Raw genomic sequence first — 72,089 nt, 5'->3', positions numbered from 1 at the left:
ATGGAGATAAAAGAAGGGTGAAAAGGGAGGGGGGGTTTGGCAGCGAGCACTTTTTGGCAGAATTATTTCCCAAGCTGTAAAAAACAATTTCACGACGGTCCAACGATCTTCGTCGAAAGAGATTTATCAGACTGATAGATTGCCTGCGAGTAAACGGACTACCCTATTTGCAGGGGTCATTTCTCGGCTTTATTCTTTCACGACAGCCATCTTGCACGATTGTCTCATCCCATAGAATTTAAATCAGTCGTAGAACACTCGTTTCGGACAACTGTGACCTGTTATAATCCGCGGTTTGTCTCGATTAGTTCCTCGTACACCCGATTCTCGTGTTACGGCCCAATCCAATATGGCGGACTGATTGGAGGCAAGCGTGGTATATTCGAGACTAGCGCCATAAATGGAGCTGCCTGTATACCTGGAACGAAATTTCGTTCGTGATACAGCCTCGTGAAAAGTGTCGTAAAAGAAGGTATCACCCGGTAAATTAAATAGGTCTTCAGTTGGGAACGTGAACGAGGGGGCCCGATAAAATTCGCTGGGCGAATTGAATAACGAAAGTGACTGGTTTGGATGATCTCGTTGAAATTTCGGACAATGATAATAATTGCGATGACGATAATTAATTCGATCCGTTTTGGGCCTCAGAAGAGAACGACACGGGGCCCAAAATTTTATCGTTTCGAAAATATTTCACGACAAACTGGCGATTCTTCTGGAATGTTAATAACGCAAAGAATTACCCTCGTGCACGTCTCTTTTCATCAGATTTTGTGTCCCAAATCGCGTCAGGATCTCATGAGTCTCCTTCGAAAAATGGTAACGCGAGGAAAGTCGGTTCTATCCCAGAAATTAAGCACATAGTCTTTGTTCTCTTCTCTATTCCTTACATCCTCGTTTTCCATCCTCTGTATCGTTTAAATCAATGTAAGATAGAGTGACGTGAAAATAAATGGTAAATATCGCAGATGGGACATGTCATAATGAGAAAAATTAATTCACGTTTTGGATGGACTCGAAAATGATATGATAATTAGTATATTTTCGTCTGAGTCTCCATTTTCTAGAAAACGAGATGCGAGCGTATATCTGCCCCATCTTTCAATTATATATAACTACAAAAGTTAGCAATCTTCTTGTTATTTTCCCATTCGGTCTACTTAATGTATACGTAAGAATGCTAGAACGTGAATAGACGCAGAGTACAGTGAAATTCTCGCCATTGAAAGTTGGATAAAAGAACGTATACTCCACGAATTCCAACCTCTATTTCACGAAGCTTGAAACAGAATCATTGTGCTCTTCCTTTCCCGCGTATTTTTAAATACAGAGTCGTCTCTTGTTGCTAGACATTCCGTAAAGAAAATAATATTCCACTCTTGCTTGCCCGGTATCTCCAGTAACAATGACGGAGAAGACAACGCGACCCCGTAAAACACCAATCACCATTCAGCCCTGTCACAGCCAGACAGCCACGAATCCGAAAATTCTTGCGCCGAGGAACGCTTCCGATTCATCCCTCGGCCGTCACTTCCGCGATCAATGGTTGCACCGCAGCGCGAATAAAATCCCATCCTCGGTCATATTCGTGGAACAGGTCCGAACAATGGTTCGGCCCGACGAGTCGACCAACTATCCGGAAACCGTCCAGAATATGTCCAGCTGACGGCTCCGTGGTCCATCGAAGAGCCGCGCTTCCGGTTACAGATTAATTCCGCGAGAGACGCCGTAATGGACGAGCCAGCAACGTGTCGTCGATCCAAGTCGAGGAAAATGGAGGCTCGTGAGAGGACCGAAAGTCGCGAAACGCGCTAGGGTTTACGTCCAGGTGGCCGTAAGGTGCGACGACCGGTCGTTTCGCAGGATAGAGGGCGACACGTGGAACGGGATGGCGTCCGATGGGGACCTAGATGCTTCCTGGACGGCCATCGCTGAAACGAGATCGGCGATAGGGGTGGAATTATCGCGGAGCAAGCTGCAGAAGTGCGGACGGGGTCGTAAACGAGCGAAAAACGGCACTGGTAAACGCTGATGATAGGTGTCTCGCGAGTATGAAGAGAAAGGATAAGAGTGACCCTCTGATTCGATGGAATTAGACTGGGGTGAGATGGTACAATTCAGAATTGGTGATTGGTGACTGGTGAAGATTATTTTAACTTATCTAACTTTTATTATCTTCATTGGCGAAAATAAATTCGAATAACGAATTGCGGATGAATTATATCCAGCCAGTGACATTAATGGGGTGCAAAGGGTTAATCATTCTCGACGAGAAAATTAATAGGGGATCATATTCAACCCGTACATGTCAATTTTGATGACATTCATGTGGCAGATAGTCGTCAAAAAAATATTCGACGCGTATCTCTTTTTATCGATCATCGTTCATATTGAAGGGGTGAAATCGACCCTCAAAGGTGGAGGATTGAAAGCTTATTTTTTTAATTAAAGCCAAATTATTTTTTTATAAAATATTGGAGGAATGTAGCTGTGGTGGCATCATTCTGATCCTTGCCAATAGATGGATTCCTAGTTACAGGAGGTTCGACGACTTTCCTACTATACAATTTCCAAACTTTCCAATAGTATCCCCATCTAAGACAGGGGCTTGCTAGGTAGCCTTACTGGCAAGTCCACTAAAAGGCCCAGATCGAAATGTATCCCTTCCTTTTCCTTTCGTCTTAGGTCTGTTAGGTAGCCTTAGTGATGAGTCTACTAGTAGGCCTAGGACGAAACGCGTCCCTTCCTTTTCCTTCGTGCTGGGTCTGCTAGGTAGCCTCACTGTTGAGTCCACTAGTAGGCCTAGGACGAAACGCATCCCTTCCTTTTCCTTTCGTCCTGAGTCTGCTAGGTAGCCTTGGTGATGAGTTCATTAACTGGTCCAGGACGAAACGCATCCCTTCCTTTTCCTTTCGTCTTAGGTCTGCTAGGTAGCCTTAGTGATGAGTGCACTAGTAGGCCTAGGACGAAACGCATCCCTTCCTTTTCCATTCGTCCTGGGTCTGCTAGGTAGCTTTAGTGATGAGTTCATTAGCAGGTCCAGGACGAAACGCATCCCTTCCTTATCCTTTCATCCCTTTCAGCACCACTGTCACATCGAGGATACCTGCAACCAGCTGACTAACAACCGTGGGGGATGACACCCTACATGACTAATTACAATTATACACTGATCTATGACTACTTAATTCTCCCACTGACTGATACTACGACTCTTTATCAACTCTCTTCATCGTTCACTCACATTTTATACATTTACGACGATTTTTTGATCTATTTCACCGCGAAAATTCATCGCCCGAGACATGTACACGTGTACCAACCAATTTATACATTTTCGAGGAACAAGAGATATCGGAGGAGCTAGGAATTCCACGGATCGGTAATATTAAACGAGCGTGTTGACTCCTCTCTAACCCGGACAGATGTTTTAGGACACTTTCGCGGTGGTCTCCCCAGAGACGCGGGGATGTTGGTAAATTTTATAACCTGGGTTTATCGGATAGGACGTCGGCAACGTGGCATCGTCGAAATGGCGGCGGGAGGGGGATGGAATTTCCGCGGAATTCGAAGCGAATTGGAACGAATCGCAACAGGAAGACAAAGCTCCAAGGAACGGCGATGTAAGCTTCAATTTTCTCAGGTGTTCGCCGCAGAGGCTGCAAAGACAATGGCTATACACCGCCCCCGGCCGGATACACAGCTGTTTGTCCTTCTTTCCCCCGGTTACCACACGGATATAATCTGCCATTCGCCAAGATGCTCGGAATAGGTTCATCTTTGTTCCTCGAGAGCCTAGAAATCCTTTTTACGCGTCGTAACGGCGGCTTTGTTGCGTCTTCGGGCTCTCTTTGTCTCCTGTCCTCAGCGATCAGCCTTCCCATGCTCCTTCCCCCAATTTCTCCTCGAATAATTCCTACCCTCGAACGGGAGAGATATTCTCGAGGAATTCCGCGCTCACAGGACGCGAAACTGTCGCTGAATTTTTACCAGCATGAACGCACGTCTCTCGGGAATCCGTGGAATTCGCTTGCGTTTCGTCGGTTCGAAACAAGCTGTCCCCTTCGCGAATCCTTAAATTTCCCCTTCGCCGTACGTATCCTGATGCAAACCAGATTAGTGTCCTACATTTTGCGATTAAATTTCGTCGGTTTAAGAAGCTATAATTACGGGAACAAAGGAGGGATTGGCATCGTTCTTCGTCGAGCAAATTTTGGAACGACACGACTTCCAAAAACACGAGGTGACTCGTGAATTAAATGATCCTTCGGTGTCTTTGACAGAGTTGGAATCATTAATCTCAAACTTTCACGTGATTAACACATTGTATACGGTATAGAAATTTCTAACAATAAGACATACGCCAGGGGGACCGCACAATTTTGGGCAAACTGCACCATAACTACAGATCATAATGGAATCTTCATCGTGGGGTCACGTATGGAATTATATCTGCATCTGTTTTCTGACCGCACAATTTTGGGCAAACTGCACCATAACTACAGATCATAATGGAATCTTCATCGTGGGGGGGTCACGTATGGAATTATCTGCATCTGTTTTTTCACACGGTCCGGCCATTGCTGTTATTCTTTACGCGACCACAATGACGTCGACACTGTGGTACTACCATCAATTTGTATATTTTATCTATAGGGGTTGTCTCCACCACGGCATTGGCGATTGATCATATTTATGGTTGTTCTTGCTACGGTCCTGTCACTTGGTATGGTCTCTTGGCTATCATGATATGATATATAGCAGGTAGAAGGACGTGAGGAAAGGAAGTGTTTCGTCCTGGGCCTGTTATAGTTGGACTCGTCAGTAAGGCCTCCTAAGCAGGCCCCCCCTCTACTTAGGTAACGTAGGATCTTCTATTTATGATAAGGTCGAGAGAGAGGGTCTCTTCCACGGTGTCATTTATGGAATCATCAGCATCTAATTTTTCTTCTCGCATAATCGACCATTGCTGTTATTACTTTACGCGACCACAATGGCGTCAATTATGGTACCACAATAATCATTTGTATATATTTTATCTGCGGGGGTCGAGAACTCCTCCACAGCGTTGTTGTGATCACTTATGGGGTTCCTACGGTGCTATAAACACACTGGGTTTGGTATTCCTCTTGATCATCGTGTTATAATATACAGCAGGTAGAAGGACGTGAGGAAGGGGCCTTTGGTCCTAGGCCTGTTAACTGTACTCGTCAGTAAGGCCCTCTAGCAAGTCCTACTTAGGTAACGTCGGAACTTCTATATATGTGAGGTCGAGGGTCCACCGTGTACTTGCGAGAAAGTCCACGAACCTCCTTCGAGTAGGTAGCCACCTACTGGCGAAACTGTGAACTTTGGTCGCTACATATCATTCTGTATATTTCGTGTCTAGGTTAGTTTACCTTAAAATTTTGTTTATTTCATCCCCTTAATAGTTGTCCGTCAACCTTCGGTTCCAACCCGATTCATGGTCCCCATATTGCGCCCCCTTTCGAGGATTTTGTAAACGCGCGTAGACCCTCGAAATTATTAACGAGACGAGTAACAAGGAGGAAAGAAGCGGAGAAAAAGGAATATTTCCAGCAACTGTCACTCGCGTTCCCTCACCCTCGTTATTTCAGGCGAAACAGTACGCGTCGCAAGTATGCATCCTCTCCCGAATGAATCGGTCTCGCCGGAGATTAATCACGTTGGTTACACGCTGACTGGTTATTTCCACGACTGAGAGAAACGCGTCTGCTTTCTTCTCCGCAGTTCCATAGGCGCGTCCGACGCTCGCAACGCAGATAATTTCGTCGCTGCTCACGGCGTTCATAAATTAAAGGGACGTCGGCCGACGAAGCATGTTCCGCAGGGAGTATTTCCTCGTCTCGACCCTTCCCGGGGGCCTAAGACGCGTTTATTCCGTCCCTGAAAACGATTCCACCGCTTTCTAAATTACGCCACTGAGTAGAGAAGCAAGGGAACATCGTGGGATTTACCGTAACTGGGTTCCATCTTGCCCTGTGATTCTTTTCCTCCGATTCCTCGAATGGGAATTTCATTATATTTCACCAAGGAATACCAAAACTGTGAAATTTTCTATTATAATTTCGGAATCCTGTCATTTCGATATTCTCCCTCGTCGTTTCTTCAAATTATTCAAATTCAAATTAAAAATTGGATTGGAAGTAAAAGTTTTAATTCTCTTGCAGACTTTGTGGAGTTCCTCTGACAAAGAGTTTCTTTGATCTCGTTTGCCCCCTTTTCTCAAGATTTCGCGTGGAATTCTCTCTGACGTCTCCTTTTTCAACTAGTCATCATCGAGTGATGATGAGAAAAATAAAAATTTGAAGAGAAGTGGTGTAATTAATTTCCCATAATTTCACCGAATTTCATCCAGAAAAATTTTTCGGAGATAGAGTGACAGCCTGCTTGTTAAAATTCCGACACGCCCCCGATGCAATGGCGGTTGTTCGTGGTACTAATCCGATTGATAAGGCAGCGGACGGCCGGTGGATGGAACAACAGGTAGCTCCGCGAATTAATAAACCGATTAGACCGTGCTAGCACACGGTCGTCCTGGATTCACGAGGAATTAATTCGACAATGGGCTCGGGAACGCGGATGGTACACGTTGCTCGCAGAGGTGTCTCGGATTTTCCGGAAGAATTTATGGGGAAACGAAGGAGCAAGGAGGGGAACGAACAGAACTTCGAGATGTTACGAGAACGCAGACACTTTAGACTCACTTCGACCTCGAATAGAACTCGAAGAGTTCCAGGAACAAAGTACCTCGAGAAAGAAAGAGTGGAGAACGAAGATTTCGAGCACCTTCAATTTTCATCTGACTTATTCGCCTTTTTGTTAGCGATAGGTCGATGAAAGAAGTAATCTAGAGAAGGAGGTAGTGGAAGCTTTGGTAAATGAGAAACGTGAGAAGATGACTGAGAATGATAGAAAAACTGCGTTGGAGTTTTTGAGAAAAATCTAGTGTCTCCGAGACTATAATAGTTACTCGATGGGTATTTCTAGGTTGACAGATGACAGGCTAAGATGAATCCTATTTCAGGAATGCAGAAGCTGAAATAGAGATCCATCTACCTATTAGCAATAAGCGTTGCTGAATTTTGCCAAAGACTGCACGGTATAAATTTGCAATTCTATTTCTGGCTAGCGATTTCCGCGAATTGACAGGCAGAATAATTAACACCTTTTTAATCAATTCGCTCAGTTAAGATGCAAATGACCCAGCCTGGTCCAATCTGGTGTGTCAGGAATTTTATTCCTGGCTATGCGACAATACCCGATATAATTAATAATGTCGAATATTTTATAATATCCAGTAGGGTAGTACCCAATAAAGGGTTTCTCGAACCTTCTTTTCGTTAACAAATACGATCACTTAGGATTAAGGGCCAGCATGCGTTCCTACAGCGTGTCAAGCCGCATCCGAACAGGCAATCTACCCCTAACTAGTAATTACCAGGAGTTGATGGGCGGAATAATTAGCACCGTCGTCCTTTTAATTAGCTCATTCGAGTAAGATTCGAACGGGATAGCCCAATTCGATCTCCTATGAGGAATTTTATTCCTGGGGATTTCGCCAGGCCGAAATGAATATCTGTCACTTATCTAGCAGAGGGTCACTCGAATCTTCTTTCTATTAACATTTCTGATCAATATTCTGCTATACACTGCATTCTATTTAACCCAAACTGAGACCTATTACGAAAGCACTCATCGCCTTTTCATTGGTTCCTATCATTAGGTTCAGGAGACCAAGTCTGTGTCATGGGACAATTACGATGGTGGCTCTGAGAAAACGACGATTGGGTAGCTTTCGAGTAGAAGTGTGGTGATTGATACTAACACTGATAACTAAGTATAGTTATGGGTAGTACAATGACGAAAGATTTCACAAGAAAATAACACTGTAGAGCTAAACTGTGTCAAATGCGCTTTATTCGTGTTTGATTCGGGTACTGTGCGTTCGAGAAAAGAAGGCACAGCATGTTTGCATCCTCATAATTGACTAACATCGTTGACACTTCTTTGATCATAAGGAGACAGTGACGGATGATCTTCGTCACCGTTTTCGGTCAAGACAGTGTCAATGGAGTTGCCTGTGATCAAGGCAGTGTCAATGGAGTTAGTCAGTCATGAGTATATAAACGCACTGTGCCTTCTTTTCTCGAACTCACAATATATATGCAGTTTTACATGGTAAGGAAGGGAAGACACAAGTACGTTGTGCCTTGGACAATATCAGTTGACATAGAATTGACTCCCGACTCATTTAGAAGTCGTTTTGGAAGATCTAGTTCCGGTCTCTGTACAGTTTTGCGTGGTAAAGAACGGTATGGAATGGGCTTAGGGTTGACTCCAGAGTCATTGGTAAATTTTGGCTGCAATTTTGGGCGATAAAGTTGTCTTGACAGCTGACTCCTAGCTACAAGGAATATTTGTCGTTCTCTACACAATTTTGCTTAATAAAGAAAGGTATGAAATCGATCACGCTTATGTCTAGTAACCATCTATTGATTTAGGGTTGACTCCCAAGTCATTGGTGAATTTTGGCTGCAATTTTGGGCGATAAAGTTGTCTTGACAGCTGACTCCTAGCTACAAGGAGTACTTGTCGTTCTCTATGCAATTTTGCTCAATAAAGAAAGGTATGAAATGGATCACGCTTATGTCTAGTAACCATCCATTGATTCAGGGTTGACTCCCAAGTCATTGGTGAATTTTAGCTGCAATTTTAGGCGATAAGATTGTCTTGACAGGTGACTCCTAGCTACAAGCAACATTTGTCGTTCTCTATGCAATTTTGCTGAATAAAGAAAGGTATGAAATGGATCACGCTTATGTCTAGTAACCATCCATTGATTCAGGGTTGACTCCCAAGTCATTGATGAATTTGGACTGCAATTTTGGGCAATAAAGTTGTCTTGACAGCTGACTCCTAGCTACAAGGAGTACTTGTCGTTCTCTATGCAATTTTGCTTAATAAAGAAAGGTATGAAATGGATCACGCTTATGTCTAGTAACCATCCATTGATTCAGGGTTGACTCCCAAGTCATTGGTGAATTTTAGCTGCAATTTTAGGCGATAAGATTGTCTTGACAGCTAACTCCTAGCTACAAGCAGCACTTGTCGTTCTCTATGCAATTTTGCTCAATAAAGAAAGGTATGAAATGGATCACGCTTATATTTAGTAAGCATCCATTGACTTAGGGTTGACTCCCGAGTCATTGATGAATTTGGACTGCAATTTTGAGCATTAAAGTTGTCTTGACACCTAACTGCTACGTCAGCTACAAGGAGTACCGTCTTCAGGTTTCTTCGCACCGATAATTCACCGAACTCGTATATTAAGAGTCAAATTTCATACTCCAGACGAATGTTCAGAATCCACCAGTCTATCTCGGAAGAAATCGCGGAATCTCTTTTTACTCGTTACTCGCCAGCCGGAGACGCGAAGCTAAGCGAAGGGAAATTGAAAGCGACCGTAATTCGTAATTAAAACCGGCGTCGACGAACGACACCGGTGAACCAGACTTACGAGGCTAATGAAAATAGGAGCTTTATGGATTAATTAAGCGCCACGACACCAGCCACCAGGATTTGCGTTGCCTCGGCAGACGCAATTTGATTCCATCGCTGTCACCTTTTCCAGCCGAAGGCGGGCTCGAACCGTACCTCCCTGCGATTCGAGAAATCGAAGTCCTTTGTCTTCGCGCGCCGCGACAAATTTTCCACGCAGAGAGAGGGTGGAAATGTATTTCGAAAAGGAGGAAAAGTTTCCACGGGTTTTCCGCCTCGGATACTCGACTTTCCACCGCGCTTTACGCGCGGGAAAGTTTCCCCATGGAACCCCTCAACTTTCCGATCGTGGCACTTGCTGCTTTACGACTACCGGGTGGATGGACCCTCTTGATGAGTTGGGATCAATAGAGTCATGATGTCGAAAGTTCTGTCAGATTTTTTCTCTCTCCAGAAGCGAACAGATTGATTTTTGTTTCAAGTGAAATTTATTTATTAATTACATTTCTTGTCCAAATTACGTTCTCGATTTGTGGTATATTGTATTAAAATAAACGATGCGATATGGGCTTAAACGATCAAAATATTTTTCCTCATTTCGAAATTTCGATTTACGATTACCAGGGAACGACGTAAATCTTGGTGGAAAATTACCACGGCGTAGGAATAAAATCGGAAGATAAATCGAAAACGGTCCCCTCTCATCGCGAGCGTTTTAATACACTCGCTTGGATGGGTACTTACCCGGCAGTTACTTGCAGGTTATCACAGCGAGTGGATACAAAGTGGAAGCTCGAAACAGCGCGAGATCGCAGTGCTCGAAGACGGCGCTAATAAATCACAAGAACTGGCGTCGGCGTCGAACCGAGCCGCGCGACAGGGGTGGCCACCCTCTGGAAATCGACCGCTGTCGAGCGTATAAAACATAGATTCCACGGCGAGCACAAATTCGTTCGACTCGCTTCGAGAATTACAAACTCGTACTTTATACCGTGCCGAGAAAACTCGTGCAACTCTCCGCGAGCTATCGACCGCGTGACGCAAACTTTTCCAATCATTCTCCACGGGCCGTCGATACAAGCAGCGGTGGCGAATATTTCCAGGCGTGCTCGTGGAGCGGAGCGGAGCGGTCGTCGAAACGCCTCTCGTTTCCGGCAACCGAGCGGTTAACGCCGCGACGCGAACAATGGCGTCGCACCCGGTCCCGTAAAACTCGCATTGCTGACGCGGCCAGGGTCGTTAAATCGTCGCGGTTCGATCAGCGAGCGAGGAAGCTGGAAAAATCGCGCGGCCACGAGCCGAGTGCAAGCTGGTCCAGGTGCTTGCATCGTTCCCCCATCACGCCGACTTCCGGGCCCGGGACAAACGAGCTTGTTTGCGCCGCGGATCACTCTGACTGAACATTGATTAGGAGGATTCGAAGACGAGAAGGATTCAATTTTCTTCCACGTCGTGGACAGGTATTTATGGACTTCCTCGACCAATGAAATCCCGATCTGGAGAACGTGGCCCACGGACGAACAAAGTTTTCCCAATCTCGTAATGACAGAACTTAGGCCGTTTCTGATCGTTAAGAGTGTCAGACTGGTACAGGAGCTGGTCCAGCCCGTTGTTCGTTTAATTAAAAGGGTGCTGCGATAGGGGAAACGAAGGTGGAAGCGTTCCTGCGTGGCTGTGGCAAGGGGTAGGTGTGATTAGGTTCTCTCTTAGCTAAGATCTGTCATGAGAAATTTTCGTTCTCGATAGTTGCTTTAATATAATATTGTACAAGTTTGGTTATTCATTAGGGTGGATGCAGGAATGATCCTTCGAGAGTCCCAGAAAAATAGTAGCTTTCAAATAACTTTAAAGACAGAATTCAAATCTTGGAAACAGAGCCTAAAATAATTAAAGATCACGAAAATGTAAAGATGCAACGATGGTGTCAAAAAGAGACGGAATTCTTGTCAATTTCGTTCATTTCTGTTGAAATAAATTGAATTTAATATAAAAGATGCGCAGGAGTTTCTCCTTTCTATTCTGCTAGATAAACTGTATATCAGGTAGCAAAGTCCATCATAGTGACACCTCCATTAAGGAAGAAAATTCGGTGGACCGAATTCTGGGTCCAAATTCTGGGCCTGCTAATAGACTCATCAGTAAGACTATCTAATAGACCCTGTCTTAGTCGAGGATACACTACTGGCAGATTAAGAAATTTTATATATAAGAAGCAGAGGACTTGCAAGAATCCTTGAACTTCCTTCCATCCACCATTTTTCCAAAATTGTTCAAGCAAACATGGACCCATGGAAAGTCTAATTCATTTCAATAAACCAAATACATATATAGTTCTGCCCCACTTTAAATCGGTTGTTGCATCCTCTATGTTACATGACAGCATCTTGGGCAAATATAGGCTAGATAGGTCAAAAGGAAAAGAAAAGGTATTCATCCTGGGCCTGCCAATGAATTCATCAGTAAGACTACCTAATAGAGCCTGTCTTAGTCGAGAATACACAGTTGACGGATTAAGAAATTTTATATATAAGAAGCAGAGGACTTGCGAGAATCCTTGGACCTCCTTGCATCTGTCTACTACTGAATGAACGGTGGTCAACATATATATCACCCAGCAAAGTCCACCATTTTCCTAAAATTGTTCAAGCAAACGTGGACCCACCAGAATCTATTCCAAGCATCACAAACGTCCGTCCTGTCATGAAACGCTAGAAATGAGCCAAGTTGGCAGAGCCTGGAGCTAGACGCAGTCTCTGTGACGACCTAAGTCAAACGTTTCCACGCGTAACGAACTCAGCACTTGTTGAATCCATCTCGCGAAGCTTCGATGCCATGCTGCGCTATACCTCGGCTTGCTTTCGCATAGATGACAGTGTTGGCTTCTCCGACTATGGTAATTCGCGTTAGCCGGCTGGGAATGACGCGGGAGAACGGTCGTTTGGTAGGAGGCGTGTAAACGTTCGAGTATCCTCGGCCATTTGGATTTTCCTGCTCTCGGAGGGGCGAGGTGAGGAACGATGCTCGTGAAAACTTTGACCGAAATGACACCGTTTGGGATCCATGCAGGCCGGTACATCGCTCGCAGTGGCTGAGTTACTGGAAACTATAATCGGCTTTTGTACGCTGATAAAGTAGTTCTAACGTGCGCGAAACGACGCGATGAATCTCCTGGAAATTACAAGGATCCCTCGAATGTTCGCTGAACGTGCAACGGTCTGCAAAATTATTATCGAATTGCGTTATAATTAAAGCCCGACGCGTGGTAATACGTATGATCTTAATTAGAAGATGGCGGATGCGAGCTCAGGAGAAACCTCGCATAGACTATCGCGTTTTATCGACTAACAAGAAGCTCCAGCGTTGTACAGGGTGCTTGAGGTTTTCGAGGGAACTTTGACAGCTTCTTGACACGTTCAGCGATATAAATAATTTTCCCAAAGTCGAATTGGTTTTTTAAATAGGATTTTTTAACTGAGAATATGGTCGCGCTCGTCGGGGTGAAATTGCAATGGCTTACCACCCGATATTCCACGCAGTGGTGTGACATAAATTACATCTACAGGGGTCAGGTCAACGCAAATCGTCAGCTGAACTCTACGTGGCTGTATCGGTTAGCCGGATCGAATGACGCCAATTAGGCTCTGATCTATGAATCTAATTTATTTCGTGCTACCATTCTACCGCACCGGGTGACGTCACGTGTTACACAGGACTAATTTAATCACGCCTAATATATTATACCTAGCCTATTATATATGGTACCTGTCCTCCACTATCCCTTAACTATGCGTCACAAATTGATCATTCTAGCATCGAAGAAGCTGAAAATGTTACAAATCTGTGTCCATCTGAACCACTCGTTTGAGAAATTAATTAACTTAAACGCGAAGTAAGGAACAGAAATTCTTTCTAAATGTAAAATGTTAGGCATCAATCGCGTATTTTGGGATTAAAAATTTAAATAATTCAGAATTCTAGGTTCCCCTACGAATTTATCGAACTGGCAATGGAATTTGCGAATTTAGTCGTGATTACGTCCAGTTCCTTCGCGTGACGTGGCAATTTTCGCAATTAATATTTTCGCAAGTAACAGAGCGCGATATAAAGCGACGTTCGCAATTATCGAGTTTCACGAGTATCATCAGCGACGTGTCGTCCATAAACAGTCGAACGAGTCGCGAGTGCCTTAATATCCGCGACGCTAACCCCGTTTCCGGCTCCCGATGCCACCCCCCGATATCGCGCTACGAATACGCGCGATCCACGCCAAATATCGATTAGGATTGCGACTCGAAGGAATTATCCGAGCAAAAATTAATAGCCCCGATAATTGCTCGGCAAGTTTCGACGACGCCGAAATTACGAGAACCGAGAATCACGATAACGAAACGTAAGGAGACCTCGGAAACTTGCCAGCAGTCACTCTGAAATTGAAACTGTCATGCGAGAGAAAGAAGTTTAATACCGTCTAATTTCGAATTATTTCACTTTCCTGCGAATAAACGTATAGCGAAGCTTCAAATGTAATTAATGTACAGGTAGATATAACTAGATCGGTGCGAATATTTCGCATATTGGTCATTTTAATTCGCGCTATTCGAATATTGGGAATGCAGGAATTAATATATTCGTTCAAAAATTTGAAATCCATCGCGAATTCACACGAACAAACACGTTCATCGTTTTTCGAGCTATTCAAAGAATATATATGTCAAAATTTTAACCGTGATGTCAATTTAGGAAATTTTCCAAATTTCCTTTCAAGCTATTCTATGCCAAAGGTATAATACATGGGAAACCCTGGTTGACGCAATTAGCGTGACGAAAAATTGTTTATTTTCTATGGATTTACAATATTTTCAACGATCCAAAGGGTGAGGGTAGTTTTCAAGAATAATTACAGAAAGCAAGGGACAATCCTTTCGAAAGTGGAAGATTGAACTCGGCGATTTTTTCGTTATAGAAAAATAGTAATTCGAAGACTTTCTGCCATAAAGTTGACGATATTTGTAAAACAGTTAATAAGAAATCGTATACAAGTTAAGAATTATTTTACACTGACATTCCACGCATTGTTGGCTAATTTTTAATTTTATATATTAATTAACATCCATCTTTAGGTTCTGATTAAATGGTGACTGAGGGTCACCTCTCGAGTGCAAAGGATTAATAGCGAGGGGTCAAAAGAAGTCGCGAGAAGAATTGTTCAAAATTATTTTGTGTCATCTTTTATTCTTATATATATCACTGTTTAACAAACTTCTTTCTTTGTTCAACCTTCTTTCTAAACTCAATTTGAAAACATATTTTTCAAATTTCTTTCTAACCTATTATCCACAGAGAAACACAAGTAATACGTAAAACCCGAGTTAACGCAATTAGCGTGACGAAAAATCATTTATTTCCGATTGATTTACAATATTTTCGAAAATCAAAGAGGTAGAGGTAGTTTTTAAGGACATTACGATCCCTTCCAGAATGGAACATTGAAAATTAATAGCGAGGGGTCGAAACAAATCGCGAGAAAAATTGTTCAAAATTTATTTTACTCTAAATTTACTCTAAACCATTACCAACAATTATCGTGACGAAAAATACTTTGCACTAAAGAACGCACATTTTGTTTACACATGTCTACTAAAAAATGAAAAATTCTCGTCGCACAGGGAGGAATCAACGAGAAACCGTATAGAATGAGCGATTACAGTCGTAAATCAGTAATTAAGGGTGCATCGGTACGTGGCACGCTGGGGGGAAGGGGCCCAAGCTCGCGATACGTTGTTTGGAAGTCACGAAACAGCAGTAACGCTCGTTCGTGGCTTCAGTGGCTTGTTGGAATACGCGAATATCTGGCGGGACGTGGGAGAAACGGAATTATCGCGAAACATACATCGTGCACGGGTATTCTTCGCGCGGGCCATAAATCATGCGCGTCGAAAGCGCGATCCCTGTCGGGGTGCGTTAATGCAGTTACAGAAGCGCGCAGCGCGGCGGGCACGCGTCGAAATCCGCGTGTTTGCGCGGCCCTCGCGAGCTAAATTAACGTCGATCGAATGGCCGATCGATGGGACCCGTTTTTATTCATCGCGACGGCGAAAATTGGCAAAGGGGTGGGAAAATGGGGGCCGATATTAACGATTACGAACGTGTTCGCCGCGTGACGTTAAAAGGTCGCGAGTGCCTCGCTGTTATCGTTTCCCACGAAAATTGCATTATGCGAAAACAATGGCTCGTTGGGGCTGTTGCTTTCGATATTTAATGCGTTATTGTCGAGTAGCTCGTTCTGAAACGGCGGAAACTTTGTTGCCGATTATGTGTACGCGGCTTTCAGCGTTATTGGCCTCCATCGCTTTCTCCCGCCCAATATTTTTCCATTCACGAAATATCAACCGGCGTTAAACGTCGGTGATTAAAGCACGCGTGGAATAATAAACGAGCGCGAATTTTTGAATGTCAACTACGATCGAAAACCGTGATAGAATTGCGACTGCAAAACTCTGTGGAAAATGTGAAAGAAATCAATTTAATTTGGAAATTAAGCTTCGAGTACAGGTAACTCCTATAGATAGGACAGACAGATAGGTTCCTAGAAAATTCCGTGTCATATGGGACCCAGAGCCAGTACAAAAAGGGGGGTTACGTATCGAAACTTTATTAAAAATAATTTTTTTTTAATTCTACAATAAACTTAATTTTTATCAAAAATATAAGTGTATGTACAACATGAAACAAAAAAGAAACAGAAATATTATTTTAATTTAACGCAACTTTAATTTAATAAATTTCTTCGTCGTCACTGCTCAGTATAATCAACCGAGAACGATTTTTCGGTGGAATTTGTAATTTCACTGTGCTTCCTGGTTCTTATCAGATCATTATAAATTTCTCGGTATGGAGGTGAACAATTTTGCAGCTCCCCTTTGAATCTTCCACTTCTTTCAGTGGAAGGGTCTGCATTCGAGAAAAACGATTCGAGATTTTCAGCTAAACTTTCGGCCTTCTTGTAATTTTTTTAATGTTAAATATTTTTAACGTTAATAATAATAATTTTAAACTAGTAATGTTATCTGTAATCTTAATAATGTTAAATTATTAAATTATTAATGCACAATCTTCATGAGTGCTAGTGTCCTCAGAATCGATTTGGTTTACAGCTTCAGGTGGCATTTTCATCAAATCCGCTTCGTCAACTTCTTCTTCCACTAATAAATCTTGAACGTAGCCAAAATCAATAGCCATATCCACGAAATCTTCATCTCCGATTAATTTAGCAAGTTCTAATATGCCACCAATTTCATTTTTTGACGATTCATGCACGATTTCTATTTCAACTGAAGAGGGCCATATCTTCTTCCAACGCGTGTTATAGGATGACGTGTTGTACGAGGGTTCCCGCAATTTATGAATCGTGTTACAGCGAAACCGTGTTATAGGATACCGTGTTGCAAGAAGGCTACCTGTATTCCAAAAAGTCACTGGCCAGTGATTCTGAAACGAGCTTTACACGAGGAGAGTAATGGAATAAGCGAGAATTTTCGGAAGTAGACCACGAGTGACACAATGCTGGATTTGATCGACGTCTGACCACAAACAGGATCGTTCTACTTGCCCGGAGGAATGATCGCTTCCTACCTTCGTTATTTCCAGTTGCTGACAGGAGATTGGGCTGGCTTTTCACCGGCCCTGCGAAACGCGAAACGATGAGATAGAAGAAGCTTGATCCCCGAGTGGAATTGGCAGCTAAAGACGCAGAAGAAAGGCCGCGGAAGACGCGTGGCAAGAAAAGTTTAACGAGCCAATTTGGCGCCAAGTGGTTGGCGAGCGTAAGAAGATGAACAGAGTCGACGACGACGATTCGCGGCGTCTATTCGAAAGCGCTGTGTGAAAATTCGATTACCGTAAGAAGCTTGCCGTTTTTGCCGCGTTCCCTGCAAATGTTTTTGCCAGGGGTCCTTAACGAACGTCGCGCGGAAAAACCGAGCCCCCGATTTAGCGGTTTCCATCTTCGAACGTCGGGGTGGGTTGCAAGAACGATGGCGGAAAACACGCTGGGAAATCGAACGATTAAAATAGAACCTCTCGGATCCTCGAATTTCGCAATTTCTCCCGAATTCCGTTTGTGGATTTACGTACGATATTTAAATTCAACTCGCTGAAGGTAATTCTTGATACTGCGATACCTTTCGAGTACCCTCTAAGCGAAATAAAGTTGTAATATAATTTTTGCGGAATTTCATTTTGAGAGAGGAAGCATTCGTTACTCCGATACCTCTCGAGTGTTCTATCGCTGAAATAGGAACCTTAAAAAATGGAACCGTTTAAATTTCACAATCTTAAAAACCTCCCTTAACACTAAATCTGCCATTTCTTAAATTTTGATTAAAAATGTCTTATTCAATGTTACTGTTTTATTCACTTGTTTTTCCGATTTTTCTTTTAATATGCACATAAATAATTTTTCAACACATTTTCCACTTTCCATTTTTCATTTAAGGATTTTTCTTTATTACCGGTCTTTTAACCGGCCATGGTAGGTTCAGTATTAACCCGTTGCACTCGAGAGGTGACTTTCAGTCACCATTTAATCAGATTCTAAAGATCGACGTTACTTAATATACCAAACTTAAAATTACCTAACGATGTGTGCAATATCAGAGAAACATAATTCTGTCTTAATTTGCATATGATTTCTCATTTACCATTTTAAAAATATCATCGACTCTATAACAAAATGTCTTCGAATTACTATTTTTCTGTAACGAAAAGGTTGTCGAGTGTAAAGGGTTAAATTCTCTATGTCTTAATTTGCATATGATTTCTCATTTACTATTTTAAAAATATCGTCGACTCTATGACAAAATGTCTTCGAATTACTATTTTTCTGTAACGAAAAGGTCGTCGAGTGTAAAGGGTTAAATTTCGTATTCGACGTTATCGTTTCAATTATTCGTTTTCCTGATTTTTCTTTCAATATGCACATAACTAATTTTCCAACCCATTTTCCCTCTTCCATTTTTCTTTTAAGGGTCTTCCTTTATTACAGGTCATTTGATCGGTCATGGTAGATTCGGTATTAAATTTAGTATTCAACGTTGTCGTTTTAATTATTTGTTTTCCTGATTTTTCTTTTAAAGGCCTTCCTTTATTGCAGGTCATTTGACCGGTCATGGTAGATTCAGTATTAAATTTCTTTATCACGGAATATATAGCGGAAGTATCTTGATTCAGTATGACTAAGACCTTCCGGATCTTCGATGTACCCTGAACGATGAAAGAAAGAAACCCTTTAAATCTCTCAATTCTACAAATTTGCTGAAATTTCGTGATCAAAGGGCGCCATGATTCAGCCCCCAAAGAGGGGAACTTGGGATACTCCGATGCCTCTCGAGTCTCTTCTCATCCGAGACAGCGCCTCGATATCTCACCGAGGAAGAAAATCCCCGGAAGGGAAATGCTGCGAGCAAATTCGCCGACAACTTTCGCACAGCTTGACACGCGCGCGTGCGTAAAGCTCTCTTGCCATCAATCCGCATTACGATTTCGGTTTTGTCGCTTAGACAGGCCTGACAACTGTGGAGGATTAATCCAGTTAGCCCCGGCCACCGTGGACTGTGACTGATGAATGAAATCCGGGGTGGCCGACCTTATTTTGCGTCAACCCTTGCTACCCAGCCCCACCACGGCGCCTGCATCCCCTTTGCAGCCCTGTCCACCCTCTCACCCCTCCCTGCCCCGTCATCTCCGCCCCTCCACCGATGCTCCAGCGAAGCTTCCAGTCCACACAGTCTGCCGCACTACTGACGTAACACACCCCCGTCTGACGTCACGACCCGGGGGCAACGTGGTAACCCTTTCACGAGGACAACGTCCTCTTTCCGCTCTTCTCCTCTTCTCGTCGCCGCTGCTCCTCCGCGATCCACTCCTCCGCGCGTTGTTATTAATTGTTGCATACTCGGTTAATCTTGGGGCTGCGAGCAGAATCTGGCCCAATTACCGGATCAGCTCGTGTAAACGTTGCTGCGCGCCGTTTTAACGCGTGGAAAAGCTCGTTCGAGATACAAACTGGGATATTCCGGTCCACGAACTGGCGGTAATCGAGTCGTAACGGTTTATATCCTACCTTTTATCCGACTTTTTAGCCGAATTTTTCCGCCGATCCTCGTTAGCCACGGCTCGCCGTTCTCGGCCCCAGACGAGATAGGGGAGGGTTACGTAAGGTACACGGTTATTTCATTTAACCTTCGTCCACGGATTTCGTTGTAACTCTATCGAATCTTCCTTTAGAGTAGTATATATCGTAGGATCGTTATTATAACTCGGAAACTACCCTCCGGAATGAACGAACACGGCTGCCCGGGCCAGGTTTGAACCGTGGATCGCGTAAAATCTCGATGCAAAATTGAATTTCGTCCGACGAACTCTAACCCTCGAACTCTCGCGATAACCGAGTCGAGTTCCCGTCGTTCGTCGATCACCGTCATTTCGAAGCCGTCGCTCTGAAAGAGCGCCCCCCAGGTGCTCCACTCCGCGACCATCGTTCAACCCCTGTCCTGGCGATTTCGACAATTGCCAATTAAACCTCGCCGAGGCCATCGAGAATTTTCGGGATGAAAACGGGAGGGAATGGAAGAGAGACGTCACGCTTGCCTCTCGTAGGCGGAAAAAGAATTATACTCGGATCCGCGTTTGTCAGCAACCGCGAGCAACGTCGGGCCAGGAACAGCAATTCGCTGGTCGTTTGGGTGGAAAATTCGGTCCACCACGGGGGTCAGTGTTCGAAGCAGAGTGGAGGGAATAAACGGGAACTTTAATTAAGGTTAATCCGTCTTGGAGGGCCGTGACTCGTTCGCCACGGACGTTGAAAAGTTCAAAGTGCCCCGGTGCCAATCCCGCCCGCCTCCTATCGGCTTCCTGACGAATGAAAAGAAGCCGGTGATGTAATTAAATGATTCCTTCGGGCAATAGCTTTCGGCGAACCGTCGGCTCCCTCATTATCCAACTTGCCCGCAAACGCCCCTTTTCTTTCCCGCCCCCTTTGTCCTCGTCAGCGGGGGACGATGGAGCGATTCAATCCGGCAGAAGAAAGCGAGAAGATCTCGGAAACGATTTAATGGACGTACCCTCGACACCGCGTCAGCTGGGTCGGGATAATATCGTTAAAAGTTGCACGAGGCCAGGCCTCTGGTCCTCGACTTTCGCGCTCCATTTGCCGGATTTCCAAATCTTCGTCGAGATTTCGCATTATTCCTTCCGCCATCTTGGAGAGGGGTACGTACGACTTCTAGGTGACAGGTATTGAATGGAACGAAGTGGCAGAAGAACCTGACGACGTGTCCTTCGACAAATTCGAATAACTCCTCCGATTCGCCAATAATTTCTCTTATCCTTCGAATCTGACGTCAGTAGCGTAATCAAAGCTTTCGTCGCCCGGGGTGACGGATCCCCGCTACGTTACCACCCCTTATAGTACTCCGAAAATAATGAAACTATTACCAGTATCAGGTAGAAAATTCGCAACCTTCGTTGCGATACCAGTCGCTAAATTGAAATTTTCCCAAATGTCATTAAATAAAGAATAAAATAAATGAATAAAATAATATTTTCCACTATTCTACAATCAGCTACTAAACTTTACCACTAGTAAATAAATACGAATATAATAACCATTAGAAGAGAAAGAAATGTCGTCAGGGGCGGACCACACCCTCTCCAACCCCCAACTATACCAACGCGTAACTAAAACCGGTGCTACATATTTTCCTGGACACGAAGGGTTGCTGAAAACTCGGGTTAGACGAGGCCTGGAAACAACGGATTCGCGTTCGATGGACGTGAACGGGGGAAAGCGAGGAGTTGAAGCAGTAATTTCCCGATTCCGCTATAAAATGGCGGCCTATTGAAATCCGCGGGGCGAGATACGTGGGATTTTTACGACACCGTGTCACGTCGGGCCGTACCGGGAAGTTGAAATGATGCATGCGGTCGTACGTGTGCTGTATCCTCGTGCAATTTCCCTTTACGAGGCAGCGATGCGCGGGACGATGGGAAAGCGCCGGCCAGATTATAAGGTTTCCGGTAACCCACGCTTGAATAAAAAAAACGGCCACCATAAACATGGCGGCGTTTCGCGTTATTACGTAAACGCGTCGTTCCGACGTCGGTACGTGACCTCGTCAGGCAGTTATGAAACCTTCTCTTCAGTTGCGTAACGCACATGCAATTTCGCGCGTTAATGGCGTAGGCTGTTTCCTATGACTCCATTGTTCGCCCCCCGCGGGAGTGTGCGTGTGTACCCGAGAGCGGTGGTTGCGATGGGGATGAAGTTGCTGGCGTCGCGAGCGATGGCAAGGGACAGGCTCAACCCTTTGGACACGATCGCCTGTATTTGAGTAAATTAACACGAGGCTGGGTACACGGTGTTATGGTTGTTCGAAGTCCTCTGGTACTTGGGCTTATTTACAGAGAACGCTTTGACGCGAGCTTATTTACCAGTTTCTGACAGTTCGTTGCACGAAGAACCGTTTTGTACTTTGAATACATTCGCGAGGGTTAGGGTGAATTGTGTGCAGGACGCTTTGGAAATTTAAGAGGGATTTCCTAACCTAAAAAGTTTGGTTCTAGACCCGATCGTTTTGACATCGGGTTGACACCGGCTATTGGCAGATTGTGAGCTATTTCGAGGATAGAAAGGGTGATATGTTACGAGATATTTTGCTCTATTTTCTAAACCTATATTCTTCTGCCAGTTTTAAGCCCTCCCTCCCCTCATTCGAGCTTCGCACGCATCTTCCACGCCATTTGCCTCTGCATACGTCTTCTATTTCTCCGTCTCTATTTCTGTCAAACCCGAGACTGTTACTCTCAATTCTCCCTGACAAACTCTCTCGGCTTTCTGATCTCAGCTCAACTGACCGCACACGCATTTTCCACGCCATTTATTCTTCTACATGCACACTCTGGCCCCCCTCTATTTGTCTAACTCAATGGAGTCGTTCGTAGCAGACACTCAGGCATGTTCGTCCGAAATCTTGGGTGGTCATGCAACCTTCGTTCCTGGTCCCAGCTCTCAGTCTACATGCGCTTTTACAGACACCACTCCCCTGTTTCTGTTCTCCAAAAATACTAATTAACGAAGGGTACGAGTAAATATTAACATTCCACTTACACATTGAATTTCACTGATCGAAAAATTCGACGTTGGGCCCACAAAGGGTTATACTACTTGCCAAGAAATCTTGTTCTAGACTATAATAATCCTAAACAAAATAGTTGATTTAGGGATTTAATTCGACGTCACGCCACCAGTAGAAAATCCAGAAAAATATAGTTAAAAAATTCGGGAATGTCACAAGCGAATTTACTGTGGGCGAAATGGCGTTCATCGGATGCTCGGCTTGCAGGCCGACGTAAAGAGACGGTGGCGCGGGAAATGGAGACACGAGTAGCCGGTAAACGACGGGAATGGCGCGAGACGGAGTTCACGATGGAGGAAAAAATCGCGCGAGGTGAATAAAAGTTTCAGCTTGATGGCCGGCAGGCAACGGCAGTTAAATCGCTGTTCCGCGACGCAGTTTTATAAGTGCAATCGCGAGAATTTAAATCGCCGAGGCGTGCCGGCCGAGTCGGGGGACGAGGTGCGTTTCTCGTGCCGCTCGTGTTTCCCGCTCTTTGCATTCCTTTTACGTCCCATAAATTCCCGCCAGCTGAATCGCTAGTTCGTTATCGCGATCTATGTTTCACAGTCGCTTCCGGAACGCGCCGGTCTACCGAACGAGCCGGCCGCCGTTACGCCGTGGCTGCAGTAGCAGCCAGTGCAAACATGGCGATCGCCTGGCCGACAAGCTCCTACATAATGAATTTACGATTCGACATTCGTGATTTAAACTGATACGCTCGTCCGGCATTTTTCCGACTGCATATCGTTCGGGCTTGTCGGAATTATCGCGAGGATTAAAGCCTGATTTAATCTCTGCTCGTGTCTTCGAAGCTTCGAACTGAAACTGACACCGCGTGCAGTTCCTGTCGAGTGAAATGCGAAAATATAACGATACGATTTTTATGCTAAACGTGCGAGGCAAGCTGATGTCACGATGCAAATTTGTTCGTCGAATATGCCTGCTATAGATTCGTTTGTGAATTGGGATATTAATAATCATGATATAATGTATTAGTAACTATGGTAGGTGATGCGAACAATTTCTAGGGATTATTCTAGTTACATTGATCGTTAATGAAGGTTCGCAGGGTTGACACGTAATGATGGTTCTTTAATAGCAATAACTCACTCGAAATTTAATCTCTGCAACTCTCTGTCAACCCTCTCAGACTGTCCTCACACCCCATATACCCCATACAAGTTTATTCGCTTTCATTTTAATTTTTAATCTTGAAGAATATAATTTTCTTCGTCATAAATAGTCCTTTCTCTCGATCCTCTTGCGTCCTTCCATGTGCATTGACAGATATTAGCCAATCTTATTTGCTCTTCCATTGTTGTTCTCTCAGGAATGCAACCATTTCATTCCCGCAACAAGGAATAACGCTTCTTTAATAGCAATAACTTGCTAGACTATCTCTGGACTCGCTCAAAATTTAATCTCTGCAACTCTCTGTCAACCCTCTCAGACTATCTTCACACCCTGTACCTACCTTCACACATTCGCTTTTATTCTAATTCTCAATCTTCAAGAACATCATTTTCTGTACCATTACCATAAGTCCTTTCACTCGATCCTTTTGCACGTGGTCACTTTCGTCCTTCCACGTGCATTGACAGATGTTAGCCCAGCACTACGTATTTGCTCTTTCATTACTGTTCTCTCAGGGACCCATTCCATTTCCACAATAAGGAAATCGGATTTGGTGTCAATTAGTGTAGAAAAGTTAGGTAATATGTCCAATGACATGCACGTCTCGTGATTCCATAATTAGGTTCCTGTCTGATAGTTTGAAACGTTCGAGTCTACGCGTGTCTGACTCCTCGAGTAAACCCTTGGCAAGTTGGTCAGGATGGTGATTTAGCTTTCTTGCTTGATAAACAAAATTGACAGTATTTTTCGTATTGCGTCATTATGAACCATGCTGCGTTTGTAATTATGCGTAAAGTTTCTAATTAAAATGACTGCAGGAGGTAGCATCATCTAATTATCTATGTAGTAATTGTCTACGTGACACGTGGCAACTATAGTCTCAGGGATATCAATTGTCACATCGCGTCCTGTAATTTACATCCCACCATGTCAAATTCCGCGATAATTTACAGCCAGATACCGAACTGTCAAATTTCAGAAGCCAGAGCAAAGTTCAGAGATATGAAACGATATTTTTCAAAAATGAAGAGCACTATTTCGACCGTCAAGAAAAGCTCGCTATTTCACGGAGTAGCATAACGTGTACAGAAAGCGTGGATATTTGTCTTGAAAACCGTAGATCGCGAAAGACCAGCTCCCACAGCTCCAGTTCCATCAGCCCGAGGTCCTAACGACCGAAGCATCTTCTTCCAAGTGCAACGCCTCGGGGGGCACCTAATCCTACTCGTCGAGGTCGCGCCAGTAACAAGTATCAAGCACACCTCGAAGCATAGTTCTTCGGTATCGAGGTATCGACCCTCGAGCCAGGTCCCTCGTCTCCCATAACTCGGGTCTCGATCGGTAACTCTGCCTCTGCAACGAACGCTTCTCCAAGACGTAGCGAGTTTCGTCAAAATCTGTCCGCCATTTTGCAATCCTCGATTGCAGGATGCTTCCCTGTCCTCGAATAATCACGCCATATTGCGTTCGATCAACCAGCGACGCGTATCACGCTTAATCTCCAAGGTTCCGTGCTCGAAGATTCGCTCGAGCTTCCACGGCCATAGACTACGCGACTAGTAGACCCGAGCGCGGGAAATTTGAAATCGACGAAGCGCCAAACTCCACTCGGAGGAGTATAAACGACGCGGGGACAGGTTGGGGCAGTGGCGGGTAAAAGTGGAAGACAGAGGGCGACACGGGGTGTTAATTGCCTCGTAATTCGTTCCTCAGGTACGCGATGCACAGGGTGCATCTCGCATTTGCATGTCCGCGCAAGCCCGCAGCCGCGATTTGAAATTTAAATCGGAAATAAACTAGTGGCTGGCTGTGTGCGTGTTCCCGCCGGGAAATTTCGACTTTAATTAAATTATTCATAGGAGACGTCGGACAGGTTCACCGGGTGTAATCCTTTATTCAGGCTTAATTCCCTGGGGAATTCCTAATTATCCTTTGTCCGCGTTCGCGCGGGCCATTCATACTTTCCGCCAACTCGAGGAATCCGTCGCTGCCTAGCGTCATCTTGAACCCATCTGAGCCCGCGAACCGCGCTCTAATTAAAAATTCTGGACAAACCGTGGGTTTATAGTGCAGCAACGTTGACCCAAGATCACGGGCGGAACCAGGCTATAAATAATCCACGTGTTCATCGGCGGGAATGAAAATCTGCCAAGTCTAACGAGCCCGGAGACAAGGAAGCCGATGAAGCGTCTCTTGCAAATTACCATGACATTTCATGGGAATCGTCCTTAACCTTTCTCCGTCCCGTTCAGCGAGGCTGTAATCAGAAATCGATATTAATCGCCGCGGAAGCGACTCGAAACCCTGGCCGATCGTAATCCGAACAACGAGACCTTGCTTCGAAGCCTCCACTCGCCATTTACTTTCCTGTTTGACTTGCCGATTACCGTGGTTCGATTGACTTTTCAGTTCCCGTTTCCTGTTATTCTTCCACCCGCTTCCGCCCCGGCCTAACCTTTCAGGTACCGTTCCCCTGATCTTTCTTCGATTACTCGCTAACTGGATGAAACTGTAGCGGTTCGTTTGCCTCGTTTAAGCATCGACCAGGCGTGCAACGCTTTGTTATCCCTCGCGGTACTCGTGTAATCTTGCTCGATAGCGTGTAGCCCAGCGGACGCGATTCGAGGTTGCAAAGAGCGGAGATAATGGATAAAGATGAAAGGGGGTTAAGTCGGTTTTGCTCCGTTCCCTGCGAAATTGCACATCAAATATTCGCATAAACTCGCGAATATACGCTTATCGCTAATGAACGTAAATCAAAAAGGCTGCTGTGAATGCTCCACGCAGGAATTCCCGCTATTCGACGGGGAACAGAAGTTTCAGCCTGTCATAGATTAATTACCCGCTGCTATCGTTATTACAAGCTTTGCTAAGTTCAACGGACTATGAATACCGGTATTTCGTCTTTGCACGAGTTCATGTCAGCCTGAGTCTACGTGTAATTGATTACTATCCCGTTTCATCCGAAATCCGGGAGCTAATAACAGCCAATGTCACGTGTACACTTATTGACAGCAGTCAGAGACATCGTAATTATTCGCGAATTTTTGCATAATTCTCGTGCTTCCAGACACTATTAAAGTTGGTACAACAGTGAAACGGATCAGTGGAACAATTTTCGTTACGTATTTCGCTTTTCGTTTCACTCGAACTGCCAATTCGTCGACTCGAAGTCGCTTCAAAACTTGACAAGCGATTGACTCCGGGTCAACTGAGAAATTTTGTTTGAGAAATTCGCAAACGATTGATTCGAAGTCAACTGAGAAGTTTGGCTTGAAAAATTCGCAAACGATTACTTGGTTTCTTGACACGTATCGGGAGTATGACAGCGAGTTGCAAGTTTCGCGAGATTTATATGGAGTTATCGCTTTGGATGCATTGCAGGTGAGGAACTGTGGATTGCTGGTGTAGGACCTCGGCCCCAGGAGTGGCCCGGGGGTTACCCTGGGGACCTCGGGGAAGTGCTCGCGCGAGGACGAAGCTGCTAAGAACGACGAAGGACACGGGAGGCGGAGGAGGAGGCCGCTATGAACGCCAGCGTCAACATCGAGAGGAACTCCTGGCGGCTGCCTCCCGACGAGACCGTCCAGGTCGCCGATCCCCGTTCCAAGTCAGCCCAGGTAAAAGAGGTAAATCGCTCCAGCGGTCCACCGTGCGTTACCCCCTGATATTCGAGATCGGTCGAGTTTCGTCGGGACGCGTGGATAATTTGTCAGGTTCTCAAAGCATGACACTGTCTTGTGCCTCTTCACCTCTTCGACAATCACAGTATGATCGTAGTTTCCGAGTCTCCGCGCGGTACCCTGCACCATAGACTAGTGCACAGGGTGCAAAGTGCGTTGGTGTATGGTTTGGGGGATGTTTCAGGACGAAAATGTTTCAATTCGTAATCCTTCGAGTGTCAAGTGTCCCTCAGATGCGTGTACAATGCAGTTTGCATATGTTCCTCGATGTTTCCTGTTTCTTTCTCACGGTACCGTTAGGTCATGCAATTATAGTGGTTTTGACTGTTAGCAATGACACCCGGCTGAGAACGTTCCGTAGCCACGGTCACGAGAATAATCGAAACGCATGCTAGTACGAGGATCCTGCATTTGAAGAGGAATGAGATTGATAGTTGCGAACTAGAGTGCCGAATAATATAGAATTTAGCGTTGTAGCCACACCAGTCGCAAACATGTACCGGCCTACCTGTTACGATTAAAGGAACACGTTGATACAATTACGGCAACACGACGCAGTTGGAAAATTCATCGGCGCAACGTCATTCCTGACGGTCATTAACGCGAATGCTAAATTAACACCTGTCGATCGTTAACCAGACGAGAGCATATCGCGGAATCGTTGTTGCGTAGTTCGAATGGACAATAGTCTTCGAAATGAAACGTGCATCGTCGAAATTGTAAACCGAATCCTGAGTCTACGTGTAATTGATTACTATCCCGTTTCATCCGAAATCCGGGAGCTAATAACAGCCAATGTCACGTGTACACTTATTGACAGCAGTCAGAGACATCGTAATTATTCGCGAATTTTTGCATAATTCTCGTGCTTCCAGACACTATTAAAGTTGGTACAACAGTGAAACGGATCAGTGGAACAATTTTCGTTACGTATTTCGCTTTTCGTTTCACTCGAACTGCCAATTCGTCGACTCGAAGTCGCTTCAAAACTTGACAAGCGATTGACTCCGGGTCAACTGAGAAATTTTGTTTGAGAAATTCGCAAACGATTGATTCGAAGTCAACTGAGAAGTTTGGCTTGAAAAATTCGCAAACGATTACTTGGTTTCTTGACACGTATCGGGAGTATGACAGCGAGTTGCAAGTTTCGCGAGATTTATATGGAGTTATCGCTTTGGATGCATTGCAGGTGAGGAACTGTGGATTGCTGGTGTAGGACCTCGGCCCCAGGAGTGGCCCGGGGGTTACCCTGGGGACCTCGGGGAAGTGCTCGCGCGAGGACGAAGCTGCTAAGAACGACGAAGGACACGGGAGGCGGAGGAGGAGGCCGCTATGAACGCCAGCGTCAACATCGAGAGGAACTCCTGGCGGCTGCCTCCCGACGAGACCGTCCAGGTCGCCGATCCCCGTTCCAAGTCAGCCCAGGTAAAAGAGGTAAATCGCTCCAGCGGTCCACCGTGCGTTACCCCCTGATATTCGAGATCGGTCGAGTTTCGTCGGGACGCGTGGATAATTTGTCAGGTTCTCAAAGCATGACACTGTCTTGTGCCTCTTCACCTCTTCGACAATCACAGTATGATCGTAGTTTCCGAGTCTCCGCGCGGTACCCTGCACCATAGACTAGTGCACAGGGTGCAAAGTGCGTTGGTGTATGGTTTGGGGGATGTTTCAGGACGAAAATGTTTCAATTCGTAATCCTTCGAGTGTCAAGTGTCCCTCAGATGCGTGTACAATGCAGTTTGCATATGTTCCTCGATGTTTCCTGTTTCTTTCTCACGGTACCGTTAGGTCATGCAATTATAGTGGTTTTGACTGTTAGCAATGACACCCGGCTGAGAACGTTCCGTAGCCACGGTCACGAGAATAATCGAAACGCATGCTAGTACGAGGATCCTGCATTTGAAGAGGAATGAGATTGATAGTTGCGAACTAGAGTGCCGAATAATATAGAATTTAGCGTTGTAGCCACACCAGTCGCAAACATGTACCGGCCTACCTGTTACGATTAAAGGAACACGTTGATACAATTACGGCAACACGACGCAGTTGGAAAATTCATCGGCGCAACGTCATTCCTGACGGTCATTAACGCGAATGCTAAATTAACACCTGTCGATCGTTAACCAGACGAGAGCATATCGCGGAATCGTTGTTGCGTAGTTCGAATGGACAATAGTCTTCGAAATGAAACGTGCATCGTCGAAATTGTAAACCGAATATTCGCAAATTTCAGCCCACCGAGAATTCCGCGCGAAATTGAACGTAATATCCACGATTCGTCGTGAAATTTACCATCTTCCCGTCCCATTATCGTTTCATTATCCACTCTTCCTTCCGAAGACCTTCGATTTACGTGCACTTTAACACCCCGAAGTAACGATCGTTATACCGTCTCCACCCTGTTGAAGCGCTTCTCGCGAGGAGATCTTGGAATTAACGAAACAATTAATGCAAACTAGCGCGAAGAAACTACCGCGTAAAGTCGTTGCTCCTCTTCTAACACCGGCGAGCGTTAAGTCCCGCTTAACTCGCGACTCGTTGCAAACTGGCCTATAAAGTTGCCGGGTTCAGCAAAAAGCTAGCCTTCATTCTATCCTCCATTCGTCGTCTTTCGTGCACGTCCGTAGACACGGAAACGGAGAGTCAAAGTGGCGGAAAGAAGAGGAACTCGCAGCTACCCTAGGCTCGCAGCTACCCTAGGTTCGCAGCAACCGCTCTGTCTTTGCTGCGTTCACGCACGAGTAACAGGGAATCGGATTACGGGAGCTGGGAAGCGAACCCGATGGAACGCTAATCAATCTCGACGACGTGCCACTCGAGCCACTTACCGTCGATTAATCGGACTTGCAAATGCGCGGCGAGCGTCCAAAGACGAGCCGCGGAGCGTTCGGCTGGCTGGAACTCGATAAAAAGTTCCGCAGGATTTCGAAGACGACGTGGACGAGAGGGAAAGGCGCGCTAATTACGCGGCACCGGGCGAATCAGAGGTACAGAGAGGGTCGGCGAGAGGGGAGGATTCATTATGCAGACCCGGCCTCTAGGTCTGCTCCCTTTGTTTCCACAGCTCTCGTCAACGGCCACGCGAGAATTGACTGTCGGGACCTCGCGACCAGCCCTATCGCGTCGGCTAAACGCCGTGTTGCCAACCGAGGACACCTTCGAGGGCTCCTCGAGAAAGTTAATTATGCAAAGAACGCGAGAGAGGGTTCCACGAAGAAACGGCTGCAGCCGCGCCATCTTGGAAAGACCGCCGCGTTCCAAGGCGGCCGTCTGCGAGCTGCAGATAACTGCCAACCGATTTTCCTCGTATAATTCCACGGTAACCGGGTACCATCGGTATCCCTGCTCTCGTTTACCTGCGAGCATTCTGCTCCAACTCTCCAGAGCTTTCCTCCGCTGATCGCTTCCACCGGCCGATTGAAATTTCGCGGGGTAAGATGACGGGATGGGGCGAATACGTACGTATGCGCGTATTCGAAACTGCCAGGACACTTACAAATATCGGAAATAGCTGAGCACGAAATAAATTAGACGGTTCCTCGGTTTTTCTATCAGCTTCTCTCATAGAGAAATATTTTCCTTCGTTTCGTGAGGATTATTTTTTCGATATTTAAATTCCACGAATTCTTGCTCGAGATGTAAGAATGAGGTTAAATTTGACAATATTGCACGGCTGCATCAGAATTATTTAATACAAATTTTGTCGTCGACTATTGACAATGGATCGTATTCAATTTTGATTTAATTTTTGGGAGAGATAGTTCTCAAGAAAATAATTCACGAATATTCTTTTTATTCACCATCGTTCATATTAAAGGGGTGAAATCGGTAGTCAAAGATAGGGGATGAAGCTATATATTTTTTGAAATGCAAAATATAGCTTCTTACATAGGGAATTAATATCTTTAATGATATATATTAAAAATTCGACACTGATTTATCATTTATTATATTAAATGTTAATTCATACTTGTGTAAATGAATACACATGACCTATAGATTAAAATAGAGGATACGTGTCTTTGAAATTTTCCAGCTCCTTTTATAAATAATTATAATGAATATAAATTAATTATAATGACAGAATGAATAACAATATAATGAATATAAATTAATTATAATGACAAAATGAATAATAATGTAATGAATATAAATTAATTATGACAGAAATGGTTTTCTACCCCCATAGTCAATGTTTTCAAAGTTTTCAATCTTTCAATCAGTTTTCAATGTTTTTGATCATTGTTACTAGTATAGGATATTCTATTCTCTATCATTTTTGGATCTCGAAGTATCCCAAAAGAAGGGATGAAATCTGTACTCAAAGGTAGGGGTTGAAACTATATATTTTATGAAATGCAAAATATAGCTTCTTGCATGGGGAATTAATTTGTTCAATGATAAATATATTACAAATTTGATATTTCTTTATCCCTTATCCTATTAAATGTTAATTCATTCTCGTTTAAATGAATTGCACATGATCTATGGATCAAAATATAGGATACGTGTCTTTGAAATTTTCCAGCTCTTCGCTATAAATTAATTATCACAACAGAAATACTTTTCTACCCTCATAATAAATATTTTCAAACTTTTCAATTTTTCAATCATTTTTCAATGCTTTTGGTAATTATTACTAATGTAGGATATTATATTCTCTATCATTCTTGGATCTCGAGGTACTCCAGAAAATATGCTTCCAATCCCTACCATCGAGGGATGTTTTCACCCCTTTAATACCACCGATGGCCAATAAAAATAGATACGTGTCAAATACTTTTTGAGGCCGCTCTCAAAAATTTAATCAAATTCGGCGTACGCGGAATACCTTCGCGAGAAACGAAATCACATATCAAGACAACCCCTTTCCACGTATTATAATACGATTAAGAATCCTCCTTTCGTCGTTCAATAGATTCTTCGGCGCACAGATTCCTCGGGAGTCTCGCTCTCCCCGTGTCCGACCCGCGCCGGTCTATACTACTTAGCCGATCAGCAGCGCTCCCTTGTGTACCTTACACTCGTCCGGCTGCGAAGTGGCAATCGGCGTTTATTAACCGATCATCGGGTCAGCTACACCGGTACAGCTGGTCGATCAAAAAACGCTGGTTCGCGATACAGACTCTATTCGAGTGTCCTCTCCGTCCCCGGCGAGCGAATAAATTAATTCGAGTTGGCAGAAAGTTGCTCGTAAGTCCGATAACGAGTCGTGATACAAATTCGCACGAGTGCATGATCTTACCGTTGCCTTCTCACCGGCGAGAGACCGCGGGAATGTGATCGAGCCGGCTTCAAAGGGGCATTCTTAGCCCCTAACCTCAAAAGCAGAACTTTGGAAATAGTTTGCGCGGCGCCGTAGAATGTCACGGATACTGGAGTCGCGTCTATCACTGCCTCTCTCCTCTGCTCTATTTATAAACGAACTCTCATAGATATTACGTGTGCGCGTATGCACGTACGGGTGTAATTCCCGTAGAACCGGGAGGCGAGGAGAAAGCGGCGCTGGAATCCCGGATCGATAAAACTGAAGCCTTCAGCGGGAAAGTCTAAATTTATACCGACTGTCGGAATACAACTGCGTGTTTGGATAGCATTTACATGCCGCGCGACAACGTCGCGACGAGGGCTCGCGCGAATTTTCAGACGCATGCAGATTTATTCATGAAAGCCACGCGCGTCACGGCCAGGGGGTTAGGCGTCGTGAGCCATAATCGCGCGGTGCCCGGCGGTCAAATAATTTTCATCGGCTTCCGGCATCCCCAAATTGTTTTGCACCTAGCACGCAGAAATTTGCGTGCCGGGTTGTAATGGAATCCTCGGCATCGTTATTGCGAACGCTCGTCCCGCGGGCTGACGTTCGACAGGGTGAGACAGGCTTGACTCTGCGTCCTCTTACATTTGCTTATATATCGAGTTCCTGAAATGCCTGAATTTCTCCACCAAAACCGGTAAATACGTCACGTCGGTGTACGTATGTACATATATCCTACGAGGTGATCGTGGACTGCGTTTGGGTTCGTGTGTATCGAGTAATCCTCCACTGTCAGCAATATTTTTCTACTTTTATAGGTATACAGAGTGTTTCAGAAGTGCATGACAATGTTTAAAGACCGGAATCTGTCAAGAGTGTCGTGTAGATATATGTCCCACAGGGTGACACAAATTCTCAGTGGACTCCATTATACCAAACTCCATTTAACGTAGAATACAACACTATATTTCAAATTTAGGAAGAGATATTAACTGTTCCATTTAAAAAATTGAAGGTGACCTTTGAATCTTGATAAAGAAGCAAAATAGCGTAGAATTGATTAGACTGCTATATGTGCCCTTGGAATCTATGCAACATCTACTTGACATACTTTATGAGTCATTTGAGGTCGTGACGGTGTTACGAGACTCACCCTGTGTGTCTACGGAGACTGGTTCATAAATACATTACAGTACTCCAGAAATTGAATCCATATATCAAAATAAGTAAACCTTCAAGAGATGATCACTATTTTCATAACATTGGTGACAACAACTTGAATTTAAATTGACTCCCCATTAATAGTGATGGCTTGATATAAAATGGAGGTATATCTACTTGTATTAACCATTTAAGATGAAATGAGTAAAAAAGACTCAATTTCTTCTTTTAATTTATAAGAAGCTTTATCAAAGACAATGTTGTTACATTAAAAAAATATCTAACAAAATTAAATGTTAAAATTATTAAAAATTATAAAACGTTATTAAAGCACACCCGTTATATTATGGATATGTGTTTCTTTCACTAGGGTTGGTTAACCTAATATTAAAATAAAATAAGTAAACCTTCAAGAGATGATCATTATTTTCATAGTACTAGTGACAACAATTTGACTTACTTTCTTCGCACCCTAATCCTCGGCACTCGTCCTCTCCACGCATCCCCAACAACGCTAAGTCACCGGTCGTAAACACTCGCGAAACTCGCAGCCCTACACAAGCGCCACTTAACGATCTACCATACACGTTTCTCGGCGTATCGTACTGGCCATAAATCCTGGGAAAACACTTTTCTGCCGCTGGAACGTTGGCCAGAGGAACGAGTCGACTCGGAGCAAACACAAGCACCCTTTTCACGGGCACAAAAGGAGAGACAGGTTCCGGTGGAAGAAATATCGAGGCATGTCGATATAATGCCTGGAAGGAGCCCAGAGCGCGCAATTTAGCCGCGCAGCGAGGTGCACGGAGGAACCGACAGGAAAATCCTTTCGAGCGAGGCTCCGCACGCCGAGGAACACGCTCGTCCCTCTAATTGGTAGCGGCTGACAGCTGCAAGCTTTTCGAGCCCTTTCCGCGACGCTGCTGGCGATTCGCGCGCGACAACGACGCCTTTAACGACCGTCAGCGCCGTTATCGCGACGACCCATTAACGAGCGAGGTGCAATCTCGCGAAACGGCGACCTCTGCCGATCGCCGAGTTCCAGCCGCCTTCGAAGGCACGTCATTTCGTCCTCGAACGCGTCTGCGGTCCAGATAATGAGAAATCCCGGTCTGGAACCCGGAGTGCCACCTCCGACCACCTGGACCGTGAGTTCGGGGTGAGGAATATTCGACGAACGAGGTTTAAACGACGTCGTGGGAATAGGCCTTTCCCGACAGAAGTGCTGGCATTCAGCCTCCCTCTGTTTTGCCACTACGGGTCAAGGATTCACTTGCACGACGTAGTACGTCTTCGTCGAACGTGCAATCCGGGAATGCACGTAAATCATATTTGGCAGTTAATTGTTATTGGAATTGGATAACCAGGTAACGCAGGGTAGCGCGAATTCAGGAAATTACGTTATTATTCTTCAGATTGGCAAGTGTACAGTGCGTTCAAGAAAAGATGACACTAACTTCGTTGACACTCCCTAGATTAAAAACTGTGACAGCTATTGACCGAAATGCAGACTGCTAGAGATTAGCAGATATCTAACACAATGCTTAAGGTGTTGGATTTACATACAATCGCGACATCTTCCTTCAATTTGTGTAAACACATATTTTTGTCTGTATTCGACCACCTGTCAAAAGAGAGAATATTGTGTAATGATCAGTGTGTCTAGACTAATAAAATATATTAATTACTCCGAGTTCACCAGTCCAGTGCAAACTATTAAAAAGTACTACAGAAACGATGATCATTGGCAGGCCGTAGCGAGATCGAGGAGTTATGACAGAATTGACAGTCTTTGAAGTTGTCATTGTAGGATCAATGCTAGATAAAGCCTATGCAGAGACTATTTCCTTTGCTAGAGTGCTTCCAAGATCGCAATACCACATTATGAAACAGAAGACTAACGCGGATACTGTCATATCTTAAATCACTCGATCTCGCTATAGCCTGTCAATGATCTTCGTCTCCGTTTTCGGCTAATAGCCGTCACTGTTTGTAATTGAAGAAGTGTCACGAAGGTAGTGAGGATGAAAACACGCTGTGCCATCTCTTCTGAAACGCACAGTACACTGTAGTGTCTCATAGGGATGATTGGACTGGTCAAGAGCAAACAGTGACAGAAGTCTGCCACGAAGCTCTAAAATATAGATGACAGAATCCAAATTTATACAAAATATAGATTTCTACGGATCCATACTACTGCTCCTTTACTTCTCCAATAATTTCAAAATGTAATTCATTTTTATTAACCAGCGAACACGACTTGACACCCAAAGAATGTAAATGGCGGCTCTCGGAGAATATTCAATTCCGCAGATAGCGTTATAGAATATGGATATGATGGGTGGAGAATTAGGTTGTTCCCGACCGGGAAATATCGACGTGCCGGCTACTTTGTACACGCTGCTTCCCCCGGGTCTGTCTTGCGAGCCTCCGAAAGAATCTCTCATCCGAGCGAAAAATCTTTTCGCGCGACGGGCTGCCAAACGAGCTCTCCTTGGCACGGGTCAGCTACACAGTTCAGGCTACAAAGTGACAGTAGCCGGGCCACCTAGCCGTTTCACGGTTGCCAGAGCTGTCCACGAAACCGAGAACTCGCGGGACGAGGAGGACGAAGTGCCGCGAAACCGAGGGTACACGAGGGACCAGGAATAACTGGATCGCGAAGGGCGTGAAAGCGATGCAGGGAGGTGAAAGTTGCCATAGCAGTTAGGCCAGCTCGAGTCACTTTGACAGGCAGAACTACACGGTCCAGAGAAACCATGCATCGCGAATGCAACGGCTAAGCTAGACCGTTTCATCGTCGCGTGCTGGTCAGAGGTAGCCTTTTGACAGTTTCTTGCGGACTCTCGCGGAATCCGTGTGATTGATGGTGATGAGGTGATTGAACGGAAGCATTCGTGGATCTACGAAGATAACAGACGAGATAGCATAGGACGCGTCTCGCGCCCTTGCCTCCGTGACGAATGTTGGTTCGGTGGTGACGGGTGGAACAGTGCTGCCCTCTGTTTGGTCGATATCGTCTCACCGCGTTTTTTCGCGACATCGTCCCGGATAATCCGGACGGGTAATCAGCGGGGGAAATTCGGGCCACGAGACGGCCACTGGCAGACGAGGATGAATTTAGAAGCGCTTCAATGTTTAAATTATTCGATATCCGCGAGGACGAAACGGGTCCGCGCTGCGAGCAGCAACGAAAATTCGACGAACCTATTTTCTCTGCGTGGGTTGGTCGATACGACGGCGTGGATACGCGACTACCTAGGCCGAAAAGTTCGGGGTAACCTTCGAACAAGCTCTGTCTGTATATTTTCTTTACTATTTATTTTCACTTTCCCGGTTCTCTGTTTCTCGTTCTCCCTTTTTATTCTTCTTTTTCCAGTTTCTCGCCTCGGTTCGGTTATAGCGAACGCGTCGCCGGACGAAACGATGCTCGTTCGATTATCGACCCCTTTCACCGAGTGCTCTCCTGACCCCCGAAGGGTCAGCCGTGCGAGGGGAGAATCGGCATATGTTACCCCTTTGAACATTCCGGCTCGGGCAAAAAGAGACGGGTGACCGGAGAAGGGTGTCTCTTCCAGCGGCGAAAAGGCTCGCCAGTTAGACATTGTCTTTCGGCCTGAACGGTGCTGATCTAAGTCTCGCGCGCTCGGCTCATCTCGCGCGATGAAAGCTCGCGCGCGACTGCACGGAACGCTGGTGAGCCAATAGGACGAATTACGTACTTTTCCGCGCACGTAACCCGCATTTAAACATCGCGAAACGGAATGTTAGCAATCGGTAAGCCACTGGTCCCACCTCTTGACACTGTGCTGCGCTGGAAATTGCATCGGGAATCTCTGCTTTCGCTCTTCGATACCGCGGGACGTTGGAAGCGTGTAGGAAATTGCATACAGCTGGACGGAATCGATCGTGGTCGGAGAAAATTCGAAAAATTTCACGGCGGCCATGTTTGCATCGAGTTACCGCGTGACAGTCTGGAGTCGAGGCGCGGAGATTTCTCGGAGCCCCGTCGGCCATGTCGTTGGTCTAATCCCGCATCGATCGGACTTTCCCGCGATCGCCGCGATTCATCGGGTCAGCTCAAAGGGAGCGAGCGAGCCTAGTTACTGTCAACGATTTCCACTACACGAGCTAGCGCGTGTGTATATAATTTATAACACGTTAAGAGAGGCACGGCGAGGGACAAAGAGAACACTGAGGTGTGGAGGGCAATGAGCCAGAAAGTCTGGCAGAAAGATTCCTCTCAGTCGTGGCTAGTTGCTCGGTGACGAAGGATTATGCTCGTTCGATGGTCGCGGATGTAACACCGATCGGCGATATTGCATGCGAAACGCGCGACGATGAGCCGGTGCGCGAACGAAATCGGTGAAACGCTGCGTTGACTCGTGTTATTTCTGGAAGTTAGTGCTAACTAGAGGATCCACCATGGCCAATACATCGATCAATCTGTCGGAAGATAAGCAAGAGCAATTCCGTCTAAAATTACTGTCACGCTTCTCTTTATCCGTATCTCCTAGTCTAAACGCTGTTAATTTCTCGTTATTATTCGTTCCCTTGTCAAGTGTACCTTGTTTTACCCGTAGCGACGTTCGCCATGTTCTTTTCTGACCTCTCTCGACCAGTAATCCCGCGACGCGATTTTCCCCGCGTGCAGATTTTCGTTCGAACAAAGCTTTCGTCGAATTTTCCGTAAAGGGATTAGACGCGAGTTTCGCGCGAGCATCCCGGGTTCGATCTCGCGGTCATGGAAAGTCGTGACGCTGGCAGAGCACGAATCTCTGGTGGTTCTCGACTATTGCTCAATGTTCCCGTTCCTAGGAACGTTTTGGCAGTAACTGCACCCTTGTCTCGTTTGCGCCACCCACGTTCGAATAATATTACAGCGGCTCGATATTGCCCACGCTAACGCGCTCCAACGACTTCGCTTTTAGCCACGGATTATTTCTCCGCGAAGATAATCCGCTCTATAGTTTTCGACGTCCCTCGAAACTAACGCGACAGGCAGAGTGTCCCGGTTAAACGGGATCACCGAAATATCCGCCTTGCTTCTCGCTGTCAAGCCAGTTCTAGGAAACGGACGGACGAAAATCATCGATTTTTCCGGTATTTACGAAAATATTACGAAGGTAGGGAATTTTTTCCAATATTTTTATCAACTGCAGTGAATAGTATAAACTTTTCCATGTAAAATCGAATTTCGTTTAGGGTCGTACGATTTTTCTTTCCTGTGTGCTGTCATTTTGTCTCGCGACGAAATTCGCCTATTAACTGTCTCTTATCTTCTTGCACTAGAATTTAATTAGTGCAAAAATTGTGAATCTGAGGATTATATAACTCTAATTACCCATTACACGTTTATTTCGTTCAATTTCATAAAATTTTGACAGCTTCTAGAATTCCTAATTGCGTGTCCTGAAATGTGTCAAGTATAACTTCACTTCCTCGACGAGTGTGCTTTCCTTCCTACCATTCGATTCGCTATGAAAATTTGGCAATAAGCAGGACTCGTCAGTACTCGTCAGTATACCTTAGGGGTTAATGGATCATACATGAAAATTCGATCTGTTTGACAAATTTTGACACGAAATTTCTCACCTTCAAGTCTCCTCCCCTGCATTAACTGTGTGTGATGAGTAAATTAACACCCTTGTGATAGGTCCATCACAACGGAATTCTTGCTTAGCGTGTTAGCTCGGGAGTTGAAAGGTTAACCCGAATACCGGGATCCAGGGGTCGTAGAAACAGCAGAGTCGTCGCTGGGCAGCAGCTTGCTGGTCGTACAAATTTAACTGCAGAAATCTATAAACGCTGCCCGCGGGGTTTACTTTATTACCGAATCGGAAACCACGGGTCCGTATTTCTTCGAGCATTGGGCGAGCATTCTGCACTGTGAACCTCGTTGCAACTTCCTTCTCGAAGATAACGAGCGATGTTCAATTAGCAACGACTCCTCCCAGTTCCTCCCTTCTTCCATCTTCCAGACAGTAGAAACTCGTGACCGATCACCGGCCAGGAAACGCTCGCCCTCGCCGCGACTCGCGCGGATCTTAACTGGAAACGGGGCGATCCACGCTCGAACGGATGAAAAATTTCGCGGAGAACCCCTCGCGCGCCTATAACTCTGCAAACTCCTGGAATCCGATAAAGCCTCGCTCGAATCCCGTGACCCGATATTCGTATCGCCGTGGCCAATAAAACGTACCGGTTATCTCGCGAAATTTCCCGCCCACCTATCGGGCGAGACGTCAGTGGAATCCAAGGGAAAGAAAGATTGGCCCGGCTTACCCCCTTCTCCACCCTCTCCCCCTCTGCACGCGTATGTTCCTTCCGCACACGGTCCGGCTGTAACGAGCAATCCTGCAGCCCTAGATTACGTTCTTCCGATAGGTTTATCAGCCATACCTAGGAAATCCTTTCGCGAAATGCATCAGACTCCGAATGGAGTTGCTGGGAGCGAGATGGGGTGCTGAATGAACCACTAGTGTGGATGGAAACTCGACTCCCTGTTTAACCCCTTGTGGACCAGGAATATTATCTCTGCAAGTCCTAAAGGGAGCTTCCCCGACCCGCATGAAACGATACTCTATTTTAATACCATTCTATTGCAGATATATGTAGCATTATTGCTAGATTAATACTACGCTGACTGAGATCTGCGCGAGTAATAAACAACGACTCCTTTTTAATAGCAAAACGGATTTATTTAGACTAAAATAGAATTCTAAGTCTTAAACAAACGGATTTTCTACTCACTATGATTCCATCGCACGCATTCTGTCCCCCTTGCACCCTTATTTAACACTACATTTACGAAACCCGTGAATTTGACGGAAGGGTTGCTCCAATTATACGATGGTAACCGATTTAGTTAACTTATATTGAAATTGTTAATATAATATATAATTATTTTTAAATTAAACTTATCGTTAAAAAAAGGCACGTGGTTTCCTGTAACTGTCAATTTGACAGGTGCCCTTAGAAACAGGTATAGCGTCCCTAAACCTAGTGTTAAGGTCTAACACTGTCTCTTTCCGAACCCAAGCTCCCTTCGTTGATCTATTCACTCGTTTCCAAGTACTCAAAGTACTCAGGTTCTCTGAACGCATTCCTAAACTTTCACTGGACTCCATTGTAAATATTCTTCGCAGTCAATCCTCTTGCACACGGTCACTTTCATACTAAACCCAAACACTCGTTGCATTTCCACTTAAATGAAAGCAATTCAAAAATTGCGAAGCCTAAATGGTAATAGCAAATCGCCGTTCCTCGAACTTCCTGAGACTTCGCGCAGGGGTTAAAGGGAATTGCTACTCTGTTAAATAAGAGAGTCTCGGAATAGAAGATGCAATTAATTTATTTTTTAATATTCAAGGTATCCTGTTTAATAATAAGCCCAGGAGGACATTACGTCGCGAGTACCCCGGTAGTGGTCGACAAAGGGTTAAAATACGACGCGATTGCTTTGTCGACATTCGACAAAGGGACCTTAAACCACCCTCTCGACCCTTTCCGTATACCCGAGTGCAAACACGCGATCATCGCGACCTGCTGATCTAAGAGGACGTTATAGCCCCACGACAGAGGCGAAATCCACTGCGTTTCCTTGGCTCGATACACGCGGCCGAGCCAGCATCTGCCATTTATCTTTATCGAGGAAAAGCGTATCCGGGTGTTCTCTCCACTAAAAATAGAGAAAGGAAAATAGTAAACAACCAACAGGCGGATCGATAGCTATTCACCGGGTGGAATCGATTCGATCCGCGAGATAATCGTACCTATGCTCCAGCCGACCCAGAATCGCCGATCCCACTTCCGATCGAACTTTTATCCAAGGATACGAGTACTCCACGACACCGGGGGGTCGCGGAGGTCCCGAGCGCGCGAGGTACTCGCAGCACGGCCGCCGCCATGTTGTAAACATGCAAATATCGCGGTTACGAGCGCCCGGGGTACGCAAACGCTCGGTTTCCGCTCCTCTTTCGCCGCGGGACAGCGTCTGGCATTATTCAACGAGGACCCGGAACTGTTCGGAGCAGGTGAACGCGAATCGCGAGGCGGAGTTTCGAAACTCCCTGCTACCCCGGCCATCTTGGATCACGCGTCGAGGATATCGGACACGGTTGTTTTCGCGGAATGGAAATTGCGCCAAGTTTCGCGAAGGACACGGGAAAGTGAGAGACGCTGCGGGTAATCTCGTCGCGAGGCGGATAGATCCGATCGAAGCACGGTGATGCGTCACAGGATGACGCAAAGAGGGCACGTGGTGTGAGACTCGTTACGAAACTAACGTTTCCCCAGATTCGCGAAGGTCGCCTGGAAATTCGACGAACCACCGGATACAAAGAGCCTTTAACGAGCCTCGGATTGATATGCGAGCTCCGTTTAATCTTAGATACCCTGTCTCCCTGGTTTTAACCTCTAACCGAGCTCCACGAAGGAGGCTTCTCGCGCGTTCGAGCTTTGGTAGGTAGGGGAACGTCGTGTTGGTGAGTTTGTTGACTGGGAGAACCGTTTTGGTGAAGGATTTAGGCAGAAATCGCGGAACTCGTTATTTAACACTTTCAGTGCCATGCATTTTTGTGTAGTAACCTCAGGGGGCCAAATATTTCCATTATTCTTAAGACATAATGACGGAATCAAACCGTAATACAAAGAAAAAGAAAAATGGTGGAGATTATTAATATTTTCTATTCAAAGTTCTCTATTTATTTACGTTGATCAAATTTTCAAAACATGGTTAGAATAAAACAAATACAAATTTAATCTTTTGCACTGTGTCACGTGTGCTGCTATGGCGACGTTGTAAGGCAGCCTGTAACTCCATTGTCGCTGCTGTTGCAATAGAATTCCGCTGGATTTATATCAAATATTGTTAGACAAAATTCCCGAAGCACAGGGTTACTATATGTTTCCTGATAGATATTATACCGGTACACCTTTGGCAGAAGAACTGATGAAAATAAAATGTTACTTGACTGATAAATACGATACTATAAATAAATAAAATAAGCAATAATAATAATAATGCTGCAGCGCTAGAATTCCGCTGGACTTATGTCACATATTGTTAGATAAAATTCCCGAAATACATGGTTACTTTATGTTTCCTGATAGATATTATACCAATATACTTTTGGCAGAAGGACAGATGAAAATGAAATGTTACTTAACTGATAAATATGGTACTATAAATAAATCAAATAATAGCAATAAAATTATAAAACAAATAAAATAATAAATAATAAAATTCGGCTAAATGAAAGCTAACCAGAAAAGATAAAATAATTCTTGAGTTGCTAGTAGTATGATATATCACAAGTTCCCTATTTATTTACGTTCTTCAAATATTCCGAAATTGGTTGGAATAATACGAATATAAATTTTTAAAATTAGTATCCGGTAATTGATGATCACCATAGTCTCGCTGGAGAGACCAGCATCGGTCACTGATGACCACCATAGTAGTCAATGTGTTAGGGGTAACAAATCGAATCGTGGGTCAGGCATTCGTTGTCGAAGAAACCGTGACGAGGTCGAGGTAATTGCGGGAAAATTATTCGCCGCGTTTCACCTCTTCGGGACTCCGGCCTGTGTTCCCAAACGTCCATTATCCCCACGGTTGATTAATCCCGACGAGCCCTCGCGGCACGGGGTGCCCCGGACCATAGGGTGCCCCGGCCCGATCTTCGTGCCAACCAGCTTGCAATTTCCAGTCGCGGACACGTACGGAAAGGGCCACGTCGGTGCTGGAATATAAACCGGAGAACCGGTGGACGGTACTCGATATAGAAAACGTTAAATCCCTTGGAAGACCGTGTGTGCGCGTCCCTCCAAGTGTATCGAGAATCGATGCACGACGAGAACGAAAACGTGACACGCGGGTACGTGCTCGTCGCGAGGAATTAGCGTTTCCAAGACGATGCAGCAGATAATTCTCCGTGACTCGGAGATTCCTTTTCCTCGTTTATTCGCTCGCCAATGAGCGGGGGTAGCTTCGTTTAGATTACGAGTATAGGAAAACAGGAGAGAGGAATCGCGATTTCTGAGGAAGAAAAATAGACTCGATTAATGGACCCCTGCGGCTGGATTCTGAAGACTCGCAGAGATCCGGGAAAAGATCGGTGCAATTATCAGGGGGAGTTGATTTTCATCTGGCAGAGATCATAAGCTGTTTTACAGGAAATAGAGAATTTTTAAGATCTGAGATAATATAGTAGGATATGAGATGAATTTTTCGAGCAAGTTTCGAGTCTTCGACAGAGTCTTGGACAGAGCGAGCAAATGCTCGGAGAATTATTCTTAAATCAGTTCCATCTTTTATCTTCGAAGATAGGATAACGTGCTTATCCTTATTCGCGGGGAGGGATAATGCCTCCATTCGGATTCAAATTTATTCGCGAACGGAGGTTATGGTTTTTCATTTCGGGGATATTTATACCGCCCTTTTCTCCAACAAGCTTTCCGTTATTTTTCGGACACCCTTTCGTACATCCTGCTTCGAGAAATCAGCGGATTTTTATCCCCAAAAATACCCTAATCGTCCACGAAAGTAAATTACAATCGCAAATCAAAAAATAAAAATTTTTGAGAGCTACCTCAGTGTTCTCACGAGTATAGTAAGTAGAGCAATCTAGGATTCCCCAAACAAATGACTGTCGTCTCACTAGTAATACTAGGGGGTGAAGTACTATACTTGCATGCACTTCCAATAATTGTCAATTCTTTAGAATAAATTGCTTTTGAAAAAAATGCCTCTTTTTGGGACAGTTGCCATGGCTTCCATTCACGGAAGTAGATTAGGTGCGTGGAAGACGCGAGAAAAGAAGGGTAAGAGTCGCGTGGCAACCCTTGGCGGATATTTTCTTGCGACGACCGCGCCACCGTCGTGTACAGGGAATATTATATTTTCCTCGCACACCTCACCGCGTTCCGTATCATGCTAATGCCACGGCGGCGGCGTCGCAACGCCGCTATTTTACTATTCCGCGAAGCGTCGCCGTGCGGGACGTGTTCCCCGGCAACTTCCGAACACGTTTTCGCGGGTCGCGACGCCTGTCCGGACGAACGCTCGCCTAAAACGCAGCCAGGCAATCTCGTATTTTCTACCTCGAAGATGGATTGTTCGCCGAGATCTGATACGGCACTCCTGGCCTGTTCTATTTTCATAGATGACGGGACGAAAATTGCTCGAGGACGGGCTGGATTTGTTTTTTATCCACAAGCAGGTGAACAGTGGAGATTCTTTTTTATGAATGGGGAGCTGGGAATCGATAAAAGGGAAGTGCATCGGTGATTAGGGTGACACCGATCGGTGCAGTATGAAGTAGGGCTGGGTGCAACGTTCTACTTCTTCTAAAGGGTTGCAGAGTTTAAAATGAATTTTATAAAGTATAAATTGAGATATTATAATATTATTACGCATTAGCTTTCTAGGAATTTATTTTTCTTTTGTCAATCGTGTTTTTAAGTTTAAAGAAATTAAAAAATAAATTGCACTGTCGTATGTGTTTATATAAGAGATATTAAATGTAATCCAGTCGAATACGAAGATAGCGCGAAGCATGTGGTGCATGGTGGGTGTTCTTCCAAGTTAAATGTCACTTAACCGAGACGCGAAAGAGGATGGGTGGCCGCTTGGAAATTTTCACGAGAGTTTTTGAATCACAGTTTCCTACGATATTTCGATTTACTTGCTGGTTTCACATTATCAAATTCCATAATCTCCCTTGGCTGGCCCTCCTCTCCAACTATCTGACGTGTGACACAGCAACGGTCCAATCAACTGTCACTAGGGTTATAATGGGTCACTACTTTCTCCAGAACCGTTCCTGGAGGAACAGTTTTCACCACTTTGTGAACGGGTTTCTGACAGGGTTGGAGAATTAGTGTTTTTCGTGTATTGAAAAAATGGTGGACAGTTGTGTGTCCATCAGAGATCCAATGATATGGAGTTCGAGATAATTTAATCTGTCATCTTGTGTGAACCAGCTTTCTCTTGAAGCTCTCCTAGTCCAACAAACCATATCAACTAGTTGTGTGTCCATCAGAGATCCAATGATATGGAGTTCGAGATAATTTAATCTGTCATCTTGTGAACCAGCTTTCCCTTGAAGCTCCTAGTCCAACAAACCATATCAACTATAATCCGGTCTCGGTCAGGAGACACCCTGACCTAACATGGGACAGTGTGCGTCACAACTAATCAGTCAGTTAGCAGTGTTAAGGGTGTCACAATCGATCACTTTCTCCGGATTCTATTTCCTAGCAATTGTTTGACAACTATGGACTCCTGTAAGTGTTTCCAGAACCCCTATTCCTGTCACGTGCAGCACAGCGAGTGACTGAAATTCCAGCAATTACGGACACACGCCATCTGAACTTCAGAAAATAGGGGAAGAATTCCAACGATAAAAGGGAACACGAAACACGTGCATTCCCAGCAGTTGGAATTTCAAAAATAAAAAAGGAATATAAAAAGAGCAAGCACAATAAGGATACTTAAAAAAAACGCCAGCAATAAAACAGCCACTAAAGCCAGGAAGGTTTGAACAATAAAAAAGAATCAGTGCACAAGTGCACCAGGAAACAGAGATTTGAGCAATAAAAGAGGCAGTGGTGTGCAAGGGCACTTTAAAGGAGAACGCCAACGATAAAAGGAAAGGTGCAAGGACAACCGGGGAAAAAAGAATTCCGTTGATAAAAAGTACACACGCAGCACAATATGAAATACCAACGTGTAAAAATGGATAAAATAAAATAGGATCTGTGGACAGATGAAATTTCTCCGCGGATCCCGAGATTCGAAGGAACAGAAAAGAACCGTGTTAAATCCTTAAGACATCCTAACGGACACGTGTCAGAAATCCGAGAATGGCTTTAAACCGTGATGGAGAGTGGTACTATAAAGTTACCGATGTAAAAACGCCAGACAATGAACGCGAGCCATACACGACGAACGGGTGTACATAATTGAAAGGCACTCTTCTTCGATTTGCATGAAACCGTGATAAATCGACGCTGAGAAAATCGGTTACGCTATCTCCCATACACTGCGTATCGGGATACTTCTTACACTACAAAATTCACGAGTTCGCGCAATTTCTAAGACTCCGGACGAAAGGCATCGAGCACGGTATCAAACGGACACTCATGGCGCTGCGCTTTCACCGGAAAGTGGAGCACGTCGAGGGAACCTATGCTCGTATTCAATCTTCCTCGTCATAACTGCAAACAGAGCCGAGTTCTCGAATTACGTACACCTCGAAATCGCGAATAAAACTCGTTGCCGGATCGTATTATCGAGGCCTCGAGCCTCGCAACCGTCTCGGGCTGCCATTAAATCCGACCACTCTTCCTGGGTTCTCGTCGAACACTCTCGACCACTCGATCTTCCACCCGTGAACACCGATTCCGTGATGAATTCCAGGAGCTGCCTGGAAAGTCGCGCGGAAAATCACCTAGGAGATCAGCGGGGAAATGGCACCGCCGCGCCGAGTGCTCGTCATGTGGGGTAACAGACCCACTGAATACCAACGTGGTCTATTCGCGATACTTTTGCATAGATGATCGATAGCGTGCGGCCGATCCTCGAGAACAATTGTAGGAAGGGAGGAGAATCCGGGGAGGAGCGTGCATCGACAAACAAACGTTCGACGGTCACGTTTCATCCTGATGCGGCCCCGATACTGCATATTCCGTATCGAAAACATTATATCCTGCCCGGGGCGCACGTGCACGGCTGCATGCTTGGAATTCAAAGGCGACGAATCGATCAGCCCGCCGCGAATGGAAAGAGACATTAAAGAACTGGCTGGCGTTGGGTACGGAGGGTGAATTGGAATCAGAGACGGCGGGAAGGGTTGGAGAAATGGCGAGGCCGAGAACGAGGACGGGGAATAGAGGAGGACGATGAACGAGTCGATCGAGGCCGATTATCGCGTTCGGGTAGTAGTGCCGATCTCTCGAGATAATTTACGCGAAACGAGATTATAGTTTGGATCATTCCGTGGACCTTGGAGAGGGGGTTGGTCTACGTTTTCCTCGGATGTCGGTACATTCTTGGGAGCTTAACGAGGGGACTGGGTGGAAAATTCCTTTCCAATCCGTTGTTCCTTTCTTGAGCTAATGGTGAGACAAACAGACAGAGATCGTTTAAACGCTGTTAGTAATTTAACGATCGAGCTTTGGATAGAGATAGGAAGGACTTGGAGTTGTGACTGCTTGGACCTGGACTTGGACTCCTTAATTTCATCGTGTCCCGAGACACAGGGTCCCTCTGTACAGGGTGATTCAAGATACCTCTCCGTACCTCAGAAGTTCACAATCATTCGTCCCCTAGGGTTATATGTTTATGAACCACACTGTACATTCGAGAAGAGCGTGGAAAGAGCGACGAATCTTCTTAAAGCGAGCAACATCCGAACGAAAGCGTCGAAAAATATTATTTCGAGCGCTACACGTCGCATAGCAAACAAACCAAACAACGAATCTTGACTGTAGCAACACGGGGCAAAACGGGATACGATTCGCGCGGGTCCAAAGGCACGGGCGGGGATGGCACGCAATCAAGTAGACCGGGCCAAGTTACACGGTGATCGTTCGCGATAGAGGCGGTGGAACAAACAGCGGCGGGATTAGCCGCGTTTACGCGGCGAATCGATAACCCCGGCACGGCGGAGGCCGGTCAGGGCAAACACACGCGTGTGCGTGGCCGTGGATCGCGTGGCGATTCAAACAGGTCCCGAAAATCCGGTCACGCCGCTATGTATTACACGGCCGGGACGTGTTATCCGGCTTAGCCCTGGAAACAGCGGCGGCCTGCACGCTGCGAGCGTAAACCGAATGCAATATGCATGCCGCGAAACTGACATCCTTCGCGATAGATCCTTAACCCTTTTTCGTTTAGGGTGCCGACTATAATCGGCGTCCGCGTCACGACCTGTGTGTACAGGTGTCGACTATAATCGGCGTCCACGTGACGATCTGTGTAATCGGTGTCCACTCGTACACTGTGCACACTTCGCAGCGCGGTGCCTTGTTCTATAGTGTCTGACGAATTAAAGTAACTAAAGGGTTAAGAAAGGACTCCATTCGTCGTCCCATCGACTGTACAGATCGGTCTCCTCTTTTCCCAAGTGACACGAGGCCACAGAAGTCTAGACACTCCATTTTATCAGCGAGTTGCCCCCAAAGTACAGGTCTAACTGCCGAACAGACAGGGTGTCAGTGTAGAAACTGCGGAGAATGTTACGAATCCCATGCACGATCCCGGTATAAATCGCACCAGATCTCAATCACCTCGAACCCACCCAGTAGCCACTGCCTGGTAACCACCCGGAGAAAAGTCACCGCAGGAATCTCCGACCTCGAACAAACCCCGGGAATGTGCCCGCTGAACTCGGACCCCCAGCAGACTAACAAACCAATTACCAGCATGAGCGTGTTGACTGTCGATCGTGATCGTTCGTTCTTCCCCGGAAGGGTCCGCGGCTGCATGCTGGCTTGTGCATTTGGTAGAGTCCAACTAGCCTCGCCGTCGATCGATCGCTGACGAGAAGGATCCCTGGTCTGTTCACAGGATCTAACGTACGCGGAGGGCGGCCACAACTGGCGGAGCATAATCTTCTCGCTGCTGGTCATCGGCTTCGTTATCGCCGGGATCGTCACGGCCATTTACCTGCTCGGGTGAGTATCCAGTCCATTTCTTTCCGCTCGTTCCCTATCCTTATCGCTCCGCCGTCTGCTCGATGGCTTCCGGTAGAGGAGGATGCAGTTAAGCAGTTCGGAAACGCCTGATCCGGTGTAGACTCGCGAAATTAATCCGTCTCCTACCTCCTCCGACCCAGCTGGGTCTCCTGATCCCTTTATATTAACGACTCGCGAGTCGTAGTCGAAGGGAAATCAGGTTCATCCACGTGGAAATTCCACGGGGGAATTTCGTCCAGCTTTGAACGAAATTATTCTTCCCTTTCTCCCTCCCTGTCACCTCCGGGAGGAATTGGCAGAGAGTAGCAAGAGAGTCCGAACTATTTCCCGTATTTTCTCGTCCTCGGCTGACTCTGCCCGATGGAGAAATTGAATGCGTCGGTCTGTTATTTTTTAATTCGATCGTCTCGCGGTTGATCTCGCAGTTTCTGGATCCTAGGTGGCGCTCACGCGAGGAAGTTATTATTTCGTTATTATCGCGGAGAGTTTCGGCTGGATTTTGCATTTACTTCGTAACGAGGTTCCGCGAAGTGTAAAGCGAGGCTACTCGAGCCCGGAGACACGTTCAAACATCGAATTAGCTCAACACAGCTCGCGAATTGGCTTTTCGCAGTCGAGCTAGCTACTCGCGACAAATCCTCTCGGGCGTCCAGGCCTCGTCTCGCCGGAAAATCCGCGTTTTATCGCCCTCAAAGCCACCCCGAAACGAGACCAGCCATTCGCTTTCTGTAACATTACCCTCTGCGATCTTTCGAACGTCGTAAACGCGGAAGTTTCGACTCGGATCTTAAAAGCGTCGTTGTTTAAGACGAAGCTTAGCTGAGCCACGACTCGCGAGGCGATGGACGGATTGGTGAGATTGTAGCTAGAGGGTTGGTTGTCGAAGTGGATACGAATTTTCAGGTACGTCGACGAGCTGTTGTACTGGAGCGGCAGGCGGCTCACGTTAGACGAGTGCCTTCGTGATGATTTGACACCGCACAGGTTGTCACCGACCTGGGTTGCCCACGACAAGTTCGTCTACCAGGCCGACGACGGCTCCCTCACTCTCCTGGACACCAGCAACAACTCCGTGGCCCTCCTGGTCTCTAATCACACGCTCGTACGTATCCCTCTTTGACATTTCGCAGAATTTTGAGTTTCAACAACGTGTTCTTTGCGTATATTATAATTTAATTCGACGAGACAGGTGATTAGTCGAAGTGAGATTATACTCCGTTTAATAAGATGAGCGCGTGTGATCAAATTAGGGTTGTCTTCACAGTACTTGGACCCTATGATTACGTAGAACTCTGTTTGGAACAGTGGAACAGTGTGAATTCTGAACGTTCTTTCAAGACTTATAACTGAGCAAGTGTCATGAAGTGTCACGAAGTGTCAAGAAAATAGATTAATATAGTAATGGATAGCACGTTGTACAGATGGCTGTATACAATTGCACTGTTCACTACTAATAGTCTATTGATATCTGTAGCGAAAATTTCATCTGTTCACTGATCGCTCTAAAATTGCTATAGAATCTAGATGCTCAGTGATAGATAGCTGCAGACTACTTAATAGATCATGCAGATGTTAATGTAAACACTGGTATCTCGTCTCTTTAGATGGAGTATAGTTGTTCAATTCTACCCTGAAGAATAATCCCACGATTCGGTTGATGGGAGAAATTGGAAAAAGCTGTGTCTGCATCGAGAATACGAAAATCGATGAGATAATACTGTTCAATGCGAATTTCAACGTGTAATATCCATTGAGTAATTATGGTAGAGTTGCGTGAACACGAATCCGTAATCAAAATGGCTCCATCGTCCTCGGTTTTCGAAAGTTGTAATAAAAATTTACATAATACTTCATTTTAGACAAAAATCGCATGCTTTTAAAGAAATTCACCTTTTCCGAAAATTCTGGGTGATGGAGCAATTTCGATTACGGATTCGTGTGCAGGAAAATCGCCTACTGGATATTACAGATCGAAAAGAAAGTAAAAATTAGTCGAATCGTGTCAGTGTACATCCACAATGGAAAATGCCAAGTATTTTCGGCAATGGTGCGAAAAGTCGGTCAAAAATCACCACGGACAGTTGTTCGAAATTGCACGCGAAGAGGTGAGAATATTAATTCGAAAAATCCGCTGAAAACCTGTGAGAACCATTTCGAAAATCGCGTTATCCGTCATATCGAATCACTGGTACATCTACTCCTCTCCTTCCGCGAATATTGCTCTTCGATCGCGCGTTTCTCCATTCGCCATGGCGCGAAATGGCGATGTTTGTTTCGCCGGGAACAGATCGGGAAGCTCGAGTCGATCGTTGTAAATCTGCATAGCTTCGCGCAAGAGCCGCGTTGCATTTTAATCCTGCCATGCATCTTTATGAGCCCGGCGATGGAGCACTGACAGAAATTAGAGCAGAGCGATGCTGGCTTCCTTTAAAATCGGTGCAGGAACAGCGCGCGACGATTAAAATTGCTTTAAAATTGCCGCAGTTTAATTAATCGACGCAGACCGTGCGTCCAAGTGCAATGGCCCGGTTCGACCGAGCGTTCAAGAATAGAAGATTCCTCGGTCAACTTCAATTAAGTCTAATGCAGTTTCGCGGTCGGAAGACGGGGGCTATTTCTCGAGATAAAAATGTACAACGCGTGGCAAAGAAGTATCACCGGTCTTTCTCCCCCTCGAGGAATTTCCAGAGGGGCCAAAGGGGGCTCGTAAATTCGGCGTGCGGGCGAAATTAATTAAACAGGGGCGCGAGTCTGCGGCTGAATCCACCCCCGAGGTTAATCGCAATTAAACGCGAGGACCTCGATCGATCCTGGAAAAACTTCGGCGACCATCGCGAATCCGAATTCCGCAAAATCGCGGAATTAAGCGGGCGAATTAGCGGGAAACGAGAAACGAGGAACCCCCTTGCGCCCTGTGCACGGGAAACGGAACGGGGAGGCAATAAACGGTCTTAACGTGGAGTATCAAACGTCCGTCGTCCGTGGTCTTATCTATCGGAGAGGTGAGTCTCGCCCGCGGCACGCCATAAAACAAAGAGAGTAGCCCGTATATAAGGCAAAGTTCGAGGTATTCGCCGGTTTATTCAAGAGAAAAGGGGGTCGCTCCCTCGCTCGCCTCGGCGCTATTGCATTTTCCGCTCGGCGGAACGATCCCGCGTGCTCGTGGGGCGGGCGAGAGATGATCGTGGCTTGGAACAGAGGAAGGAAAAGGAGAGCAAGAGGACGAACGGGGAAGGGAAGATGGGAAAGTAAAAGAAACGAAATGGGAAAGGAGAAAACGCGGAAATACGCGGAACGTTCGCAGAAGGGGCACCCTTAATAGACGCGAGGTTTAATAGCCGAGGTTTAACGATAATTTTGGAACGAGAGTGGGGGGACTTTGGGGAGCAACGTCAATTTGCTGCTCGTTAACGAAGGATCCTCGTGGTCGAGGAATATGAAATGCTATTGAGGGTAATAATGCTTCCTCGCGGTTAACGAGCACGGGCGACGACGATCGCTGTCAATGCTTCTGCTGATTCCAAAGAAATTAAATGCTCGTCGACGAGTACAAGTGGCTCCTCTTGCCTGTAGATAGAGAAGTGTTGCTCCCGATGTTAATGGAATTGAACGTCGCCCGAGCGGAGGGCCCCGTTTGACGAGTGTGTGCGACCGTTTGATTCGAGAGCCTTTCCTCGCCTCTCTAGTCGCTTCATCGCTTGGGAATAAAAAGTCCTTGGACTGAGTACGCTCTCGTGCGGCCTCTTCGATACGGCATCAACGAGATGATTACGAAATGGGAACTCTTGGAAGCGATTCACGGCTGGCCAAGGTGGAACAGGTCCAAAATCCTCGTCCCCTTATCTGCCAAACACGAACAGACGAACCGACACGCCGCATTGATCTGGTGACCAGCGAAACATGCCGCGCCCGTCTCACTCTACTATTCAGATTCCAGTATCGACTTCTGCTCCACGCGTTCTAAGTTATTTCCGGTGTTATTCGTTGCTTCCGCCAGTAAGCTGTCAATAGCGTTAATAATTGCTGCCACGGGTTTCACGGGGTTCGTGATCGCGAGGGTGCGATTGGAGCACGTGGTGAACGTCAGACGTAGGGGACTGGTGCCTATGGAGGGAGACACATGGCGAAAATACGACTAGGTGTCTCTGATTTAAAGGGCCATTGCACGTGGCCCGGCGTTCCTAGTGGTTGTTCGCGAAAGTTCGAGGTTCGGCCGACTTTACGAGTACGGCGAACGGTCGTAAAGTTGGCGGTAGCGCGGGAAATGGAAAATGTATAAGCCCGTAAATCTTGGCCGGCTTTATTTCCAGAGACAGCTGAACGTCCAGGGCTACCAGTGCAGCGCCGACCTGCGTTACGTGTTGTTCAAGCACAATGTCAAGCCGGTGAGTAACGCGTATCCGATTTCGATGATCCTTATTGACCAGTCCATTGTTGACTTGATCGCGTTAAACGATGGGAAGAGAAACGACGGTACTGCCAATGTAATAACTGCCAATAAGCGAAATGAATTTCAGGTGTTCAGAAATACCTTCACCGCTTACTACACAGTCTACGACGTCACGAACGAGTAAGTAACGTGTTCGAGACGTCTAAATGCTGTCAAAGTCGCGATAATTCTGTATCGCTTCCAGCCACCATACGCCCCTCCGTCTGCACGCGTCGCGCAGGATGCAGCAAACGCGGCTGCAGCACGCCGCCTGGTTGGGCAACACATCCGGGCTCCTGATGATCTCCGAGAACGACATCTACGTGAGGTTAGCACCGTCCGCGGCGGAGGACGCGCGGATTACCGATACAGGTGTTCCCGGCGTGATTTACAACGGCGTGCCGGACTGGCTGTATCAGGAGGAAGTGCTGCCGCGGCCGGAAGCAGCCTGGCCTAGCCCCGACGGCACGCACCTCCTCTTCGCCTCCTTCAACGACACCAAGGTCACTGCCCTGGAATTTCCTTGGTTCAGCTCGCAGCCGGGTCAGGACGGACCCAGTGCCAGCCCCCTGTCAACGTCGCGAAGAGGCTCCTTCCCGCCATCGAGATCCGTCAGGTACCCTACACCCGGCACGCCCAACCCCGAGGTGGACCTGTGGCTGTTGGAACTCAGCAACGTGACCGGGTCCTTCAACGGAAATGGAACAACGAACACGTCGGCGCTGTTCAGGCTGAGGCTGAAACCGCCGTCTGCTCTGGATGGACAGTAAGTACCAGCTTGTTCGCTGCGCGAGGATCACGGATAATACTCTCGTCGGAGATCCAGCCGAGTATTATAATTTCGAAGATTCTTCCACGCGTGCCGTTTGGTCGTACAGATAATGGATTCGAATTGGTTTAAGAGAAAGTCTTCTTCATTTTTTTGGAGGGAGTATTATTTAATATCTGCGGGCTGGGTGGGCGACGACTCCAGCCAAGTGGCCGTCGTCTGGATGACCAGATCGCAGAATCTCTCGTTGGTGTCCGCGTGTCGAGCACCGATGTGGGAATGCGAGGAGACACACTCCGAGAGAGCGCCGGAAGGACAATGGTTAGACGCGCAGCCTCATCCCTTGTTCGCGCCTGACGGTGACAGCTTCTTGCTGCTGGCTGCGGTGCAGGAGGGCGACAAGGAACACTTCACCCACATCAAACACGTAACCCTGACTCAACAGAGGATAGCGGTCCTGTCGCACGGTCGTTACGAGGTGAGGCGAATTAATCACCAGCCACGATATCGGGAATTCGCGTTGTACATATCTTTCCTGGTCTGTAAGGTGAGTGAAATCTTAGCATGGGACACCAAAGCCCACCTGGTGTACTATCTGGGCACCAGGGAGAGAAGGCCAGGTCAGAGACACCTCTACGTCGTTCCTGATCCCACTGCTGACGATCCTCGACGTCTCGAGCCGCTCTGCGTCACGTGTGACCTCGGGGAGGTTCTCTGGAGCAGTAGGTGGGTCTTTAAACGCGACACAGGAATTCGGTATCTGTCGACTGCCTGGATGTCAATTGACACTGTGAACTTTGCGACAGGTTCTATTACACCAACTGTACGCACTTCAGCGCATCCGTGAGCCCAGCGGTAGAAAACGAGAACCAGGGTTACTACGTTCTCCACTGCGAAGGTCCAGGTCTCCCACTGGCCGGTGTACACCTGATGACCACTCACAAGATGATCCGCGTGCTGTACGACACTAGGATCCAACGCGGAGACAAGCTTTCCCAGCTGGCGTTACCAACTCGAAGAAGCTTCGAGGTACCTGTCTTTGTTTCAGACGTTTATGAGATATTTTCTCCAGCGGAGGCTAATCCGATCCCTGTTTAGGTGCCTCTACCTCAAGGCTGGAAAGCCCAGGTGCAGTTGCTGTTGCCACCCTCGTGGCGAGAAGAGCTCAGAGACGCTGCGTTCCCTGTCCTGGTTGAGGTGAACGGTCGTCCAGGCAGCGAGGCGGTGACCGATCGATTCAAAATCGATTGGGGAACCTACATGTCCAGTCACAACGACGTGGTGTACGTCAGGCTGGACGTACGCGGAGCCAGAGGCCAAGGGAAGCGGGATCTCTTCAGGCGAATCGGTGGCGTCGAGGTTCAGGATCAGTTGACAGTGCTGAGGCACCTGCTAAAGACGCTAAAGTACCTGGACGTCACCAGGGTGGGGGTGTGGGGTTGGGGATACGGTGGCTACGTGACTGCCATGGTGTTAGGTAGCCAGGAGAACGTGTTCAAATGTGGAGTCGCTGTGAATCCCATCGCGGATTGGCTCTATTACAGTGAGTTGCAGCATTTGCTCTCGGAGAAGGATCATTCTTGGAGCGTTTCTTCCAAGATACGGCGTTTCTCGGATAAGAATCCTTTTGTCCTCGCAGATTCCGCGTTCACGGAGCGAGTGCTCGGTGCCCCAGCGGAGAACTACAAAGGTTACGTGGAGGCTGACCTGACCCAGCGCGCGAGGTTGGTGCCCAGTCACAGCCTCTACCTTCTTCATGGTCTAGCCGACCTCACAGCGCCTTATACGCACGGTGTCGCCTTCGCTAAGGCTCTGTCCGAAGCGGGTATCATCTTCAGGTACCAGGTACGCGACTTGCCAACCTGTTTCGACGTCTACGAAATCGATAGGGGATGAAATAACCGATTGTACGATCCGACAGAGTTACGCGGACGAAGACCACGCCTTGTCGGGTGTCTTGGAACACGCTTATCGTTCCATGGAGGACTTCCTCGCAGAGTGCCTCGCCCTGGACGCGTCCTAGTGCCTCAAGCCGAACGCTCCCTCGTTGTCTCTAGCTCGCCTACTTCTCACACGTCCCGAATGCACGTGGATACTGGTGAAGAGGGCTCTCGTCGTTCAGGACTGGACTAGCTCGAATAAATAGGAGTACCGGACGTAAGCCGGTCCTGATCGTCAGGAATCGGGCGAACGGAGACGCGGATAGACGCGAAACAGTTCGGACGGAATAATCGTATAGCGAAGCGAAACGAGTCAAATTAATGCTAGTCCCCCGTCAGAGCCGACAGGGTGCTCGTGACACGGAGAAAGATACGCGTAGAAGACAAGCGGTGATGAGAGGGATGAGGTAAAGCTAGCGTTTGTATAAGTAAATATGGTTAAATAACGTTGTATATCAGCCGTCTGCATCAGCCTGCGGATTCCTCTTTGCTACGGGAAACTTTCACTTTGCTCTCTGGACGCGCACCCCGGACAAATTTCTAGTCTGTAATCTACCCCCGGCCATCCAGAGACGTGTCTAGCTAGGTCTGTATCGCGGTTGGGCCGCGCGAACGGCGCTCTCAGATTCCGCAAGCTCGGGACTCGCCTTGCGTTCCCTGCAACCCCCTCGTCCTCGATCCGACGGCTGTCCCAGCCGAGGTCCGGCCGGGACACCGCCTGACAGTCGGCGAACGGTGTCGTGCTTCTCGCGAGCTTGCAAGCTCTAACCATTTTTTATACAGCGAAACCTTCGGGATCGAGTGGTGATCGACGACACGCGAAGGATACCCAGCGAACGACGATCGAGCGTATCGAGCTTAGCGCGAGCTTGCAAGCTCGCCTCCCACCTTTTTTATATCGACCCTCCACCACACTCACACGCACACGCACACCCGCACACGGACACGCACACACGCGCACCGCTCGAGACATTCGCGTCGTTTGTATACCTTTCCGCTTTTGAGGACGTCGAGCTTATCTCGGAAGCTTGCAAGCTCCCCCCGCCTTTTCCACGAGGAACAGATAGTTATCTCCGTGCAGCTAGATCTATCACCGTACCAACGCGTCAGATCTACCCGGATCGAACGTGTCGGCCACGCACCGTGCAGAGCTTGCAAGCTCGCGTTACATCACCTTCTCTCTCTCTCTCTCTCTCTCCCTCTCCCTCTCTCTCTCTCTCTCTCTCACATCGGTGCCTCCCTACGCCTGTGCGATGCCGCAACGACACGTCCAGGGGTACCGACGTAACCGCACTTCGTCGTTTTAGAAAGGAAAACGCCTAGTCTTAAGTTTTGTGTTGTACAGCTTCGCGCCTAGTCTATGTACCGTAATGTTACTTACGCGTGAAGAAAAGGAGAAAAAAGAGAAGATCAGAAAAGGGAGGAAAGAAGATGTTACCCCGGCCCAGTCCTCCATTCTACACCTATCTCCATCTACCGTTTCGCCCTTCGATATTTGTATATATCCGTAACACGCGTCTCTCGAAGAGTCCCCTGGCGCGGGACGCGTTCCCTTCGACGAGGTTCGCGCGTGTTCCCGTTTGTCGTTGATCGTTTGTTGTACTATATCGCTAAGTTGTACTATAAACACACAGTTTCCAGATTAAATAACTATTATTAAGTAAGTTAAGCGACGCGAGGCTTTAGGATTAAACGTTCAGGTTCACCGTATACTTTTAGCTCGTTCGAGAGGACCTCGTCGCGGGCAACGGACCCCTTATCGTATTCCTTTTCTCTCGATCAGCGCGGACCGCGCGCAGGGCCCCGGGGGGCGCTCGCGGTCCACGCGGCGAAGATCGATGTTCGTTCAGACGCGGTTGATGTTGCAGGAAATCGTTCGAGATCGATCGGGCCCGCGAGATGCACGCGCGCGTCCGTCGGTCCCTTCGCTGTCGCGATCGATCCCGGTCACACCACTCGTCTGCGAGGATTCGCCGATTAACGAACGCAACTATACCTCTATGTGTCTTCTGAAATTTGTACCGTCATCGACTCGAACGTGTCCCGAATTAATTCGCGTGCCGAGCGTCCACGTAGCGAAGGGACCGACGTCCGCCCATATTTCCCGCTCGCGGGCCCGATCGATGCGGGACACTTTTCGACGGTTGATTAAGGGGATAAGAAAAAAGAAAAAAAGAAAAAAAGAAAATAAGAAAAACACACAAAATGTCGCGCTCGAACGAAAGAGAGTCGCACGTCGCCATAAACGCTGCCTGCCCAGCAGCCCTTAAATGCCGACAATCAAGGCTAGTGCAACTAATCAAACGATAATAAATAGAAACGGAGAGGATGAAGAAATTACCTAATAATAATTAACGAATTCTTAGATGAGTGATCGATGTGGTTCGTCCACGTCGGACCGTGCGTGGCTGTAGGGCCTCGACGAGGAGCCAGGTTGACAGAGAATTGCGAGAACACCCCCTCTCACGGGGGTGAGCATTCTCGTCGAGGGGATCCACGCTCGCGCGTGGACGGATTAGTAGACGTGGCAAATCGTTAGATCGAAATTACGTGCTTGATGTCGATCGTAGAGAGTACAAAAGGTGCAGCGTTGCCCGGCCAAGGAATCGTCCAATTATTCCTGAATTCCTTCACCCTAAAATTCGCGTGATCAGTCGTAGATGATTAATTCGAACTGTCTCCCAAATATACTACCAAAGTTGTCACGATGGTTAGATACGTGACGCGTGTTCAGCCTTCGATTCTCTAGGGGAAAAGAAGGAACCAAAAGAAGTTTATAGATATCTTTCCCTTTTTCTTCCATTTTTATTTTCCCTTGAGTTCCCGTAAATTGGTTCCTTGGTCGCGCGACACGGACAGACGCGTTATTGTTAAAACACATTGTAAAAGTTCATTTCTTCGTTGGGTAAGCCTTTGCCGCGTACGAATTCGCGGCAAGGGGGTAGTAACTCGAGAAACGTCGGGGGTAAGATGAACGAGAGGAGATCGATGAACGAGAGTCAGTGAGAGTGAGTGCGAGTGTGAGTGTGCAATCGCAATCAATTATTAACTTATAAATAAACGGCAAAGGAGAAAAAAAGAAGAAGAAGAAGAAGAAGCGCGGCGAACTTTAGCGTAGGCATAGGTAATCGGTCTGACGAACGGCAGGCACGCAGACAGTAAAACAAATGGAAATAAAACGACGGCGAAGAATGGCGAACAGCACGAAGTGGAAGGAGAAGAAGAACGGCAGGAAGAAATTGCAGGCACGCGAATCACGTGAAATTAAATCGCAGAGAGAAATAAATAAAATAAAAATAAAAGAAATCTTGGTAGCAGCGCATAAGGGTATCTATAAGCTTTTGGTAACGTATTATCGCCGCTAGGCTAAAGAGAATTAATTAAAAATAAAAACAGAAAAATATATATATATATTATACAATAAAGAGAAAATAACGCGACACACGATGAAAGAGAAGACACACAATCGCAGGACATCCAGATCGCAATGGCAAATTTGACGCGGAACTCGAGTTCAATGTATCGGGCCCGTGCGAACACTCGGACGAATTCATCGCGAGTTACTTCGACGAATGATTCGCCTGTCGACGTTCAACGATTTCGAGCTGACGAAATAGAGAAAAAAAGAAACAAGAGAAATTAATAGGAGATTACAAAAAGGAGACGAAGGAAAAATCGCGAGCGTTCGTATGAACCGTAATGGGGGAGAGAAGAAGGAAAAATTTACTGATAATAATAATAAGGCGACTATTTGAAATTATTTGGATAATCTGTGATACTCAGATTGACGATTATTATTCGGATTAGACGGCGTTTCGCGCGTTTTTAACGTCAACGGACAACACTCGAACATCGAGGTATTAATAGATAAGGTATCGATAAACGAAATTGTTCGAGGAACGCATGTTCCGGACCAAGCCCGAGCGCCCCGACGACAATCCACGCGCACTCGTTGATCGGTAAACACCTGTTTCTTGCCAAATCGTTGTCAAATTCCTCGTACATCTCAACCCATTAACCGGGAACGGGAAGCTGACTCGTTAGAAAATACTCTCTCAGAACACAAAACGATAGAATCTCGACAAATATTTAAAAATGTCAAATTTGATCACGATAAATCGTTATTATGCTTTCGCATGATCGAAAAAGAGTGCATTCCTCAGACATTCTTCGACACTTTGACTGCCTCCAGTTTCTCCTGTAACCCCACTGTGGCCATTGGTAACCGGAGTGCTTCGACTACTCACAATTGTAAAAATTGAATGAAAATTGACAGCTAGTAGAGTGTCAACCGTTACCAAGACGCCACCGGTGGTCACCCGTGACTGCCAATAAGGTAAACGCTCTATTGGCTAAGAACGACTAATTATTATTATCATTTTGCCATTACATGCTTCGAATAATAAAAATACTCCGCGTAATTTCGCCTTGGCAGTCAAAGAGTTAACCCGGTTAATGACTCCGCGTAAATAATTCAAATTTCGCGCGCTCAGCCGAGATCAAACGCTAATCTGCAGTGGAGAAAGGTGTCACTGAAAGTCTTCGTCATCTACTGCCTCCGAGAAAATCGAGCTAACCCCCTCTCTCCACTGCACCTACGTTTGCCCTCTGCTTTATAAAACAACCTGTAAAACGTTCAAAACAACCAACATAGATCCTTCGAATGAACGGAAGAAAAATCGGAGACCTGTTGAAAATTCCCTTCTCCTCGAACCTTCTTTCCCAAGACAGTTGGACGTGGAGTGGGAGAGAATGACCGATTGACAGCGTGGCGCGAAGATGGCGCCGGGGCCCGGTGGCCGGGAGTGGCCTGTGCTCGTCGCGACATCTGGCGCATATATCAGACCCCTCGATGCGCGGACAGCATCCAGACGGGCCAACTTGAAACGACGTCTGAATGATCAAAGATTCGGCCAATCGATCGCGTACTCGAAAGCGTTCCAGTCGATCACTGTCCCCTGCGGCTCGTTGAATTCGATCGTGCCGCGCGAGTGTGGCCGACGCGCTCGGACAATTGTTTTTTATATAATATTCGCTCGGATCATCCAGCGAGCGTGCGCGCGAGGGTGCCGCGAACAATGGTTCCCGAGAGAGACGGTGGCGCCCTCGACGAACGCTTCTCGTGGGAGGCGTAGGGCACGCGGATCGTTTCCACTCGGTTTTATACGACATTCGCACGGACCTGGAGACCGAACATCCGCGAAATCGGCCACGCCGACGAATCGATCGTTTTCAATCGGTTTCCAACGAAAACGCGGCGTTCCTCTGAACAGCGCGCGCATCACGATAACACGTTGAACGATCGGGACACCGTGTCCGGAGCTTTCATTTCAACCATACCGTGCCCGCGTGCTATGCACAGCGCTGTATATTTGTACATTCGAGGTATGGGGCACAGGTTCACCGAGCATGTACCATTTTCTTTTACCCTGAACATCGTGCACGTTTCGCGGCGTCGTTCAACGTGTTAGGGGTTTATTCGCCATGCGCGATATTTTCTACGTTTTAACGATAAAAAAGAATAAAAATATATATAACGGGTTTCCTTTCCGGATTAATATCGGGATGAATATCGAGGCAAGGGATCGCTGAGATCGTTCGAGGACGCCGATTTCGCGGATATCGTTGTAATTCCACGTAACACCCACGAGATAATCATGTTACTAAGACTCTGCGTTTTTTAATATCAGCGAGACTCGGCCCTGACCACGGGCGAACAAAAAGTGTTTTCAATAAACTGTTACATTACCTGAAACCATCTATCGTTCTCATTTCCCCCGTTTTTAGCCTGAACCGTGTCGCGAGACCGGGTCTATCGTCCATTGTTTCCCGAGCGGGCGCCGCCATCGCGAAATATTGCCGGAAATTCGCGCAGCAGCGAATACTTGGACACCACGCGTCACTCCCGTTCTCAGGCACTGGAAATTATGTCTCTGCGACGACCATGCAAGAGAAGGAGGATATGTAAATCCATGGGCCACTCTCGGATCGGTAAACGGGAGCATCTCTTCATGCTCACGAATCGTTGGTAAATCCTGGCATCCAATTAATCGAGAGTGACATGTCCGATTAATATCTGACGTTGCGCGCAGGATAAGCGAGCCCCTCCACGGGACCAGATCTAGGAGCGTGCGAGCTAAAGCCGTGGAATCAGCCTCGAACGAATCGGTTCCCTCGAAACAGTCATCGTCGTCGGACTGTAGCGTCGTTTATTTAGGATCCTATACGAAGACCCCCGAACTGATAGACTTAGAGAGTAGCAATGACAATTTCAATGCGGAGGTAGTCCAGCACAGCGAAATCCAATCTCAAAATTAGCAGTAAAATCGTCGTTTCTTTCGTCCTCCGTTAATACATCAAAAATTTTGGAATTTAAATTAGCATATAACAAAGTGTATCTTTCCACAGATAAAATAGACCCGTCCAGTAGTCGATTTCAGCAGTCGATTTAGAAAGGTACCAGCACACACCCTGACACCTGTCAAATTATTATTCGTAACGGGATTATCCATTTGTCCGTGAAAAATAAAGAAAAAGAAGCAACGGATTCGATTGATACGTAACTTCACTCGCGATTGCTACCAATTCCGAGGCATTAAATGTAATCGTCTCCTTTGATCTTGCAAGGCAAATAGGCGGCTACCAGGAATTTTCTCGAGGTGGAACACACGTTCTCTATCTCCGCCTTTCCGCTTCGCATGATCTCGAGCTCTCTGAGGAGCTCGGGGGTCATGTAAGGCCTGGCCTGGAGAGCTGTCAGTTTCGAGAAATCGAATTCCGTGAGGGGGACCCTGTTCACTGCCAAAGCCTGCAACTCCGACGGATGAACCCCCAGCCAGCGTACGTTTGAGCAGGCCAGGCTTTCCCTCTGTCTGGACAACGTAATCGAGCCGAAACTGGTTGAGAGAAAAGAAATTTTATCGTACATGATTTCTGCGTCATTATCAACTTCTCGTTAACCGTTTGTCACCTTCCCTGTGCTGAATAAATGCTACTACACGCGAACGATTTGTCAAAGCGAATGACTTCGATTAGGTATTTGATTTCCTAAGATTGGATTTACCGATAGATACACATGATGTCGACGCCAAAAGGATCCGCGTCGACGACTATGTAAACCGGAAGCTGCAATTTCTCTGACAGCAGCTTGACCAGCATCCTCGTCGCCACGTCCGGATATCCTTTGCCCGTTATCAGGATGCACTCTAAAGAGGAGGTGCAATTGTCCTCCAACAGCTTCTGAAAGACGGCGTCTTTCTCCACGATCAGCACCATTTTCGCCTTGGCGCGAACGGAAATTACGTTTGACAGGATGTGGGGAATAAGGGCGCCCCCTGGCACCCTACAGTCGATGATCCGATTGTCGGACAGTGTCAGCGTTAGCTCGCCGGCAGCTAATCCTTTCGACGTTGGCAACAGATCTGGATAATTCGTTTTCACGGTGAAATTGCTGTCATATTTCATTCGGCTCTCTTTTCACACGGTACTTCCTTCGTGCCATCCACTTTTAATTGAATTTCTGTGGCTTTTGACCATTTCCAACGCGTTAACTGTCACTTGGTGCACTCTTACTTGGTGCGATCAGGGTATAATAAAATTTCTATTATTCGTAGGTTAGAATGAATTATTATACAATATGACGAGAATAAAAGGAAAATTGCGTACTTTTCATTTCATTTGCAATGATTTCTATTTATTTATTCTGTGCAAATTTCCAAATAGCAAACAAAAGTGACTCAACACGACTTGTTAAATTAAGTAGCTTTTAAGATTTTAGTTGAATGTTAAAAAATATTGTTATTGGCACGAGTGTACAGTGTAAAAAGAGACCCGATGTAATTTGCAAATGGTGGACAAATTTTCGAATTTTGTTATTCGAGAATAAATGCGATCAAAGGAGGAAGATGTCGGATGAGATCCGATTAAATTCCGCAATGGGAAAGGGAACACTCACTGAGCTCCCATGGCGGGCAATTTAGCAAATTAGCAACGTGATTCACGGCCTGGTCCAGGTACCTCTGTTCCGGTACCAAGTGCCAGGTATTCTCGTTTTTCAGGTCGTAATACAGGGAGCGTCTGGTGACCGTGCAGTTGGTAATTAGCAAACGATGCGCCGTGGCCATTACGATCATGATTAAAGCGAACTTGTCTTTGCCTCTTTTGCTGGCAAAGTCGGCCAATGGTCTTGTTCCGTATCGCTCGGTTTCATCGGAATCCCGACCAGATTCCTCGTGAAATTGCGATTCGAAATCGGTGTCGTCGGATGTCTGCGTGTCCAATGATGCGCAGTTTCGTGGCAAAGTGCAGAAAATTTGCGGTAAACGACCGGAACATATTTGTTGGATCGTGGTCGCTGTCAAGTCCTCGATGCGAGCTATTAGTTGCTTCCTAAGTAGCATAAATTTGTCTGTTTATTGCACTATTTTTAATTTATTGCCTTTTTTTCATTTTTGCGTGGTTCGTGGAAATGCTAGAAGTAGCTGATGTTCACCTTGATTCTGTATTATCTACCACGGGTATGTCGATTTTCTTCTCCTGGACAGCTCGTGTTTGACTGTCGGTAATCCTGAACCCTCCTATACTCGCGTTTCTATTAACGTTTAACATTTTCTCTGCAACAAACAATTTATTTTATGGAACAAGTCGTTATTCGTTGATTTTTATATGGAAATTTTTTAAAATTTTGTTTATTATAATTGGTATTGTTGCTCAGGATATGATTGTTAAGTGTAGAAGAATATTTAAGATTCTTCACAGGGTTAATATATTTTATGGATTTTTCACGATTTTATGAAAAATTTTATAATTTATTCATGGTAATGTTGGATATTAAGCAAGATTGTGTAATCTGTTTCTTTGTCCACAGATGGCACGAGGAAGGATGTCGGCGTTTGATTCCACCAAACTTCTTTATCAACGTGATTAAAATACAAATCTACCTTTCCCAAAATTATAAATAAATTTTGCAACAAATATTCATTTGGCTACTATATATACAAATAATAAGTAACATTTTAACTAGCCAGAAATTTGATGAAAATACGGAAATAAAAATTCCTTTGTATACATAGATCTCAAAACTTTCTCAATTCTAAAAATTTTTCGCAATCGTGCTTCCAAATGGCTTCAGAGGATTTTAATCGAGATGAAATTATAAGGAAAGGGGTGGAAGACTGATGTTTATACTACCACAGAATTTTTATTCCATATTATGGAAAAAATTGTATTATTATCTCACAAATTAACTAATGCTTAAAACCAAATTGCTATATATAAAATTAATTTCCTCCCTCTTCCTTTCCCTCTAAATTTCATCTGATTCACCCACTGGATCCCCTAACTCACCGAATATGTCACCAAAAATTCTTTTTACTATCTCAAAAATTAACAAATGCTTGAAACCAAATTCCTATATTTAAAATTAATTTCCTCCCTCTTCCCTGGCCCCTAAATTTCGTCTAAATTAGCAACTGTATCCTCTCACTCACGAAATAAGTCACCAAAAAATTCCTTTTATTATCTCAAAAATTAACAAACACTCAAAACCAAATTTCTATATTCAAAATTAATTCCCTCCCTTTTCCTTTCCCCCTAAATTTCATATAAATCATCCACTGGATTCTCTCACTCAACAAATAAGTCACCAAAAAATTCCTTTTATTATCTCAAAAATTAACAAATGCAGGAAACCAAACTTTTGTATTTAAAATTAATTCCCTCTCTCTTCCCTGGCCCCTAAATTTCGCCTAAATTAGCCATTGGATCCTCTCACTTGTCAAATAAGTCACCAAAAATTATTTTTATTATCTCAAAAATTAATAAATACCCGAAACCAAATTTCTATATTTAAAATTCATTCCCTCTCTCTTCCCACCCTCTTAAATTTCGCCTAAATTAGCCATTGGATCCTCTCACTCATCAACTAAGTCACCAAAAATTATTTTTATTATCTCAAAAATTAACAAATGCTCAAAACCAAATTCCTATATTTAAAATTAATTTCCTCCCTCTTCTCTGGCCCCTAAATTTCGCCTAAATTAGCCATTGGATCCTCTCACTTGTCAAATAAGTCACCAAAAATTATTTTTATTATCTCAAAAATTAATAAATACCCGAAACCAAATTTCTATATTTAAAATTAATTTCCTCCCTCTTCCCTGCCCCCTAAATTTCGTCCAAATCGAAATTTATACTACCAAACACCAATACTTCGCTTCATCCGAGCATTACGTACCCTCGAGGAGGAACCGGAAGCAGCCTATTCGCATGGGAAGAACCGGAAGCGAGGACGCAGGAGTCACGAGTCGCTCCATAGTCGGTTTTTCGAACGACGGCGAGTTTAGAAGGCAACGAGGCCAGATAAAAATCTACCACCTATCCGGACGTAAGATTCTCACAGCAATAAACATATTAAGCTGTTGCAGGACGGAAGAAGTATTGATCAGCGGCGCGTAGCGGACGCCGCAATGCGATCGACAACGATTTTCCCGGTCGGAGAACGACGCTCGTATCGAGTAGCGAATCTCGAGAGAGCCGGACACCCCGCTGCGCATTTGTGAGCGGCGACCATTGAACGCCGCGCTACCGAGTGCACTAAAGACACTTCAGGACCTCATTGTGCAGCACAAAACAGTGGCCGTGCCTGCAAAACGCTCGATTGTAACGAAATTCGCCCACTGAATCCCGTTCCCGCGAAATCCCGTTTCATCGCCAAGCTTTTCGAGCTGAAAAACAGGCACGGGGTTGACTTTCTCAAACGATACACTCGCGTTACAGAGGGAAATCCAAATCTGATAAAGGGTACGGGCTACGGGGGGAAAAAGGGGAAGCCAAGTCTCCGCGTTAATTTTTTAAATTTAAAATTTGAAATCAGGGGATTAGCAATTTTTCCTGCAAATGATCCTAAATTTCAAGAATACGGTAGAATCTCGATTATGCGAGTACACGTACACGTGTACAAATTGGAAAACTGGAATTAATAATGAATTAGAAAATTTGGTATATGATATGCCTAAATCCGAAGGCTATTGAATAATAATCACGAATACACATACACGTGTATAAATTGGAAAACTGGAATTAATAATGAATTAGAAAATTTGGTATATGATATGCCTAAATTCGAAGGCTATTGAATAATAATCACGAATACATGTACACGTGTACAAATTGGAAAACTGGAATTAATCAAGAATAAGAAAATTTGGTATATGATATGCCTAAGTTCGAAGGCTATTGAATAATAATCACAAATACACGTAGACGTGTACAAATTGGAAAACTGGAATTAATCAAGAATAAGAAAATTTGGTATATGATATGCCTAAGTTCGAAGGCTATTGAATAATAATCACAAATACACGTAGACGTGTACAAATTGGAAAACTGGAATTAATAATGAATTAGAAAATTTGGTATATGATATGCCTAAATTCGAAGGCTATTGAATAATAATCACGAATACACATACACGTGTATAAATTGGAAAACTGGAATTAATAGTGAATTAGAAAATTTGGTATATGATATGCCTAAATTCGTAGACTATTGAATAACAATCACGAAATGGTAATAGCAAATTCTCAAGGAAATTCGATTTTGTGTAGGATTATTAATTATTCAATGATCTCATTCACCTCTGTAGGCAATTAGAATATATGTATATAATTGGTGGATACGAGCTTGCGTAGTTGGAGTGGGGAGAGCGATGTGTATATGTATGAAGATTTTCGGCAATAAATCTGTACTCAGTCCTCAGTGCTCGTTAGATGAGTCTGTTGAATTAGTTGCGAATAGAACAAGGTATATAGAGTGTTTGTACAATAAGAACTAAATTGTTTGCAATAAAATATTAAAGTAATATAAATAAAAATAATATAGAGTGTCATTTAATTCCGACAACCTCCATCTTGTCTTGGTATTTATTATACTTTTCATAATTTCTATTTCTTCCATTACCTCATATTTATGATTCTAATATGCTTAATATGATTAATCGTATAGTTATATCTTATCCCTTGAAATAAATGAATAATTCGAAAATCTACAGGAATTATACCCAAATAATTCCGAAATAATAATAATTTTGTTGAGGATCATTTAGTTTCTGATTCTATCCAATTAATCCTTCGCACTCGACGATTTTTTGGCTAAAGAAGGGTACAAGTTGAAAAATTTTCTGCTATAAAGCTGACGATATTTCTTGAGCAGCAGATAAGAAATCGTATAATAACTAACACGTAGAATTATTTAATTTCAATATCTCGTACACTGTTATATTATTTCAAATTTGATATATTAATTAATATCGAGCTTCGAAATTTTATCAAATGGCGACTGAAATGCGCCTATCGAGTGCAAAGGGTTAATATAGCAATAATAATAATTTCTCTCTATGCACCCTCTCAGTGACTCGCTTATGGTTAACTCACCAATCATCCCCACTTCCTTATTTCAACTATGAAAGCTTCGAAATTCATTTGAAATTCATTTAAAATGCCATACTTACATAACTATGATATATATAATTATCCCGAAATTCCCATACGGGAATTGCCATAAAGGCAACGATATGTATGTGTGTATGTGCGTGTGTGGCGAGTGACTGTTATGTGTGAAGGAGGCGATGCGTCTATTCGATTATTATTTTTCCTTTTATTTCAGTCAGTCGTGTCCGAGTCCCAGAATAGAACCCATTCACTGCATACAGAAATATAATCATACATTGTATAACCTTTGTTAATTTTAATAAATATATTTGAATAAATAAAACTGCAACAGAAATACCGTGGAACACACGTTCGACAGGGGATCCCCATCGGATTACACGTGTATAAATTGGAAAACTGGAATTAATAATGAATTAGAAAATTTGGTATATGATATGCCTAAATTCGAAGGCTATTGAATAATAATCACGAATACACATACACGTGTATAAATTGGAAAACTGGAATTAATAGTGAATTAGAAAATTTGGTATATGATATGCCTAAATTCGTAGACTATTGAATAACAATCACGAAATGGTAATAGCAAATTCTCAAGGAAATTCGATTTTGTGTAGGATTATTAATTATTCAATGATCTCATTCACCTCTGTAGGCAATTAGAATATATGTATATAATTGGTGGATACGAGCTTGCGTAGTTGGAGTGGGGAGAGCGATGTGTATATGTATGAAGATTTTCGGCAATAAATCTGTACTCAGTCCTCAGTGCTCGTTAGATGAGTCTGTTGAATTAGTTGCGAATAGAACAAGGTATATAGAGTGTTTGTACAATAAGAACTAAATTGTTTGCAATAAAATATTAAAGTAATATAAATAAAAATAATATAGAGTGTCATTTAATTCCGACAACCTCCATCTTGTCTTGGTATTTATTATACTTTTCATAATTTCTATTTCTTCCATTACCTCATATTTATGATTCTAATATGCTTAATATGATTAATCGTATAGTTATATCTTATCCCTTGAAATAAATGAATAATTCGAAAATCTACAGGAATTATACCCAAATAATTCCGAAATAATAATAATTTTGTTGAGGATCATTTAGTTTCTGATTCTATCCAATTAATCCTTCGCACTCGACGATTTTTTGGCTAAAGAAGGGTACAAGTTGAAAAATTTTCTGCTATAAAGCTGACGATATTTCTTGAGCAGCAGATAAGAAATCGTATAATAACTAACACGTAGAATTATTTAATTTCAATATCTCGTACACTGTTATATTATTTCAAATTTGATATATTAATTAATATCGAGCTTCGAAATTTTATCAAATGGCGACTGAAATGCGCCTATCGAGTGCAAAGGGTTAATATAGCAATAATAATAATTTCTCTCTATGCACCCTCTCAGTGACTCGCTTATGGTTAACTCACCAATCATCCCCACTTCCTTATTTCAACTATGAAAGCTTCGAAATTCATTTGAAATTCATTTAAAATGCCATACTTACATAACTATGATATATATAATTATCCCGAAATTCCCATACGGGAATTGCCATAAAGGCAACGATATGTATGTGTGTATGTGCGTGTGTGGCGAGTGACTGTTATGTGTGAAAGAGGCGATGCGTCTATTCGATTGTTATTTTTCCTTTTATTTCAGTCAGTCGTGTCCGAGTCCCAGAATAGAACCCATTCACTGCATACAGAAATATAATCATACATTGTATAACCTTTGTTAATTTTAATAAATATATTTGAATAAATAAAACTGCAACAGAAATACCGTGGAACACACGTTCGACAGGGGATCCCCATCGGAGAATCCGCAGATGCGACATAAATTTCCTTGATCCTCGGAAGTGCCGCGGCCCGTGGACACTGGCAGGACCCCGAGGGACAATGAATACTAACGAGCGGCCACGAGCATTGGCGACGCGTGCCAAAACATTTTAGGGTCATCCGAGGCTGCGTCCCTGCGCCCCGTGAACGTGAAATTTATGCTCGCGTGATACGGCAAAAAACCGCATTCATTATCGTCACGAGCATCGGGCCCAAACCACGGTGGAGGAATGGCCGCGTGTCTCGCGACCATTCGCCATTTAACGGGGACACCTCCGGCGCGTGGTGATCGAAATTGGCCGATCGCGGAATGCGGACTTTTCAATTCGCCGCCATTAGAACCCCTCGATCGACGATAAGTCGCCATCTATCGGTCAGATCTCGCAACCGAGCGAATTTCGACGCGAGCCGTGTCTCTCCTTCGACCGTTCATCGCGATGATTGCACACATTGCGGTCGCTGCAGGCTGTCGAATCGCTCTTTCGATCCCCACCGATGGCGTGCTTATCCGCGCAAACGAGCACAAGTAGATATCTCGTCTGGAAGGCCCGCGCGACTGGCCCCTTTACCGCGCATAAAGGGATTATTCACGACAAAATAATACAAGAACGCCGCTCGGTTTCGCATTAAAGACACTTCAAGGCTGCCACACCGGGAGGAGGGGGATAGTGTTACATTGTGCAACGAGTACGTTCGAGAAACACCCCTGAGAATGCGCTCTCGAGCCCTCAAATGGCCCGTATACGACAGCGTCCTCAAAATATCGGTTGAAGCTGGCCCAAGATCACGAAAATATCGCTCGATCCGCCTAATCTCCCATATTCCAACCTCCCAATCCCGTGGAAACATCCCCGGGAATGTCCCATAATCCCGGAGAGAATTGAGCATTCTCGACCAGTGAATCCTTGGAGCATCGTGGACCACTTCCGGTCGCGGAGGTGCGAATCCGTAACACGAACCTGTGGCTATTTTACCTAAACCGAATAAACGCTTGTAACCCCAAAGAGAGCCTAAT

The 72,089-nt window shown here is 45.4% G+C and overlaps 2 protein-coding genes across 5 annotated transcripts; one reads left to right on the top strand and one right to left on the bottom strand.

Annotated features, from left to right (window-relative positions):
• Window positions 1-28,707: 28,707 nt before the first annotated feature.
• Window positions 28,708-62,294, top strand: LOC108547069 (dipeptidyl aminopeptidase-like protein 6). 4 transcript variants are annotated; one of them, XM_017899423.1, is made up of 12 exons: window positions 28,708-28,939; window positions 49,507-49,613; window positions 50,538-50,736; window positions 53,945-54,019; window positions 54,152-54,204; window positions 54,269-54,829; window positions 54,989-55,310; window positions 55,380-55,558; window positions 55,639-55,861; window positions 55,931-56,375; window positions 56,472-56,677; window positions 56,754-62,294. In XM_017899423.1, exons 1-12 carry the CDS (start codon window positions 28,847-28,849, stop codon window positions 56,853-56,855), a joined length of 2,565 nt encoding a protein of 854 aa, XP_017754912.1. In that variant the 5' UTR covers window positions 28,708-28,846; the 3' UTR covers window positions 56,856-62,294. The 4 variants fall into 4 exon arrangements, with proteins under 4 accessions (XP_017754912.1, XP_017754911.1, XP_017754910.1 ...); XM_017899422.1 differs by having other exon boundaries at window positions 28,708-28,948; window positions 54,992-55,310; XM_017899421.1 differs by having other exon boundaries at window positions 28,708-28,948.
• A 1,073-nt stretch (window positions 62,295-63,367) lies between these two features.
• Window positions 63,368-65,379, bottom strand: mei-W68 (meiotic W68). Its single transcript, XM_017899405.1, has 4 exons — window positions 65,264-65,379; window positions 64,727-65,160; window positions 63,836-64,193; window positions 63,368-63,668 (listed from the first exon to the last, which is right to left on the bottom strand). Exons 1-4 carry the CDS (start codon window positions 65,377-65,379, stop codon window positions 63,368-63,370), a joined length of 1,209 nt encoding a protein of 402 aa, XP_017754894.1.
• Window positions 65,380-72,089: the final 6,710 nt, after the last annotated feature.

The sequence above is a fragment of the Eufriesea mexicana genome, unplaced genomic scaffold, assembly GCF_001483705.2.
Source record: "Eufriesea mexicana isolate 0111107269 unplaced genomic scaffold, ASM148370v2 scaffold863, whole genome shotgun sequence".
In the NCBI taxonomy this organism is placed as follows: Eukaryota; Metazoa; Arthropoda; class Insecta; order Hymenoptera; family Apidae; genus Eufriesea; species Eufriesea mexicana.
This window is presented reverse-complemented; position numbering and strand designations above follow the sequence as displayed.

Coding starts and splice junctions, on each gene's coding strand:
- LOC108547069 (XM_017899421.1), top strand. CDS start 28,847: ATGAACGCCAGCGTCAACATCGAGAGGAACTCCTGGCGGCTGCCTCCC. Junction 49,614..50,537: donor ACGGCCATTTACCTGCTCGG/GTGAGTATCCAG, acceptor ACGAATTTTCAG/GTACGTCGACGAGCTGTTGT. Junction 54,205..54,268: donor GTCTACGACGTCACGAACGA/GTAAGTAACGTG, acceptor TATCGCTTCCAG/CCACCATACGCCCCTCCGTC.
- mei-W68 (XM_017899405.1), bottom strand. CDS start 65,379: ATGTTAAACGTTAATAGAAACGCGAGTATAGGAGGGTTCAGGATTACC. Junction 65,161..65,263: donor GTAGATAATACAGAATCAAG/GTGAACATCAGC, acceptor TATGCTACTTAG/GAAGCAACTAATAGCTCGCA. Junction 64,194..64,726: donor TTGCCCGCCATGGGAGCTCA/GTGAGTGTTCCC, acceptor CGAATTATCCAG/ATCTGTTGCCAACGTCGAAA.